At 36.1% G+C, this 62,007-nt stretch overlaps 1 protein-coding gene across 4 annotated transcripts; it reads left to right on the forward strand.

Annotated features, from left to right (window-relative positions):
- Positions 1 to 11,722: 11,722 nt before the first annotated feature.
- On the forward strand, positions 11,723 to 17,715 carry LOC149560035 (FT-interacting protein 7-like). Of its 4 annotated transcripts, none has more exons than XM_089824415.1 (3): positions 11,723 to 12,394; positions 13,471 to 14,584; positions 15,241 to 17,715. In XM_089824415.1, exons 2-3 carry the CDS (start codon positions 13,495 to 13,497, stop codon positions 17,379 to 17,381), a joined length of 3,231 nt encoding a protein of 1,076 aa, XP_089680541.1. In that variant the 5' UTR covers positions 11,723 to 12,394; positions 13,471 to 13,494; the 3' UTR covers positions 17,382 to 17,715. The 4 variants fall into 4 exon arrangements, with proteins under 4 accessions (XP_089680541.1, XP_089680543.1, XP_089680544.1 ...); XM_089824417.1 differs by having other exon boundaries at positions 12,023 to 12,356; XM_089824418.1 differs by having other exon boundaries at positions 12,337 to 12,429.
- The last annotated feature ends 44,292 nt before the right edge of the window (positions 17,716 to 62,007 follow it).

A 62,007-nucleotide genomic window follows, 5' to 3' on the forward strand; every position in this document is an offset into this window, starting at 1 on the left:
GGAAAAGAATGTATCTTAACTGATCCATGTGCACAAGCATCTCACCTAATCAAGACCAATGGTGGGTTTTATGAGAAAAAAATGTGTGGAGGAGAATTAAAGTTATTTTGGAAATATAAGATTCCTCTCACATAGAAAGTTGTGCACTTATGTGTAGACAAAAATGTATTTTCCTCTTATTTTTAAAATAGGAATAATTCTTTATATGTGCACACATAGGATAAGTGGGACATGGGGAATTTATTTAATTAAAAGGGAGCAAGTTCTTTTAATTAAATGAGAGACTTAGGATAAAGTAGCCAAACCATAGGTTATAACTGAATAAATAGAAAAGTGAGGATTAGATCAAAGATGAGTTATGGATTTAAACCAAGAAAAAATGCTAACAAGGGAGCTCATAGTCTAGATGATTGTTTTTGGGTGATTACAATCATCTTGTGGTTATATGTTTCAAAGTTGATAAGTTGATTTAAGTTGTTTAAAGTGCATAACTAATGCATTACACCCCCTCTCAGTTATATTAGTGGATAATAAATACAATCTAACAGGAAGAACTATACAATCGTATGATTGTAGTTCCCAAAACCCTCAAACCTAGAGTTTCATCAATAAATGGACAATTCCTCTTGATTCTACCATGGGAGAATGTCATTCTCGGTAAAATGGAGGATTGCCTTATGTATTTTATGTTTTTGTTGATTTTTTGCATATTACACAAAGATTCCATGGGATTTAGAAGGAATTGATGGCTAGGCATCCTCACGTGACTAGTCGTTGGAAGAGGCAATTGGTGTGAATAAGGATGATCCTAAAATGCTAAGAGAGAGTGTTGGCTTGAACCTAGGTTAAAGTTACTTTACTTTCTAACAAGAAGATCTATACAATATTGTGATTGTAGTTCCCAAAACCCTCAAACCTAGGGTTTCATCAACAAATGGATAATTCATCTTGATTCCACCATGGGAGAATGTCATTCTCTGTAAAATGGAGGATTGCCTTATGTATTTTATGTTTTTGTTGATTGTTTGCATGACACACAAAGATTCCATGGGGTTTAGAAGGAATTGATGGCTAGGCATCCTCATGTGACTAGTCACTGGAATGGGCAATTGGTGTGAAGAAGGATGACCCTAAAATGCTAAGAGAGAGTGTTGGCTTGAACCTAGATTGTGAAGTCTAAAAGAGTGAATTGTAAGAATCGTCTTATGAAGGTTGGATTTTCTTCAAAGGATTCATTTGAAGGGACCCTAGACAAGTTCATTCTTAGATTAGACTTGGTGTATAGGTTTGGTGATAGGAGCCCATGAATGATCTTATAAGGAGGTTGAAATCTAGTTGTGAGTTTGGGTCAAACACCTTTCCCTTTGCATCATGTCCATTTTTTTATAAATCCAAAAAATTGAAACACATATTTGGGAGTTATCCTAGAATTATATTTTTAAAAGATCTTATGTTGAACCATTTTTTGTGATGTTTTCTATTATATCTTAGGATGGGAAGAAACAATATTTGGACTTGGTCTTCTATTTGTTGCACATTTGGAAAGGTAGATGTCAAGCATTATTTTCTAATCATTTTTACATCAATAAGTAGACATTCTAGTATTTCACTCTCACATTTTGTTTGAACTAGTTGTTTTATGTTCACAACTAAAAAAAAATCATAGAAAGGGAGCTAAGTACTATAGATAGTTCCATAAAATGAAGTATCACTTTTTGCAATTTTAAGAAAGTGAAATGTACTCCATACATTATAACGTGTATTTGAATTAGTCAACGCCTAAATTGATTAAGATTGTTTTGTTCATGTATATTATAGTTGATAATGTTGTAACTAACTCCTTTTTAAAAAAAAATTTACAATCTTTTGAATTGTTATTTCTAAGAGAGTTTTTTCACTCTACTAGGGTTTCTTGCTTCATGCGAACTTCTAGTTTTTTGTGTGCATCTTTTCGTCTGAACTTTCCTTCTGTAAGTACCACTTGTCACACCGCATTTACTATGAGATTTTTTTAGGCTAGGATGTAATGGCTCCGGCCATTGGTGAACCAGTTGTTTCTGGTATTCATGCTGCTACTTTGGTCTACCATGGCACCGCCTTAGAACAAATGGTTGCGTAAGTTTGCCCCGAAGGTTTTTCATGAGGTAATTTTGATATTATCTTTCGTTTGCAAGAATTTGATGTTGCATGTGACTGGTTAGAACAACACACCTTGATAGGTTATTTTGTGTGTAGGACTCCTCTTGAAGCTATGCTCAGAGAATGGGTTAACAAGAGTTGGACTCCTCATGGAGTCCGTCTTGATGCTATGCAAAACCTTACCAAATGTTTTTTTTTATTTCACTTTGCTAACCTGTCGCAAGCAGACGTGGTCTTTAACAACAGACCTTGGTCTGTGTGTTCCCCTTTGCTTGTTTTTCAAAAATGGTCACGAGACTTTACAATCTCAAATGATAAAAAGCTTAGGGTTCCTATGTGGGTCGAGTTCCTAGGTCTACCCCTACTATGCTGGCCTTTCATTGAGTCTATTGCCATAGCCCTTGGCAAAGTTTTTACCAAGGAGCCTGAGAAATTTTTGAATGGTCGCCTGCAACAATGCAATTGTGTCAAGATAGACCTTTCCAAGGATCTTAAGGATTCTGTGGAAATTTAGATTGGAACTCAGACCTTCTCCCAGAAGATGCTCTACTTGAATCTCCCCAACACCTATTATAGGTGCCAGTCTGCAGAATATGAGATCAAGGACTACCCTCTGGCTACACCTAGAGTCAAGCCCACGCCTAAAGAAGCACCTACCAAATAGGCCAAAGGGAAAAAAGAAGAATGGGTTACTGTTGGGCGTAAGGGCAAGGTTCCCTTGAATCCCTTGCCCCCCAAGTAGTCTTATGTTGTAGTTGTCATGGTTCCTCCTATCCCCATAGGAGCGTCAATTCCTTCCAGTGTTTCGCAAGTGGTGAACAAAGGAACTACTCTCGAAGTTTCACAAGTTTCACACCCTACTAACACATAGGGGATTAAAGCAACCGCCAGGGCTTCTGCCTTGGCTGGGTTGTGTACTTCTCTTGCTACTTCTTCCATAGCACCGCCAGTGATGCAACATTCTCACAGTCCTCTTGGACGTGCAGAGATACCAGAGGTGAAACATTAGGCTGTAAGTCCAAAGGATTTTCCTTCTGATGTCAACCATAATTCTACCTTCTTGTAGAATAGCTACTCCTCTTTGGAGGACAAAGATGATATGGAAGAGTTCTCATGAACTTCCTATCATGGAATGTTTGAGGTCTCACAGACCTCCCTAGAAAGTACTCTGTTCAGGATGTCCGTCATAGACTTGGTAATTTAGATTTTCTTTATCTGCAAGAAGTTAAAATTTCTGGTTTCATACTTTCTTCGGCATGCAGCATAATTTAGCAGGATGGCATGATGTTTTCTTCCCAGCACAAAGCTGGCTGAGGTGGTGTAGTTACTCTCCTGTCACCTCGCCTTCATTCTGTTATTATTTTACACAGTTCTGACCCCACGCATAGAATTATTTGGCTTTTGCTTTCCATTAACAATCATTCTTTTGGAGTCATTAATGTTTATGCTTCCAATGATGTTGTGGAAAAATCCCAAATGTGGGCCTAACTGGCTGACAACTTGCCTCCAGCTACTTGGGTTATGTGTGGGAACTTTAATATAGTTGAAGTGGCCTCTAACAAAGACGACATTCTACCTTTTTGCTGGACAGCTAGGGAAAGACAAGCCCGATATTACATGCACAATAAATTGGGCCTTTTTTATCCCAATACCAACTATCGCCAGGATAGTGGGGTTTGGCACACTTGGTCCAACTTTTGAGCTAGCTCTGACCGCATATTAAAATGCCTTGATCATGCTATGATCACTACACAATCTTTTTTCTCTTTTTCTGAGGATCGAGATTTCCCTGCCATTTCCCTACCAGATGTGACATTATCTAACCACTATGTCATGCCCAAACTACGAGGGCAAAAACACACATTTTTTTTTTAAAATTATAATTATTAATTAAAAAGCTCTAAGTTGAAATGATTGTGATAACAGTTTAAGTACAGGTTCTCTACATTACGTCCTAAGATTATAAACATGAGGACGATTACATCGTTAAGATTTTGAAACTTTTGTTATAAGATTTATAATGGTAAACTTATGTTCTTACATTTCTTATACAACATTATAGTTAAAATTATTTAAATTAAAAAGTGTAGACGACTACGAGTTAGTTGGGTCGAAATATCTAAGCAATAAGAATCTACTTTAAAACTTGTTTTAATTAGCCAATAACCCTTAAATTAAACTACGTTAACTAATCAAATTTAAAACTTAATCAATTAACACTTAACTATATAACCATTTAATTACTAATACATAAATCAAAATTTCTAACAAAATTTAAACTAATTAAAAGAAAACTTTACATATATAAAAGGGAACACTACCAAACTAACATAATTAATACTAATCCAGATTTAACAACATAATATTTAAACTGACCTCAACTAATAATTATCTAAATAACATCAAACTAACTCTTATTAAACTAAAACTAATTGAAAACTTCTAACATTTGATATAAACTAACTATTAGCCAACATCAAGAAAATAACCATAACATCATACCATTCATTACTAATTCCAAAAAATCAAAATTAACTAATAATTTCAAACCTAATTAAAAAATATATAAATATACTAAAACCATACTAATTTAACTAAACCTAAACTAAAAGTAATACTAACTAACAAAAATAATAAAACATAAACTAAACCTATACCTAACACCTACTAACTACCCTTAACTCTACCTATCCCCAAGTCAAATCGACCCTACTTCAAAACCTCCATCACATCGAACCTGCGCTTCCCAAGCGCTCCACTTGGGACAGCGTGCTACCCAAGTGGGGGATGTGCTGGCAGAGGGGTACGATGAGGACAGAAGGAAACGTAGGGTTTAAAACTTAAGAACTTTCCTTCCTTCAAAAAAAAAAAACAATGCCTCTTAAAGAGATTTATTCCATGCACAAGACAGGGTAGTACAGGTGACGTCAGCTATGATGATGACAAAGACTTTGCAACATACAAACCTTTTTTAAAAAGCATTTCAAATCTGACATCTACCAAGGGTGAGGAAAAAGCATTTATGTTATAAAGTTTTAGAGATAGCAAAGATGGATATTTAGGGTATTTTATTAAGTTTTTAATCTCTTTCTTTATATTGATTTTATTATTGTGCTTCTTTTTATTATTATTGTGCTTCTTTATTCATTTTAAATACAATATTCAATAAGGAAGAAAAAGAATAATTAGAGAATCTTTTTGATTCTCTGTTACTAGAGACATTTAAATGCTACTCCCATACAAAAGGCAGAGAGTTTTACTCTCTTGCAACATTTTTTTTTTTGAAAATTTATCTAAGTATAGAATTACAAGCAATGCATGTATATTTTTTTTTTGGTCTAAATTTTCTAAGTATAAAATTTAAAGTAATATATTACCAAGAGGGGTTTAAATTTTTTTCTTTTCAAAGCAAATCTATAAGGACTTGTTACAATTTAATATACCAAGAATTTGAATTATCCGTTAAATCAATAATGCAAGAATTGTTTGATTCAAATATTCATGCAAACTGAATCTTCATCCATGATCATAATTTTCATTTTCAACATATACGAAAACTTGAAATTTTGCCAAATTGAACATCATCATTATTTCCATCCTATTTTCTGATATGCATCCATCTAATTTAAAATTTCGATTGAATCACATGAAAAACAATTATACTCAACACCAATTTTATTGGCAAACCTGATTCAAAGGCTCAGCCGAGAAAGAATCAGGAATAAAACTCGGCTTCGTTGCCATTACAACAAAGTTTGAAATACACTTTACATATGATTTCAATCCTAAATTACAACAATTTAATTGAATTTTCTTCATGACCCTCATCAAGGGATTCATAACAATTTCTGCATCATATTTTTAGAACCATGGAGGGAACAAAATTTTGATCAGGTGACAACAAGCATGACCAAGAACAATTCAACCATGCATATTCACACAAGGTTATCACTATATGATTCACAATGAATCAACACTAGGGAAAGGTGGATTCTTCCAACCAAGAGAAGTCAAGCACAACACCAAACAGATGCCTAATCGAGGCTATATACCAAGAACTTCCATTCTTCCATTTCAACATACCATAATCATACAAGGTTTGTGCTGACAGGTAGGGGCCCATAACACCCTACCCTTTCTCCCTCGTCTCATTCTGAGAAGAGACTCTACACTGGTTGGAGTCCGACTAAACAGACCTTTCCCAAAATTGGTCACTTCTGCCCTCTCCAAGGGTGAGTAATACCAAAACACCCATGCAAGAAAAATCTCAAAATTGCAAACATAAACATAAAAAGAAATCATCCAAAATAACATGGTTTTCAAATCTTCCCAACATACCCACAAACATACAAACATTCAAACAACAACAAGGTAGCATAAACATGAAACAAGAATGAAATCTGAACAAGGGACATGAGAATTCCAACCTTCACAAAGAGATAATGGTAATGAACAAGTTTGAGTAGAGCTTTCCCCTTCCTTCCTCCAATCTTCCAAGACTCCTCTCTAAATGTAGAGATTGGGGAACAACCTCCACTAGTCCAAGAAAGGCCTCTAAATAAGCCTCAAACTCAACCACCCAAAAGGGTCAATAACTATACCCACCCACCTACAAATCTAGAAGCTCCTAACTCAACCCACACCATGGTTAAACACTAAGTGGAGGTGAGGTGAGGTAACTCAAGATAACCACTTGCAATTTTCGCACAAAGGTAAAATGAGACTTTTTGAGTGATCTCCAAAGTCAACAAAAGGGGCTTAGGGGTTGGAAAAGACCCCCAACCCATACCCATACCCCTTGGGTATAAATATTTCAAGTTTTAAAGCCTTAGGAATGGGTTTAGAGCCAAACAAAAGCTAGGAAATAATTAGGACCAACTAATAACTCTAAAATGCAGATTAAGCACTAATCCGGATTAAGGATGACTAAACTCGATTAAGAACCCAATTAGCAAAAGATACTAACTTAATCCGACTTAGGTCCAAGGGTTACACAGCTAACCCTAACTAGCACGCTAAAGAGCACAAACAATTCACGAGTGTCAAGCGACACTAAAAGAACATAATTACGAGACATTCACATTTACTGAACATGGAAAGATACATTCATACATCTCACAATTAATTTAGTTATGAACAAAAAGGTTTCCACAAATGGCACATAGGGATCAGTTATGTTCCTCCATCGATTTCCTCGGCTAAAAATATCTGCACACTCATTGCACACATCAGTAGTCCCAAAAATCACATGTACATATATACGTATCAGAAATTCACATAAATTGAAACATACATCAATCAGGGTTTCTTGCATCCTACTTATATCCTTCATCATAAAGATTCCAAAATTAATGTGTTAATCCTACATTTTACTTAATTCATCAACATACATATACCTAAAACCTTAAATGACGAACATTAAATATCTGAAAATAACATCACACAACATGAAATAATACGATATGTTCAAGTATCTGATAATGTCTCGACATCTCGAATCGTGAGTAACAAAAAGATAAAGTAACAACTAAGGCTACAAAGGGTCGGGGCAAGGCCTCACACACTACCCCATTTATTTTGTCATTTCTTGGTAAACAGTTGTCCCAAAGGTGGTCAAGTCTTAATTCTTCCTCAACGCGTCTATGGTAATGCATGCTTCCACCATTTTGCACATCTTACGTGTCTGGAACTTGGAGCCACGTTCACATTCTCAAAGGGGATGGATTCATTGGTGGAATGATCCCATTACCAGAATTGCTTGGTTCATGTGCATTTATGGGCAACAATTGGCTATGTTATGTAAACGGTCATATGAAGCTGGTATGATTGCCCTCAAAAAAGCCTCTAAGGCCCTCACCCTCAATCTCTTTGATGTGGACTTACAAATTCAGCTTTCCAAGCTTCGCCATGACAAACAAATTGCTGATAATTATGTTGCTCGGGGAGCCCAAATCAAAGCCCGTCTCTACTGGTTGGAGGTTGGCGACAAAGCCTCGAAGGAGTTTTTTCAGGCTCTTCGTGCCCGTCATACCAATGTTGGGATTAAAAAAATCAAACAAGGAAATGTTGTTTTGTCTAGTATGCTTGCCATCCTGCAAGCATTTGTTCATCACTATGAGAACGTGTTTGCTTCGCAAGGAAATTCAGTTGCTCGGGAGGAAGCTCTCAGAAAGTGTATTTCTGTTACTCCAAATTGTCTAGCAGTTAAGCAACGCGCTTTCTGTGAGCAACTTATTTCCCTCTGAGACCTTAAAGAGGTGGTCTACTCCATGGTGGATGACAAGTCCCCTAGGTGTGATGGGTTTCCTCGTAAATTCTACAAACACCTCTAGGAGCATATAGGTCCTGATCTGCACAAAGTTTATCTTGAAGCCTATCACTCTAAAAGCTTAGGAGCCATTATAAACAAAGGAAATATCAAATTCATACCTAAAGCTAGTGATCTAGAGGACATATGTAATTGGAGACCCATTACCCTTCTGAATGTGGCATATAAGATCATTGCCAAGGCACTCTCTCTCAAAATTAGGCACATGTTGCCCTTAATTGTGTGACCAGAACAAACTGGATTCATCAAGTCCAGATATATTATTGACAACATCATTGTTGTCTAGGAGGGAATGGAATGGGCTTGCAAGTCCAATCAGAAGGCCATCTTTTTAAATATAGATTTTGCTAAAGCTTATGATCGCATCGAATGGCCATTCATCTTAGCTATGCTCTAGGTTCTAGGTTTTGGCCCTAGCTTCTTCCAGTCCATGGAGATGCTCTTTGGGGATGCTAATGCTTGCAATACCATCCACAATTCACAATATGAGGCTTTTGGACTTTTCCATTCCATTAGACAAGGTTGTCCACTAGCTCCTACACTTTATATCCTTGCTGCAGAAGTTTTTGGATATTTACTTGTGCATTTTGTGTCCTCAAGACTAGTTCGTGGCATTTCCTTGCCTGAATCATCCTCCCAATTAGTCAATGGACAGTTTGCTGATGATTATTTTTTCACTCTTTTAGAGGATGAAGAAAACATCAATAATGCTTTAAGTTGCCTAGACACCTTTTGTCAAGCATCTAGTTCTACCATTCAATGGCATAAAACGCTCTACTTCCGCTAGTCATTTTTGCTAACTCCACCTTGGCTCAGCCAGTTTGAGTGGAAATGGGTTGCTCATGGAGAAATCTTTTGCTTTCTTGGCATTCCTTTTGCATTCCAGGCTTTGCCTATGGAACTTTGGAATGCTGTGCTGGCCAAAATTAGCAAAAAGCTTGACTACTGGATCACAAAGTCGCTCTCCCTCACAGGAAAATTCCAGATTTGTTCTAAGATTCTTGCGGCCACTCATGTGTATTACTCCTCCTACTGGGCTCCATCCAAAGCTTCTTACATGAAGCTGGAAAAACTACTGATGGATTTTCTCTAGGCCTTTGGTTCTGATCACCATGGCTTTCACAGAGTGGCCTCGAATTTCTGTTGTCTCCCAAAAGAGTCTAGTGGTCTTGGCTTGCTTTCCACTCGAAAACAAGGCCTTGCTCTTTGTGCAAAATGGATTATTAGGGCTATCTCAGGAGATGAAGCTTGGAAGATTCTGGTTTAGCATTACATTTTTTTCGGCTTTCCCGTCAACAGCCTTGCTTGGAAGGGGATTGGTTTCCAAACCCTTCTCATTATGTGTGAGCCCATGGTCATTCAAGGCTCATTCATCATCAAGAACATCTGGAAAGCCTGGGAGGTTGTTAAGCCCTGGCTTTGATGGGCTAGAGATGAATTCCACAATGGCCTCTCCTTGAATTAGTAGAACATTTGGTGGTCTGCCTTGTTTTCCATTTAGGGTACTCCCCTTGCCAAGACTCAAGGGGCCAGTGTTCTGCATTTTTTCAAACGTGGCATCAGGAATCCTAAAGACCTCTTTTCACGGGTCACCATGAGTTTCAGGACCTGGGAAGATATGCAAGTACAGTACCGTCTTGTCCATTCAGACTGACTGACTTTTGACCTTCTGCTTTCTTCCATTCCTGTTCACTTAGTTCATAAAGTGGGGATTCAGTCTGTTTGCCCTTGGTGGCTTGATTGTAAGTGGTATCCTGCCATTCCTTTTTCTGATTACAAGCCAAGTTTGGGTTACGGATGGCTTTCACCTCGTCTTTCCATGGTGGATACACTAAATCACAGATGGCATTTGCAATCTTCTCTTTCTCAATGGAGAAAACACTTTGATAGCATATGGAATGCTATAATTGAACCCAAGATTGCACATTTTGCTTGGTGTCTGGCCTTATGAGGTCTTCGCCTGGGGCCTCGGCTCAAACACATTGGGGTTCTTGATCTTAGATGCCCCTTTTGTGGACAACCAGAGTCTTTCTTGCATATTTTTTGGTTCTGCAAGCGTGCTCAGAATTATTAGCACTGGATACATGATTTTTTCAAACCATTTAGACCTGAGCCTTTCTCTTGGCACATGATTTTATTGGGTGATTCTACCAGATTTCTTCAGAAGTTCACCCAAATTTGGCATACCTTCAGGCTGGAGATCCTGTTTTCTCTGTGGAAAGATAGGAATGTTGTTCTTTTCACACACAGTTTTTTGGATGTTAACATTGCTATGTATACTAAGGCATGCATTTGTAATAATGTAATTATGCAGATTCAAGTGCAAGCTAACAAGGTTGCGCTCAAAGTTGCTCACCTGCAAGAGTTGCTTAATCACTGGGGCAATGCTCCTTGTACTGTTGCCAGAGTTCCTCCTGATGCCTCAACGAAGACCTCGACGCCACTCCTCTGGCCGCCACTCGCACACCCCACACTCACAAGCTTCTTGCCGCCGCTCTCCTAGCGGTGGTGATGGCGGATGGAGGCATCGCTCAGCTTCCCCACCCCGTGGTGGTACTGGTTGGTCCCCGACTCCTCCTCCTGGTTCTCATCGTGCACACTCAAGGAAGTGGCCTCGCCTGGACCTAGCAATTTCTCCTCCACAGCCAAAGGTTAAAGATGCGAAGGCTGCCACTATTGCTGCTGCTGTCGATGATGGCTGGACTATTCCCAGCCCACCCCCCAATCCCAAAGATGTTGGGGTTTTCAAGACAAAGATGATCCACCACCCTCGGCTGACACTACTTTGGCAGTCTAAGGTTGTCTTATATGTTTTTTTTTAATGAATAATTTCTATTTCCGATTGCGACCGTGTTTTTAGTCTAGCTTCGACCGTGTGAACTTTTTCACAAGATAAACTTGTATCCCCCGACCCATTTTTTGTGAATTATATACTAAGTATATTTTATTAATAAAAAAGAACACTATTCATCAAAAATTGTTATTTCCATTTTATATAATTATTTATCACCTTTACTTTAATTATATATATAGAGAGAGATAGATACAAACCTTCTCAAAAGAAAGCATGATTCAAGATGACTCCTCACAACCACATAATTAAATATCAGCTATAACATTAAAACCGTTAAATAGCAATAACAACATCAATGACAACGATGACAAAGCTGAAGTCCGTCCTAGGCATCAATTTACCCTATGCCACAGCGACACTGAACGGAAAAAATAATTGCAAGTATGCTACGGGAATTTTGTGCGACAAGGTCATTAGTTTCATATTTAGATTCCTTGCTTCCAGTTCTACGCAAGGAACCTCATTAAAATATTCCCTACTTTTACACAAGAATCTTCTTATCACTCTGAATATTAAAATCTGCCAACGGGGTTCATATGGCAACAGTAACGAGAAGTATCCAATGGCTTTCTTTTCATGGGACGCAATATCATATGTCAAAAGTGATGAATTTGCCAACAACTTGAGAGTTAAGGCGACTTTAGCAGCACTTTGTCTTTCTAAATATATTACATTAATGAAGGCATACAACTTTTACAGCTATGATATTGACTGTGCTCTACTATTTACTTTGTACGTAAGCTTCTTCATTTGCTGCTGTGGCGGGGTGGTGGTAGTGGTGGTGGTACAAGGAACTTTATTCCGAGATCATGAAAAAGAAAAGAAAAAGCTGGCAAGGGTACAGCAGGGAGAGCATTATAGGCATGCAATGGCTCATTTACCCATACAACCTTCTTGAGTGCATTAAAACTGCTGTTACTGTTTTTGGAGAAATTGGCCTAGAGTGAAATCAAGGCATCAAACCCAGGGAAAATTCCGATATTGGCGTTGTTGATATTGGTGAAGAGTTGAACTGTGGATGCCAGCTCTGCAGAGGTCTGTAGAAGAAACCCTGGAAGATTTTCCTTTTTAAGGTGTGTGATCCAAGCGGAATTAATGGCTGCTTACAGTGAGTTTGTGGTTTTTAATTCATTTCATGTGAATTGAGTGTGTACCTTTGCTAATGGTTGAGTGGTGGATACACCAGAAACTGTTTTCACTCTTGTTTATATGATGAGCACTGGTTACATGCTGCTTTAACAGAAATTTCCCCAAGACAAACAAAAACGGGAACATGATATACCGAAATGTGAAATGTTGTAGATGTGTTGCAGAGTATCTCAAATGGAGTTTTACCCTTACAAGATTCGTTTTTCCTGATAGGTTTTATAGTGAAAGAATGAAAAGCTTCTGAGCTAGCACAGTAGTCAAAAGGTATATAGGACACATCGATTCTGTGGGTATTGGAGTAATAGGACCTAGTTGGTGAATTCTTATCATGTTTGTGTGTGTATTCGAGAGTAACAGGACTATTAGGTGTTCTGTTTTAGGAGAACAATTATCCTCAATTGGTTAGGGTTTGGATTTGGCCTTATACTAGGAAGGTAAAGCCTATTTAAGCTTGCTACCAGACCTGAGAAGCAATATGGATCCGACCATTTTGTGTAGTTGAATTCTAAAAAATTTTGAGTCTAGGACCTACGATCACCATTGCTGAGAAATCGACCACCGAGAAGGGATCCTTCAGACGATAGTTTTTACTTAAGCTGGGATTGATCCCCGACAATTTTGAGCTTTAGAAACTTAGCAGAATATCGCTTCACATTTATTGAATTTTGGGTTTCTACACAAATTATATCGTAGCTTAAAAGAATCAATTTTGGAGAAAGTTAAGCACGCTGTTAGAAATTTTGTTTATGGTCTTCTATCTAATTATATATTGAAGAGTTAGATGCATTAGTTTTCTTGGGATAAGTAAACATGAAGATGCGTGTGTTTATTTTCCTGGGTCAATTAGAAAAGCCTTGAGAGACAACAACTGGACCAGAATCGATGGATAGTTCTCTAAAATTTTGGCAATGTTGCACTGATATTTCTTGCTTTTGGTTTCGATAACAGAGTAATAATAAAGATAATTTGCTGATATTTCTTTTTCCTATTTTGATCACAGAGTAGTAAAGATAAGTTGCGCTGCATGACGACAAGAAAGGTCATTGTGGAGGTTGTGGAGGCACGCAATTTACCACCAAAGGATGGAGAGGGATCAATCAGTGCATATGTGATGGTTGATTTTGATGGGCAGTGCAAGCGCACAAAAACAATACCCAAAAAATTGAATCCCGCATGGAATGAAAAACTGGAGTTCATTGTAAATGATCCAACAACAATGATTGGGGAGGAATTGGAAGCAGAAGTTTTCAATGATAAGAAGACTACTGTTGGACGCAACCCCTTTTTGGGAAGAGTGAAGTTGCTTGGAAGCCAGTTTGCCAAGAAGGGTGAAGAAACTTTGGTTTTTTATCCTTTGCAGAACAAATCTGTGTTTAGTACAGTCAAAGGAGCTTTAGGGCTCAAAATATGTTACTTTGATGAACCTATTAAACCTCCTGATCCTCCACCAGCAGAGCAACCACCTGCTGAAACCCCACCAGTCGAAGCCTCGCCAGCTGAAGCCCCTCCTCCTGCAGAAACCCCCCCAGCAGAAGCGCCCCCTGCAGATGCTCCAGCACCTCCTGCAGAATCCCCAGCGCCCGCTGCAGAAGCCCCCCCTCCAGCAGATCCTCCTGCAGATGCTCCCCCTGCAGACAACCCCCCTGCAGAGGCTCCTCCAGCGGCGGAACCCCCTGCAGAGGCCCCAGCTGCTCCAGCACCTGCAGAAGCCCCTCCTGCTGAAGCTCCGCCGGCTGACGTTCCTCCAGCTGAGACGACTCCACCTGCAGAAGCAGCTCCTGCCGAAGCTTCTCCGGCAGAAGCTGCCCAACCCTCTTCTGAAGCCCCGCCCCCTGCTGACACTCCTCCAGCAGAAGCACCCCCAACTACAGAAAATAACCCACCAGAAGAAGTCAAGCCTCCTGAGGAAGTGACCCCAACAAAAGAAAAGACAATACATCATTATGAGAGACCACCCATGTCCCCACTGCCATCCATGTCTGCAGATTATTTCACAAAGGATATTCCTTTTGGACGAAATGAAGAGAGATCAACATATGATTTGGTTGAGAAAATGCCTTATCTTTTTGTCAGAATTGTGAAAGCGAGAGCTCTTCCATCCAGAGATTCTACAGGTGAATTTTTTGTTACATGGTAATATAGTCAAAATTAGAGTGTATTGAAAGCATAACTTAGGGTTCAAGGATAGAATGTTAGACAACGCACTGAGATTGTGGCTTGGATAGGAAAATTTTATATTAATTGAGATTTGCATTCTAGGGCATCAATTGCTGGTGATTTTTTGAATATCAGCTGTTCATATATAATTCTAGGCAATTCTTGCAGACTATAACTGAAGTTCCCAAATTCAAGTATTTCAGGGTATGGTGCTATGCACATTTGATATTTACCATAGTCAAACACCAATCTTTGTGACATTTTAATTAATAAGTGGTAAACTGATATATACTAAGCAACAGCCAGGGCCAAGAAAAGAGAGTTTGTGTAAAGACTACAATGAGAGCCGATTTATTCGGGTAAGGGAAGAGTGGGTTGTGACAGTTTGTTCTAGTTGGTTCCTGCTATCGTTTTCTTTTGCTCACAATCTTATCCACAAAACTTCATTAATGAAAAGGAAATAAATTGTTGTTTATTGAAAATATTGCTTGCAGGTTTCAAAAAACTTAATGACCAGGATAGGTAGTTTGATAGTCCTATTTTGTTTCTCAAACCAGGATATGTAGTTTGATAGTCAAAAAAAAATTTCTCAAACAAAAATTGCTGGTTGCAGGCAATGCGGGAGATCCATTTGTGAAAATTAGAGTTGGGGGTGAAATTGTTCGAACTCGAAAGACACCAAATAACACATATCCAGAGTGGAATCAAATATTTGCCTTTGGCAAAAGCACTCTTCAAGCAGCTCCAACTTTGGAGATTTCCGTATGGGATGGAAGCAGTGGTACACAGGATGATTTCCTTGGAGGAGTCTGCTTTGATCTTTCAGAAGTTCCAACAAGGGTCCCTCCAGATAGCCCTTTGGCTCCTCAGTGGTATAGATTGGAAGGGGAAGGTAGAGTCAAGGGAGATATTATGCTTGCAGTTTGGATGGGAACACAGGCAGATGAGACATTCCCAGAGGCTTGGCAGTCTGATACAGGAGGTGTGATTAATACAAGGTCAAAAGTTTATGTTTCTCCAAAACTGTGGTACCTAAGGGTTAATGTGATTGAAGCTCAGGACTTGGAGTTTCCAGAGAAAGTAAGACCTCCCGAGATCAAGGTGAGGGTTCAATTAGGTATGCAGGTTTTGAGAACCAGAGCCTCCAATCATAGAACTTCCAGCCCAATTTGGAATGAGGATTTGATGTTTGTTGCAGCTGAACCCTTTGAAGAACCACTATTCTTGTTGATTGAAGATCGACCTAATACTGGAAATAATAAAGATGCCACGGCTCTAGGTCAAGCCCTAGTTAGTTTAACAACAATTGAAAGAAGAGTGGATGACCGTATGGTAAGTTCTAGGTGGTTGAATTTAAATAAACCAAATGGAGAACAAAATGACAAGTATCATGGAAGACTTCATCTACGCTTGTGTTTTGATGGGGGCTATCATGTGATGGATGAGGCTGCTCATTCCAGTAGTGATCTAAGACCAACTGCTAAACAATTGTGGAAACCAACTTTAGGCTACTTGGAATTGGGAATTTTGGGAGCCAAAAACATGTTACCAATGAAAACGAAAGGGGGAAGGACTACAACGGATGCATATTGTGTGGCAAAGTATGGACAAAAATGGGTTAGAACAAGAACAATTACTGATAGCTTTAACCCAAGGTGGAACGAACAGTACAATTGGGAAGTTTATGATCCCTGCACTGTTCTAAGCTTAGGGGTCTTTGATAACAGGCACATTTACATAAACAGCCATGATCAGAAGTCATCTGACCTCAAGGATGTTCGCATTGGGAAAGTTAGGATTCGCATTTCTACCCTTGAAAGCAATAGAATTTACACTAACTCGTACCCATTGCTGGTTCTTTTGCCCTCTGGTCTTAAAAAAATGGGAGATATTGAAATTGCAGTTAGATTTTCCTGCTCTTCATTGCTTGATGTTGTTCAAATATACAATAAGCCATTACTTCCAAAGATGCATTATCTACATCCCTTGGGCCTAACCCAACAGGACATGTTAAGAAACGTTGCAATGAAGATTGTTGCAATGCGTTTGTCCCGCGCTGAGCCACCTTTGAGGCAGGAGGTGGTGCAATATATGTTGGATACAGACTCTAATATGTGGAGCATGAGGAGAAGTAAGGCTAATTGGTTCAGAATTATGAATGTTCTATCTGGTGTTGTATCTGTTGTCAAATGGATTGACGATATATGCCATTGGAAGAATCCAATCACCACAGTACTGGTGCATTTCCTTTTCCTTATCCTTGTCTGGTATCCAGAATTAATTGTGCCAACAGTTTTCTTCTATGTCTTTGTCATAGGTGCGTGGTACTATAGGTTTCGGCCTAGAATGCCACCACACATGGATAGCCGGATATCACATGCAGACACAGTTGATCTGGATGATCTTGATGAAGAATTTGACCCCATACGGAGTTCTAAGGAGTCTGAAATTGTTAGAAGGAGATATGATAGACTGAGAAGCTTGGCTGCGAGGATACAGACAGTGTTGGGTGATTTTGCTTCACAGGGAGAAAGAATTCAAGCCCTTCTAAGTTGGAGAGATCCTCGTTCTACTGGAATGTTTATTGCTACATGTTTCACCATCTCAATGATCTTGTACATTGTCCATATCAAAATGATTTTAATAAGCCTTGCTTTCTACTTCCTTCGGCACCCAAGATTCAGAGAGCCAATGCCTGCTTCAATCCTCAATTTCTTTAGGCGTTTGCCTGCCTTGTCAGACCGCATTATGTAAGGCATCTAAGCTGGCTAAGCATTGTCTTTCTGTGGATAACCAACTTATGATACATCTATCATAATACATCTTTTAATTTAATGTATGTCTTGATTACCCTAAACCAACAGGTATAGTGGAGTAGTATACCTCCAGGGCATTACTATATTTTTATGTTATCACCCAGTTAAATGCTTTCTCGTTTTGACATGTTGATATGCAGTATTCATCCAATAGATGAATCCAGTCCTTGTAAGACATGACCATGTAAAGCATGCAAGATGGCTAAGCATAATCTTGCCATGGATAAGCATCATTTGTTACGTCTCTTATACATCTTTTCATTTATCTGTCATGCTTTCCCAGATCCAACTGGTGTTTTGTGCTAGTACAGCTTCAGGGCATACTATTTATGAATTGTCTTTCAGTTATATCTTATTTGGACATGTTGATGTGTAGCATTAATCAAAATGATGAATCCATTCATTCTCCTCGGCGCTCAATTCAATTTTTTCCGCCTTCTCAAAGGCACTTGCCCTGTTATCAGATGTGCAGGGACCTAACTAAATCCTATTGGTTTAGCCTGACTATGGTTGTAGTGGAGGCGAGGTGACAGCGGTAGACCTCTTTCTGGAGAGATTCTCACAGATAGAACAATGTTCCAGCTTAGGTGTCATGGAGCTGTAGGAGGTCACATTCATTAATATATAATTAGGATTCACGCACTTTCTCAATTACTATAGAACTCTAAATTGACGTTATCTAGATGCAAAATGCATGGCAGAGCCAACAGCTAGAGAGTAGTTATTATATGGATATGGTTGTATTGCCCAAACCCAGGTTCAAATCTTCTATATTCGTGTGAAATCGTTACCAAAAGAGTTGGGAGGTCTAAAAAATTTCAAAATAAAAAAATTTGAGAGAACATATGGCCCATTTTGTACTATTGTGATATTAGCAAGTTCTTGGGGTCGCATCTAGCTCCCCTTTTCCTTCTTTCATAGTCAATTGTTTTCATTTTCCTTCTATTGGAGAATAGCTTGTTCTTCTTTTTTGTGTTGTCAAATTTACATTGGCCTTATAAGGCCTCCTTGTTGTAGAGACACATCTATCCATGTATGGATGCATTCATCATTAAGAATATAAGGCATTACCTGATTAATTATGTAATTAGGTCATTTATTACTTTATTCATTTATAATAAATTTAGGTTTTTTTTTTAATTTGGATTTTGTGACACTTGATATTAGCTAATTGCAACTTGACAAAGGATTTAAGATTTAGATTTAAGATTGTGTTCATCCTTTCTATAAGAATTTATTGTATTTATTTGTATCATTAAATATTTTATGTTATTGTAATTCTAAGATTTTTGAACAACTCTATTTTATGTCATTTAAATTTCTACTAATTCATTTCCCTCCAAAAACTAAGAACAATTTATTTATTTATTTTTTAAAATGTTATATACATGTCTAAACATTATGTGCACTCTTCTTACAAATTTATAATTCATGAGTCATTTTTTTCTATTTATTAATTTTAGGAACGATTTCATCTCTATTTAATGATTTTAAAAAAAAGATATGGCATATGTAATTTTAGGGTTCTTGTTGGCTATCTTCCAACTTTTGTGCATTTTCTAAGGGATGATCTAGGGGAACTTGTCTATTTAAGATATAATAATAAATTTTAGAAAAATATTTATTACTAAACATCAAAAAGTAGAATAAACAAAAATAAATTAAGTAAAATAACCAATAGATATTTATTAAGATATTATATCAAATCTATCAAGAACATTTCTAGATTCCATGAATTCGTAAAGTGGATTTTTTTTAATGTTTGGGAGCATTCAAGTTCACAAGCAATCATACATCACCAAAAAAATTATTATATTTTTCATGATTAATTTTTTCATTTTTTTTGTATTGGTTGTATAGGTTGGAGCTTTAAAGTATATTTTGTTGTATTGAAAAATAAAATATTTGGTTTATCAAGGTTTGGCTTTCATTTTGAAAACCAAAGGTGATAAGGTGTTTAATATTATTTGAAAAGTATTATGTTGTGCAACTTCAAGGTTCCCAAGGTTAAAGGTTTAGCTATCATGTTCTAAATTGGAAATGAAGTAATTTCCTCAATTTGGATGTTTAAAGAAGTGAGAGCTATTATTTGTATAAAATGTGATCTTTGGTGATTTTTAAGAGTAACAATGAACAATAACAAGTTTAGAGAAAAATAAATTAAATGTTATTCCATATTGCATAATAAAGAGTGTAGACAATTATCTTGCTCGGAGAAGAGAGATAGAAGAATAGAAAGAAAATTTATAATTCAAATGAAAACTAAAGTCAAGAAGGAATGAAGACTCGATAGGTTGTATTGAATTTTGTCTCTTGTTGTAATTTCTCTGAATGGTATTAGAGCCAAAGATCTTTATTATTATTATTTATTTTTATTTGTGTGTGTGTGTGTGTGTGTGAGAGAGAGAGAGAGAGAGAGTAGTTTCAATGAAATGTAAATTAGAGTGTTGGTTGTCCTTGCACAACAATTTAAGGTATATAAAAGGTATAACAATTAATTTATCCATCAATATGAGTGGGTGGAAAAAGTGAGGTGTGTCTTCTAAATTTATTGGTTAGGTGGAGGATAAAATGTGATTTTTATTGCAAGTCAGAAATTGTATTTGAAGGTGAAAAGGAGAAAGAGTTCATGGTTGGTTTTTGGAAATCTCTTAGGAATTTTAGTTCTTGTCAAGAGATAATTTACATAATTTGAATGGATGAAATGAGGGATATCATGGGGGACTTGAAAGAGACTAAAGTACCAATTGAAAATAGGAGAGAAGTGAGGAGAAGAGGAGAGGAGAAGAGAAGAATAAAATGTAGTTATGAGGGAGTGTCATTACTTTTGTAACAAATATGCATTTATTATATCTTATTCAATTTTCACAATTCATAGGAATGTGATGCAAGTTTTTGGATTAGATTGATTGAACAAAAATATTACATAATTATTTTAACCATTTTTCTGTAATATTTATAATTTAACGTAGATTACTTTTAAATGAAAAAAATGCCTAGAAAAGTCATTGCCAACATAGTGTGCCTCCTCTTTATTGACATCTATGGAGGAATGTTGCCATTGATAACAAAATTAGGTCACATTGAGTAAATAGATCTCATCTCTTGAAATGGATTGACATTGTCTATCGTCAATGAAAGTCTAAGATTACGAAGTCCTTTAAATTTTGGTCATACTTCCTCTATGTTCATAATGGGGAACCATCCACAAGCATTTAAATAATGGCATCTTGACTTCTACTGCATGCATGGTAACCCATAAATTGTGCCAAGATTTCACACCTAAGTAGTCGTTGCAAACATGGAATAATGGGAACATAACGAACAACCTTGCGAGACATCTTTTTTGTTAATTTATCTATTCAATATCGTATCATATGCCATTCAAGATATTCTGTTGCAAATTCATATTGTTTATGATATAAAATATGATCATTGGGACATGCATATATTGTTTGATACTCCATTCCAATATATTTAATAATGACATATAATTATTGGTATGACGAAGGTAGAATATTTGATGGTGGTAATAAAAACTCCCCTCTCAATCTACCACAAAAATATAATTTGTTAATATAAAAATATTAATGGTACATATTTCACCCTTTATTAACTATGATTAAATAACAACAAAAATAGACATGACAAAAGGTGACATGCATGAGATTGTTATGTTGGATAAACCATTCATAACCTTCAAGTTTACCAACAACAATATAGTGGAGAGGAGTTGTTTAGGAGCATTCGTTAAGGGGCTTGTATGCCTTCTCAAGTAAAGGTGAAACATGAACTACATAAAAGTCATCATGATTAGCTACACCAATACCAAATGTGTCATGGATCGATGTATTTGTACCATCATCTTTGATTGTGTTTTCTAGCGTGCATAATCCTCTTCTTCCAAAGGATAATTATCTTATTCTTGGATATTCACACCTTCATGTTCCTCCACTTGAAAAACTACATTGTATAGGTTGTGGTAGTCCATATCATATGCCCTAGGGCACTCCACCTATATATAAATGATCAACATAAATAAACCATGATCATGATCTCATCATCAAGCAATTTATTATGTATATAAATTGTTAAAATGATAATGAACAACTTAATTACCAATGGATGGTAACCATACCCCCTTCACTGTGACCATGTTGCCTACAATGTTTCTCAGTTGTTACAATTAAAAGTCTTCTAGACTTTAAGTCCTTACAATTTTTGGAGGGGCAATAACATTTTCCATCACCTTTTCTTTTCAAGCTAGACCACAAGCAATCAATTTTTTCCTTATTTTGTTCATCATTTATATTATATGATATGGTGTATTATTATGAAATGTTGTTTTAGTATAATAGTAGATACCAAATTTGTTAACAACACAATATTCAACATGATTGTAATTATTATCCACTATCTCCTATATATACCAATTACACATTGACTACCACCAAGGCTAAGTTAGATTCTTAACTATATTCCCTTATATATGATTTTAATATTGATCATATATCTTATTTAAAAGTTAAGGTAGCCCATACATTGATTATTTGTAACTTGGCCAATACTCACTAAAGGATCAAGGTTATATGATGTAGAGCATCTAATCTCCTAAACCATTCTTATTCCAGCTTTGTCAATAGTTACCAATAACCTTCCTCTGTGATGCTCTCAAACCCCCTAATGCATTCATCATATAGTTGGCACATTCTTCCCATGACTAATGATCGCAAGACCTTCATTAACAATAATTTATGAAACGTTGACAACTTTTACATTTTAACCCTAAACTTGCTATTACTTTACAATGGACATATTTAATACCTCAAAGTGGACTAAACAAAACAAATTAAGTCATCTTTACCCTTCCATGGGCATATTTTCATACTTTGATCACACTGACCCTTTTAGGACAACTTGAACAATTTGGTACAAATGGCTTGAATTTCCTTACAATAAGAACCATAATGACTTAAAATATATAAATGACCTTATAAAAATTAATTCAATTATTCATTACATGACCATTGATATCATTGTTCATTGCATGACCCTTGACCTCGTAGTATAAATATTAGACAATTGACTCTTGAAAAGGGCAATTGATTCTATTATTAATAATAAAATTATATGCAAAGGTTGGTCCTAATTCTAAACTTATTACTTTTTTGGGATAAAATAGCTTTTGTGAATTATTAATTAGTCTTGACATACATCGCAATCTAGTGCAATCAAGAGCTTATACCACATTTCAAAGTGTAAACTCCTATTCAAATGGTAATGAAAGATTGTATGGATATTATATAATACTTTTCCAACCAAGTTCATTCATTTCAACCCTTCATTATGTCAAGGACAATGAAGTGGATAGTAATAATCACAACTTCTTCCAAGTCAACATATCAGGGCTTAGTATTTCTCCAATATCAAGGAGAAGCATAGCAAGGAAGTGGTGAATTCTAGTAACAAGGATAACACCATAATAAAGAGTAAGGTATTAAAGTACTTATAGATTCTTCACTACTATAAAAATGAAAATAATACTAGTAATGAAAAGCACAAAAAATAAGCGAGAAATCATGATTGGTACAATATTAAAGGCCTTAGTTGTCATTAAGAGTAGTCACTTAGAATAATATAGTTATACTATTGTCCAAGTATAGATTAATGACAAAAAGAATAGAAATTAGTGAGTATGAAGGAAATGTTCATGATTATTTAAGGATGCATTGAAAGGTTAATATATTCTTAGAATATAGATATAATGTTTCAACCTTTAATGACTCACTAATCAAGGCTAGAACATGAGGAATTTTTAGTGCAAATAATATTAAGCTTAATGCATCAAGTGACTATTGTTGGGACTCAAAATTGAAGCCGTGATTTTGAGTACCATCCAAAAATTGAGCCCTATAAGTGTATTTAATGCATGTGTACTTGGATGTCCTTTCAAGGCCTAAGAGGTGTTTTATCTTTGTGGCACTTTTCCTTTAGCATATCCATGTGTCCCATATTGCTAAATTCTCATTCAAAGTCATCCCATGAAGTTCTATTTTGAGCAATGTTCAAATCTGTGTTTTTGCCTAAGTGTCAAGCAGTGATAGGTACCTAGTTTGTAATTGAATATCTTGCACCCACTAATGTTTTATGACTCACTACTTTGGGAGTGTCTAGTACACATATCAAAGAACCTAGTTTCTATTTTCAAGTCATTTCGATATGTTTTGATTAGGTTTTGAATCTCTCAAAGTTGGTTATTTACTATTGTCATGCTGATGTAAATTGTTCAGAATTATGGGAGGCCTTGTTTGACCAATTATAACTTTGACCCAATTGACTGAAATGAGAAAATTTCTTTTGCATTGTATTCTAGAAGTTAGAGATATTGTATATTTTAGATTTGAGCTTATGATAAATTTGTTTGATCAGTTTTCAAATGCGATTCCAAATGCAATCTCTAAAGTTTTACTAGTGTCCTAAAGTGCAAATTGATTAGTACCCCTATTCGGGATGTCATAACTCTGAATTCGTTATTGTTTTAACCAAATGGATTGTACCATTGGGTTCTACTCTAAAAATTCTTTAAATGTGTCAATTTGCAATTCTTGAAAAATCTATCAGCACACTTTCCCAAGTCCATTCTGTTTGTGAAAATCACTTGTCTGCCATTGTTAAGTAACCCACTTTGATCGCTTGCCAAATGTGCCCATTTATTTTTCATGAGCCCAAATCACAGATTTATACTCTCCTTGTGACAATGAACTAATGCCCCAGTTTTCAAGCTTCCAAATATATGTTTGCCTTATTTTGGAAGCCAAAACTCAATACATTTTATGATTTTCTGACATGTTTGCTTGCAGGCAATTCTGAGAAGGCAAATTCGACAGTCAATATCTTTTGACCCTGAAGTCTTCATGAGAAAAAATCTAACAAGGTATAAGAATGCATAGCACAAAATTAGCTTGTTAGATTACATGGCTCAAACAGGTGTTTTTGTCAATTTTTAAGGCCAATCAAGGGACCCCTTGGCACAAAATTGACAAGTTGCAAAAAGTGGTAAAATGAGTTTTAATTGGTATTTTAGTGATCAAATTAGATTTCAATCAGTGTAGCAGGCTAGATGGAGCAATTTGGATGTCAGTTGTTTGAAAACAATTTTTTTTAGTGGGGCCCAACTTGGAGCCTAACTAATTCCATTGGGTAGATTAAGTCTTATAGGAACTTGATATATTTATGTTGAATCTTAAGGCTTCTACACACTCCTTGTAATAACAAAGACTTTTATGGATTTTTTAAAGAAGTGTCTAGTTTGATTGCTCTCATTAACCAGCCAATTGAGCTTACCATTTGATGGTTGTACACTTCTAACCACAAATTTCATGAATGTGCTCAAGAAGCATGTACTTAGCAAATTTTAAGAACAAGATCATTCTCTCTCTTACTGGTGTTCATACGTACATGGATAGGGAAATGGCACTGTAAAAAGATTGGCGACATCCAGCTTTGTAGCTTCACATGTCATCCACATCTTTTAAGTTGTGTCTTGTAAGAAAGCATATACAATTCTGGATGAAGAGGGTAGGAAGAATCTACGCATTTTGCAAGGTATTGTATAAGGCCCGTGGCTAAACAGCCGAGGAAATGCACCAGATGTGACCTTTTGTTTGATTTATTAATTTATTTAAAACTCACAGAACCGTGTTTGTGTGATTTTTAAATTAATTAATAAATCAAACAAAATGTCACATCTGGTGCAAATATTCGGCCAGATAGACATCGCCTTGTATAAGGACAACATGGTGTTGGAGTTGATTTGCTCTAGTTTAAACATGAAATTATGACAGATCACATTAAGTGTTGAATGCTTTGCATACATGTAATAGATCAATGGTAGGGCCCCTATGGGCAGTTGCACACGTCAACAAACTAAAGGATGAGTCAACGAGTTAATGGGTTTAGTAACCTCTGTAGATGCCCAATCGCCTGGGTAGAGGAGATCTCGAATAAATTTCCAAGTGTACATCCATAGCAAAGAGAGCAAAGAACTAGGACCATATGCCCAAGGCGAGATAGGAGGATTTGTGTACAAAAATGCATTCCGGGGCTTTCCATCGTTGAAAATGCGTGAGCTATAGAGAGCCACAAATGGCAGGTGCGCATGATCAGGTAAATTCATGTAGAGTTAGGGAAGCACGAAAGAGTTGTATACACGAGAAAAGAAGTAAACAAAAGGCCCCTTTGCTTAGCCTACTCTCTGCGTGTGCAATGCAGCTACAGAATTTATTGCACTTACCTTTTGCAAAGTGCAATGGAGGAGATGCCTGTAGAGGCGTTTTAATCATGGCGGGGGATGTCTGTGTAGTATATGTTTGGAAGTCTATATGCACCAAATTACATGTAAATCATTGGCAACACCCATCGAGAAAAGTACTGGTTTTTACTATCAATCCTTTGAACCTGATTTGACATCTTTACTGCTCATAACTGAATCTTCACCAATTGGCATTTTCTCAAGCATTTTTTTGTTGTCCTCAATGCTTTTAGATGCTCGATGTTTGTATTTCCTTGTAAAAGGCAACAAAGTTTTTGATTGTAATACACAGGCAATATGTCTATCAATTGCGAAATGGTCCTGCTCATGCCTAAAACCCTCTAAAGAGCCGCCATGTTCATCTGATTAAGTGGCGGTGTTGAGAAAACAAAGATTTCATGTAAGTAGAAATGAAAGTTACGGAATTGTGTTTGATAATCCAAACAAATCCCTCTGTAATCTAGGTGTTATAGAAGCAAAGCATCATTTTTTAATGTAAGAGAGGAGGAGCAAAAGAAAAATAGTGAAATAGTTTTGTTCTACATTCATTGTGTGCAGACATTTTAAGTGCTTTATATGCCCAAGTGCAATGTATTGACTTGTCTTAAAGATGAAAGGCTTTTGGAAGCAAAAGGCTCGCGAGGGGGGCCCACCTAGCTATGGATAGCTGACAGCACCTGAAGGAATAATTTTGACAGGTGACCAAAGGTGATAAGGAGTGATGATGTGGTGGAGGTTAACACGTGGCGCAATGAGATGCATTGTCACATTGTCACAAAATAGGTGGCAGCCACTGACTTAGCATGCAAAAATGTGACAAGATGACATGTGGAAGGGGTAATGATGTGGCACAAAAAATGAGGAGTAGTGATGTGGCAATTTCAAGGTTGATGCTCAGGATGCTAACACGTGGCATAATCCAACAGCAATGTGCAGAAGTTAGAGAATGCAGGAAAGCACATTACCACCATGTGGCAGTGGGTCCAGGTGGCAGATGACATGGTAGAATGTTCTAGCCAATCAAAGGATGCCATGTGGTGATGACATGGTAGGACACCCAGGTGGTAGGTGACGATGCAAAGGTCTGACGAATCACATTATGCCATGTGTCAAGTCAATCAAAGTAGGTTGACCCAAATTGGAAATATGGAGGGAAAAATCAAAATCCAAAAAATATAATTTTCTATTTCTTTTCTGGTTTTGAGCGTGCAGGTTTTTAAATAAACATTGGATTATATTATAAAGTTTGAACCTTAGTGCAATTTTAAATACTTGCAAGAAAATGTAGACTTGTAAGTCAGTCTAGGAACTTTATTTTCAAATAGAGATTATGGGAGTTTCCGATGAGCAAGTATAGGACTATCATATACCATTAGAAATCTCTCAGAACAAACTTTCCAGATTTGGAGTTTGTTTTTGTACAAGAAGCCATATGCTGGAGTTATTCAGGGTTTTGTCCCAGGTAATCATTTTTCAACCACATTTAGATATAACAGTTCAAAGTTGGTTTTTGGCAAGATGGTGAGTTGGATGTGCACCAAAGGTAGCAAGGATGTAGTTACTGATGATATTTTCACCTCCAAATCAGTTTAGTAGATTATTTATTAGCATTTTAGATGCATATCTAATATTTTATCATAGCAAGGGTTTTTCATCATTAGGAAGAGATATTTCATGTTTGTTACACTCAATGATGAGATTCCTTTTAGATGTCGGTTGAAGAGAGAAGATAGATTCTTTATAGTAGTAGGGGATGGAGATTCAAGTGGACATGTGTCACTTCCAGATCAGATCTAGTTTCTCCTTCCTTTCCTATATCTTTCTCTTTCTCTCTCATTGTAAAGGGGTTCTAGTTCTTTAACATTTTTCACTGCTGTGATACCACAAGGATGGATCCAACTAGGTTGAAATCTCTATCATGATTGTGATTCCACCATTTCTTTAGCATTTCTCTCTATTATGAACATTGGTGTTGTAGTTTCTTGTAAACAACTAGTTAGCATAGTTGTTTGTTGTGTATATTCTGAGTTTTGGCATATACCATGATGTATTGATTTCAGTAAAATTAATAAGAAAGCCTCATTGGAAGTTTCAATATGAAATTTGTCTCCATCTTCATGGTTTTGTAATTTTTTGTTGATATATGCATAAGGTGCATATTGTCTAGTTGTAGCTTGGCTTTCAAGTTGCATGTCATTGTGTGTTTTTTTATTAGGTTAAGGACCTCAGTAAATTTCTTGATATACATTGATAGAATTGTATGGATCATGGGAGGATATTATAAGCATGAAATTCATTTTGAAGATTGATGTCTATTTACAAGGTAGATAGATATATCTTATATCTGAATATATGAGTATATTTTGGGTATCCACGTGTATGTTATCACTTAGATAATGCCTAATGGATAAGGGATTGATCTGATTAGGGAATGCATGTTTGTATTGTTCATACCTAGTTTATATTGATATTCAACATCATTTATCAAATCTTTTCCCTTTCATGTTGAAAGAGCTAAAAGAGTTATCCTCACTTGTCTTATCTAGTTCATAGGTTGTGTTATTAGCTATTTCATTCCTATGTTGTTTGTATAAGCATTAGAAGAAATAAGGGTTTTATCTACTTTGTTTAGATTCAGTTGTAAACTTTTAGCACTGGTACCATATGAAGAATCTATAGGTCCACCCACCTAGGTTTTGTAGAGCCTGAAGTAGAAGAAGGGTCTAGCCTTATAGTTGGCCTAGTGTCTGAAAGAGTATGTTGTATATGGGAAGTAGTTGCCCCTAGATCTATTCTGTTCTCATTGGGATATTTGAAATATAACATTTTGAAACACCAACAACTACAAAATAGGAGTGTATTAGTATGTTGAGGTTAAAGGAACTATTCTCATGAGAATATATTCTCATACTCTTGTAAAGGAGAAATCGATTGTTTTGATGTCATACACATCCCTAAAAGTCTTCAAATAGAGTACATATTTCTCATGAAGGATGAATTCCAATCAAGGTGTCCTATAGCTAGTTAACAAGAATACAAATTCACCATGGAAATGAGAGAAATATGACAAGTTGGTAGAAGGACAAAGATTTTTTTTTCTTAGAAAGAGTTGTAAATGATCATATGTTACAACCATTACCCAATTAAATTGAATTTTAAATTCTAAAATTATTTGCAATCAATGAATTCTAATACTATTACTAGAAGAAAAATCCATCAAAAATTGGTATAAGTCACTTATAAGAAGTCATGTAATGTTGTGTATAAATTCTTGCACTCTACACATAAAGTGACTATTTCAGAAATCAAGAAATTGATAAAGAAAAATACTATAGTGTACTGATGTACCAAGGTTCTATCATGAAAACTTGGATAAACTTTTGGAATGATCAATGATAAGTTCATCTTTTAATTATTTCAAAGATAGATTTCCCATCTCTTAAAAAAATGGTAGACTCGTTGCTACATCAATAATGAATCATTCACATACATTTGGGCCTTTGCTTTTAGGGAAAAACATTACATATTTACTAGATATACATGACTTCCTTTTATGATGCAATTTATGCAAAGTTTGAATATGCACAAGTTTTACATAAACAAATCAAGAGGCCCTCTCCCATCAAATACTCCTTCAAAATCAAATACCTAACTTGTGCAAAAAAGATTATCAGTAGCTAATTTGAGTATGTCAGATCTCCTCCATTTCAATTTTCCTATGATGAAAAGAGAAGTCACTTCGGTACAAAAGAAAGATGAAATAAGCTTTGTGTTAGCATGAATGTTGATGGTATTCCTTCAGGGGAGTATCCTAAGCATTGGTGAGCATATGGGAGTATTGACATGTTGCATTCATGACTGTGTTTGTCATTGATGTCAACATAATAGTAAGTCTATGAAAACTGGTGGAGTAGAAGATAGAGATAATAGTTGTACAGACAAGGTTTTGATTGTTTGGTCATGCAGGGTCAAGGACATGTTCTACACTGTGTCTTGATGTTACGGTTCAATGTGCATTAAGTAAGTCAAAGATGTACAAAATATATGCTTGATTTACAAAGAGTTGTATAAAGACAGTGTACCTAAGAAGCAATTTTTGATGTTTGCATTATATCTTCTAACAAAGATATAATCTAATAATGCATGGTCAGTTAGTGATAGATGATAGGTTATTGATGATGTCAGTGAATGCAAAAGCCCTAGTGTCACACGTGTGAGAAGTTGTATAGACTGTGAACCGACAGTGTTATTGTAATTGCAAATTAATTAATTATCTTATTATAATTATTATAGAAAGCCTCAAGGTCAACTCAAGGAATTATTTTGAAGATACGGTATAAAGGAAAGATGTTTTCCTCATTTGTAAGGTATGAAGTGTGTGTCCTATGCAAAATAATTAAGGAAGTGCAAAAAGGAGCAAAGTGCTTAGTGAATATAAATAAGCAATCCAATGGATTATTGGATGCAAGGTTCATGATCTAGTTACAAGATCAAAAAGATCAAAAGTTTGGTTGAAAGGACAGAGAAAGAGGAAGGAGTGGTACAATTCATTTCTATTATTCTACAAGAAATAATACATAGATCATTTGGACAGTGGGTTAATTGGTCTTGCCTCTGAAACTGTTTGGACAGTGGGTCCATCTATCTTCCATAACTCTAACAAGGTTGGAATCTCCTAACAGGAATTCAAAGTCTCCTAATGGGGATTGATATGTATTGAATGTTTTTATAGACTCCTAACATAGTCCATCCTCTAACAAGGAATATTTATATTAGTACACCATCTTGTGGGTACCATCCCCCATCGGGATTATCCCTCTGATCAAGGGTTTCCCTAATTAACATATTTGGTGTGTAGGGCCCATAAAATTCTAGGGTAGGGGGCCAAATGCAAGGGGCCCTTCCCCGTAGGGGCCCCCCTTCACCTATTATTGTAGGAGCCCCCTTCATAGACTCTACTCGACTAACTACGAGCCTACACCCCGCTGAAGCCCTTGCTCGGTGTTGCCAGACAGATGGTCCCCCTACTATTGTAAGGTTATCCCATAATCTTCCCTACAATTATATGGGCCTTCCTGCCTTAACTAGGAGAGGTCAGGCCTCACTTATGTAGAATGAGTTGTGGTTGGTATATGGGGCATAACTGTTGGCAAAGGCTAAGGGTCGTGGTATCCCCTAAGAAAGAGTCACGTGAGGGCCTCGGGTTATTGTGCACGAGTATTTGTATAACTAATTCACCCCCCCCCCCCGCCCAGTTATATTGGTGCACTATATATTCTAACAATTGGTATCAGAGCATCAAGTCCTTGAAGAGAAAGCTTAAAAACTTTGGGAGATCAATGGTGAATCTTTTTAGAAAGGATAGTCCTAGATTTGATGGTATCATCTATGACAATTGGAAAGAGAAAATGAAGGGTCATTTGCTATGTATGGGTTAAGGTTATTCGCTTTTGACAAAAGGCAACAAGGAAATTATAAAAGAAGAGAAAATTGAAGAATGCAGTGAAGCAGAGAGAGAGATCTATTCATGTGTAACATGAGAGCCAGAGAAGCTTTTCTATCAGCTCTTTGAGAGAACAAATACAATTAGGTAAAGTCACTTCAAACATCTCATGAGATTTGGAAAGCATTAGAATCTATTTTTGAAGGATATACACATTCAAAAAGGATAAGGTTACATAATTGGATATGTTCATTTCAAGATGCTAAAATGATGGAAGATGAATCTGTAAGAAGCTATGTTGGTAGAATATTAGAGATTTTTGTAGGAATCAAGTCATATGGTGGAACCAAGGAAGACGACGAGGTTGTGTGGAAGATCTTGAAAATTTTGACACCACCATTAAAGCAAGTAGCACAAATGATTGACTTGTTGATACCCTGTATTGAGAAGTTTACTAGAGAAACTTTGCTTGGAAGATTGGAAGAAACAGAAGCAAGTCTAAGATAGTTTGGAGATTCGACAAGAGTGAAGACATCTTTTAGTGCCTTAAGTGTTTGATCAAGTTTGTCTAGAAGTGCAAGCACACATGGAGATTTTGCTAACAGAAGTAGAACTAGATGGTAAGAATATCTTTAAATGTTGGACTTGTAATAAATTTGGTCATTATTGATCCAAATGTCCTTAAAGAGAGATAAAGTATAAGGGAAAATTTAAGGCTAGGAACCTAAAAATTGTTTGCATGCAAATGAAGAAGAGGAATCTGATGAAATTATTCAGAGTGAAAGTGATGATGAGCTAGGATTTGTATCCATTAAAGAGGATGGACTTGACAAAGAAATTAGAGAAGAAAAAGCTCTATTTTATTAAGTTGAAAAGAAATATGATTGGATAATAGATAATGGATGTTCACATCACATGACTAGTGATATGAATAAGTTTTTTAAATTCAGGAATCATGATGGAGGGATTGTTAGAGTTGGTAACAGTGCAACTTGTCACATTATAGGGATAGGGTCCATTAATCTTGATGGAAAGACTAAGACTAGTGATGTTTATTTTGTTGATGGATTAAAGCATAACTTGTTGAGTGTTGGACAATTGGTGGACAAAGAGTATCAGCTGAAATTCACATAAAAGACTTGCACTATCAAGGATAAAGATGTAAGATGATTGGAATAGAAACAAGGTCCAAAGGTAATGTAGTTCAATTGAATCCTACTGAAATGACATGTTTGGTTGCAAAAGTGGATAGCAGTTGGTTATAGCATAGAAGGTTTTGTCATATAAACTTTGATCACATTGTGAAGGTTAGTGGCATGTTTGCAGTTAGAGATCGGCTTAAGATGACAAAGCCTACTAGTATTGTTTGCAAAGAATGTATTTTGGCTAAGCAAAAGAAGGTATCATTTCCCAACAATTAGTTCACTACTACAAAGAAGCTAGAGATTGTTCACATAGACTTAAGTGGCCCTACTAGGACAAGAGGATTCTACGGTGAAAGGTATTTTATGATATTTATTGATGATTTCACTAGAATGATGTGGGTAGCTTTTCTTATAGAGAAATCCAAAGCTTTTAAGAAGTTTAAGATCTTTAAGAATAGAGTTGAGAATGAATCTGGTGTTAAGATAAAAAGCTTGAGATCAGATAGAGGAGGAGAATTTACCTCTAGAGAATTTAACATGTTTGTGAACAGAATGGAATTAAGAGACGGTTATCTTCACCCAAGACCCCACAGCAGAATGAGATTGCAAAAAGAAGAAACAATTCAATATTAGAGGCAAGAAGAGAAATGATGTATCCCTTTTGGAGATAAACAATCAATACAACAATGTACACTATGAATAGAGTACATATTAGAAAAGGTATGAACAAAACCCCTTATGAATAATGGTTTGGTTATTCACCTTCAGTAAATTATTTCAAAATCTTTGGAAGTAAGTGTTACATTAAGAGAGATGATGATGTTAGTAAGTTTGATCCAAGAAGTGATGAAGGTATGTTTCTTGGTTATTCATTAAAAAGAAAAGCTTACAGATGTTTTAATCATAGAACCAAGATAATAGTTGAATGCACAAATGTAAAAGTTGATGAAAAGTTTGGAGTTAAAGAAAAGATGATGGATTATAATTCTAATGAAGAAGAAGTTAATACTAGAATTGTTAGACAGAATGTAGAAGTTTTTCTTGAGACAAACAATGATCTATATAATGATGTGCAAACTATTGAGCAAAGAGGAGAAATATTTGAACCAAGAGATGAGATGAGAGTTGAGCTAGCAAATCCTACCTCTAACATGAATCTGACAAAGAATCACCCACCAGAATAGATAATTGGAAATAAAAACAAAGGTGTGATGACAAGAAATAGATTAATGAGAAATTTTGTCCCATTTCTCAATTTGGACCTAAGAGTACAGATGAAGCATGTAAAGATGATCATTGGATTCAAGCAATGAAGGAAGAATTATACCAGATTATGAAGAATGAAAAATGGGAATTAGTTCCACGACCTAATGACAAGAACCTTATTGGAACCAAATGTGTTTTTAGGAATAAGATGAATGAACAAGGCGAATTTGTGAGAAACAAGGCCAGACTTGTGTGCAAAGGATATTCACATCAAGAAGGAACAAACTATGATGAGACATATGCCCTTGTAGCCAGAATGGAAGTAATGAGAATGTTCCTAGCTTATGTAGCAAATAAGAAATTTAAAGTATATCAAATGGATGTTAAATCAACCTTCTTGAATGGAGAACTTGAAGAAGAGGTATACATTGAGCAGCCTAATGGTTTCCCTTCGACAGAAGAGAAAGATATGGTATGCAAACTGAAGAAAACTCTATATGGTTTAAAGCAAGCACCTAGAAGCTGGTATGAAAATTTGGACAAGTAATTGGCAAAGCTTGGATTTGTTAAAGGTACATCAAATAGTAACTTGTATTTTAGAGAAATTGAGAATGGGTTGTTAATAATAGTAATTTTTTTGATGACATTATATTTGGAGGTAATGATGAAGCAAGTGATAAGTTTGCTAAAGAAATGAAGAATGAGTTTGAAATAAGTATGATAGGAGAAATGAATTTCTTCCTAAGTTTGCAAATTTTACATAATAGTGATGAAATTTTTATTTCTCAAACAAATTACTTGAAGGACTTGTTATTTAGAGATTTGGCTTGGAAAGTTGTAAGCATGTTGGTACACTCATGAAAACTGGTCACGAGTTATCTAGCAAAGATGAGATTCCTATAGTTGGGTGGAAGAAGTACAAATCCATGATTGGATGCTTGCAATATCTAACTCACACCAAACTAGATATAGCAAATGAAGTTGATATTGTAGCTAGATTTCAAGTTGATCCTAAGGAGTATCATTATGTAGTGGTAAAGAGGATGTTCAGATACTTGAAGGGAAAATCTGATTATGGAATATATTGGTATGTTTTGGTGTTTTAAAATGTTGTGTTTCAAAAACCCAATGATGAGAGCATAATACATCTAGGGGTAGCTAACTCCCATCTACAACATACCCATTCAAACATCGGGGCCAACTATAAGGCTCTACTCCTTTTTCTTCTTCAGGCTTTGCAAGACCTAGGCAGGTGAATATCAGATTCTTCATATGGTACTAGTATCAAAGCATACAACTAAATATTATAAAGTAGATAATACCCTAGAATCTTCTATGCTTACACAAACAACATAGTCATTAAATAGCTAATGAAATGACCCATGAATGTGATAAGTTAAGTGAGGGAAACTCTTTTTAGCTTTTCAACAAAAAAGGGAAAAAGGATTTTGATTATAATATTGATTTCAACATAACCAAGACATGAACAACAAAACACATTGATCATGTAACTAATCAATGCCTTATCTATTGGGAAATTCCACAAATCACTAACATACATCTTTGGAAATCATTGACACATTTTATATATCAGGATTTCCAGATCTATCCATTCACCTTGTGAATTAGACATCTGCATGTTTCTAAATCTCATACTCAACCTATCCCTTCATGAAATCTGCAAGCCCATTATGATAAATCAAGCATTTACATGACTCCTTGAATCATAAGCAAAACATACCACAATGTATAACCTAAAACAAATTGCAATTGGACTTGTGCTCTTTGTTCACAAATCACAAAAGATTACTAACAACATGAATAGGAGGCAAGAAATCAAACTAAAGATAAAACTTGATGCTGCATTTTTATTCATTTCCTTGAAACAAATACATAAAGGATGCATGAAATTGTATCATAAAACTGCTGAATAGACTAGAACTATCTGTATTCTAATTCACTGTTGTTCATTAAATGAGAGAAATACAGAAGAATGGTGGAAACCCAGCTAAGAAATTGCTCAAAAAACTTGGGAACCAACCCTAAAGAAAGAGAAGAGAAGAGAATATAAAGACATTAATAATTCTCAGATCAGATAAGATGCTACCATTTGTCCACATGGAAAACCTCCACTTGTTGATGTAGAAATTCTCTTCACTCTCTCTCTGTAACTAAAAAAAAATATCCTTTTCTTGTTGCTAAAGAATGATTTGAAAATATCTTCAGAATGATGGAAACATGTAAATGATTAAGATGCCAAATCTAATATTAAAGCAAGGGCAAAAACACCTGTCAAAAGACTTTTAGAGGCAAAATGAAGCTCTTAAAAACATTTTCCTCCAAATTTGGAGCCAACAAACTTCAATGTCCACTCTCTAACCAAATTTGATGCTTAAACATGAAAAGTGCTCATTCATCAAATCTTCTTATATCTCATACTGTTGAATATGTGTGCATTTTTTGACTGCATACTTGGAAAGCTCGTCTTCTCTCAATTCCAACGGTATACTGCACTCTCCATTTATGATAAAAAAATGCCCCTCTAGCATACATTTGAAGTTTCTAGGTCCAAATCAATGTTCAGACATTTGAAATTAAAAAATTTAAAAATATATATATTCTAAACTATATAATATCCTTAAAATCATTTAAATTTTTCAGCTTAGAGGTTTGCATGTTCAAATTTTGAAAGAAAAATAATAAAAATGAATATTACAAATCTTCATTTATCTCATACTGTTGAATATGTGTGCATTTTTTGACTACATACTTGGAAAGCTCGTCTTCTCTCAATTCCAACGGTATACTACACTCTCCATTTATGATAAAAAAATGCCCCTCTAGCATGCATTTGAAGTTTCTAGGCCCAAATCAATGTTCAGACATTTGAAATTTAAAAATTTAAAAAAAATATAGTTTGAACTATATAATATCCTTAAAATCATTTAAATTTTTCAGCTTAGAGGTTTGCATGTTCAAATTTTGAAAGAAAAATAATAAAAATGAATATTACAAATCTTCATTTATCTCATATTGTTGAATATGTGTGCATTTTTTGACTGCATGCTTGGAAAGCTCGTCTTCTCTCAATTCCAACGGTATACTACACTCTCCATTTATGATAAAAAAATGCCCCTCTAGCATGCATTTGAAGTTTCTAGGCCCAAATCAATGTTCAGACATTTGAAATTAAAAAATTTAAAAATATATATAGTCTGAACTATATAATATCCTTAAAATCATTTAAATTTTTCAGCTTAGAGGTTTGCATGTTCAAAATTTGAAAGAAAAACAATAAAAATGAATATTACAGATCTTCATTTATCTCATACTGTTGAATATGTGTGCATTTTTTGACTGCATACTTGGAAAGCTCGTCTTCTCTCAATTCCAACGGTATACTACACTCTCCATTTATGATAAAAAATGCCCCTCTAGCATGCATTTGAAGTTTCTAGACCCAAATCAATGTTCAGACATTTGAAATTTAAAAATTTTAAAATATATATAGTCTGAACTATATAATATCCTTAAAATCATTTAAATTTTTCAACTTAGAGGTTTTCATGTTCAAATTTTGAAAGAAAAACAGTAAAAATGAATATTACAAATCTTCATTTATCTCATACTGTTGAAAATGTGTGCATTTTTTGACTGCATACTTGGAAAGCTCATCTTCTCTCAATTCCAACAGTATACTACACTCTCCATTTATGATAAAAAATGCCCCTCTAGCATGCATTTGAAGCTTCTAGGCCCAAATCAATGTTCAGACATTTAAAATTTAAATTTTTTTAAATATATATAGTCTAAACTATATAATATCCTTAAAATCATTTAAATTTTTCAGCTTAAAGGTTTGCATGTTCAAATTTTGAAAGAAAAACAATAAAAATGAATTTTTTATCATTTCATCTTTTTACCTATTTTTTCCATCTAGGTCAAACCCTAGTTGACCACCACGTAGGCATCACATGTTAGCTTATGATTGGTTGGCTCCTCTGCACAGTCATCGCCAGCTCACTACCTTACTGGGGCCCTGCCACATGTCAACTCTTCACGAGTTCACAAGCTTAACCCTTAATCATGGCTTAACCCCAGCAACCTAGTGATAAACTCCATTTCATGGCTTAAAAACCCTCTTGCCTTAAAAGTGGTTGAGCCAGATGATGTTGCGAAATAAGCTTTTTCACATGGTTGGAGCACTTTTTCAACTTAACATTTACTACTTGCGACTATGCGACCAACAGTTAGTTGACATTTTTGTGCCATCATGCGATTATCCTCTGAATGTGTGATTTGTGATGCAAACACGTGATTTGAAACCACCTGGCACTTGATGATGTCATCCTTCTATCTCCTGGTCCCCTACAATTTCAAACAAAATATAGTTGACTTTGTCACCAACTATACGTCTGCAGTGGGGTGCTCACACATGAGCCTACGGCTTCAAAAGCCTTGGTTTCTTTAAGACACTTAAGGAGTAAGCATTGGGGCTTATAGACACTTTAAAATCCTCCAACTGGCTCAATGTGGGATAATGTGATTCCATTGTTTACACGTAGTTTGAAATTCCCCTTCAATATTGCTCACAACATGCTTTGTCCTCTTCCACTGAGCTTTGGTCAATGAAGATCAATAGAGGAAACATAACTACCCTTAGAAGAATCAAGACAAAGCATGCCAAAATTCTTCCAATCAATACTTATTCTATCGTTGGCTTGTGCTTTTTGCGTGAGCAAATAGATTAGGGATGAAAAGAGAATGCAAGCCTCCCAGGGTTATGATGTCATAGGAGACAAGGAAAGCTACAGGGTTGGAGCTACTCTTGTGCTTAAAATTTCACCTAGTTACCATTCACTCAAGGTGTGGAGGGAGAATCTTCTCTCATTAGGCCTCATGGCATGAGGTCGGGCCTCAAAATTAAAATGCTCCCTTACAATAGATTTAGAAATGAAAACTCCTTATCCCCTACATGTGCATCATATTCCCCAAATGCATGTCTGTGTAGTTTCTAAATTCTTAAATAATCCATGATGGTGTTATGATGTCCAAGTCGAGATCACCCATTGACTCTCGTCGTTCCTTAGAAAAGGTGTTGTTGTAGAAATGTCAAGTTGGGTGAATACACAAGACATCTTCAAACAATTTGCACTCGAGAACATTTATCAAGTGGTTTACAGCATGGACCCCACTTGCCTCCACATTTCCCTTCATTGTTGTTGTGGGTTCCTACTCATGCCACTGGCTTAAACTCTCCAACATCTTCTTCAAAATCTGTTAACTCTTCACTTGAGCATCAATTATAGATGTCACCGTACCCCTAAACCACCAACAAAGTCCCTATCTATCATTTTCCCTCCTTTTTGGAGATGTCTCTGGTCATGAGTAACCTAAATCCATTATAGTTACACACATCCCTTTTTCTATTTCTATTTTTTCGTACAACAATGCTTTCCCTCACATATTCGTACCAATTTGAAAACGCTTTCATTAGACTAGCAACACAAATATGTTATCTCAAACATGACCTTTTGGATCTTTCCACTATTACCTACTTGTTCAAGATTCAGAGTTTACTATGGTTGTCCAAGGTTAGCAGGATTACTAATTAATGGATATGGGAAAGTTGTTTTATTCCATCCTCCTTTCCATGGATCAAGGGATATTGTCCTACAATCCTCTAGTTTCAATGGTATATTTTCAGGTAAGGGATCATAAAAGGATAAAATATCCAGCTTCACTTGTTCACTTCTTGTGCCTCCTAAAAGGAAGTGAATGAAAACTACAGGACCTTGGGAAAATCAGGGCTACTCAGCAAACATTCCTTCTTCAATAGTAGCATTTTTCCCTTCAGACCACAAGTCTCTCCAATGGAGGTTAATGGCGTGTGCACTTAAAAGATTATAAATGGAACAAATTGATCTTGGCCAAAAAACATTAAAATTGAAAATAGACTAGAAATCTAAAGAGTCTCCCTTTGACATATTAAATTCATTTGAGGAAACTGTGACATACATTAGATTTAAGTTCCCTTGGTGCTAGAAAAAATTTCATGCATTCCCTATACATTTGAGAGTGAAATAATCATATTTGATTATTTTCTAGTTCATTTAGTCGTGACTTCATAGGCCTCCATCCCTAATTTGGTCTACACCTTACCACCTCTCAATATTTTAGATCTGGCAAGTCAGGCTTTGAATGCATATCTACCATCAAATCAACTTTGACATAAAAGCTAGCCACAAAAAGTTAGGTCCAAAGATGGGGCCAACTAAAAAAAAATTGAACTGAAACACCTAACATCTCAAACTGGCCTACTGAACCTATCATACTGATTAAAATCAAATTCGATCACTGAACCATCATTTGTAACTCAACTTTCAACCTTTTGCATATTGCCAATTTCATGCCAAGGGATCCTCTCACTAGCTTTAAAAATTGACCGAAACACCTATCTGAGCTCTGAAATTAGACATACTGATTCTTTGTTCCACATTCTCTTACCCTATTAGATCTTGTGTCATGAAGACTTTGGGGTCAAAAGATATTGACCATCAAATTTTCCTACTTGAAACTATTTGCAAACAAACATGTCAAAAAAAGTAAAACTTGTTCGGTTTTAGCTTTAAAATTAGGTCAAACTGACACTTGGGGGCACAAAAATTGGGGCGTTAGTTCATTGTCACAAGGAGAGTATAAATTTATGATTTGGGCTCATGATGAATAATTGGGCACACTTGGCAAGCATGCAAAGTGGGGTATTTGGATTTGTAGAATTGGTAACATTGGCAAGACATTGGTTTTTGCAAATGGAATGGACTTGGAAAAATGTGCAAATAAATCGATTGCTCAAGACTTAAAAACTGGCACACTTAAAATATTTTCAGAGTGGAACATAGTGGTACAATCCATTTGGTTCATACAATCACAAATTCAAAGTTATGACATTCTGAACAAAGCTACTGATCAATCTGCACTTTAAGACACCAGTAAAACTTCACAAATTGCATTTGGAATCACATTTGAAAACTAATCAAATAGATTTTTCATAGTCTCAAATTTGAAACATTACATCTATCTGACCCCTCGAATGCGAAGCAAAAGGAATTTTCTCATTTTGATCAACTGGGTCAAAGTTACAACTGTTCAAATAGGGCCTCCCAAAATTTTGAACAATTTACATGAGTATGACAACAGTTAAAAACCCAAATTTGAGGGATCCAAAACATATCAAATGACTTGAAAATAGAAACATAGGTTCTCTAATATGCATACTAAATACTCCCAAAGTGGCAAGTCACGAAACATAACTGGGTGCAAGATATCTAGTTGCAAACTAGGCTTCCTGTCACTATTTAACACTAAGGAAAAATGCATATTTGAATAGCGTTCAAAATGAAACTTGAAGGAATGAATCAAAATGATATTTTATCAATACAAGACACATGCATATACTAAATACAAAGTGTTAGAAACATTAAACAACTCTTAGGCCTCAAAATGACAATTGGGTACACATGCAATTTATGTGTGCTCAAATTGACTCAAAAGTTTAAAATGGTACTCAAATCAAGGATGCAATTTTGAGTCCCATCAGTGGCTTTCTCTGGGGATGCATGTCCCTTGCGGGCATGGCAAGGATTCAAATCTCTAGAGGAAGCAGACCACTCCAACAAATCTCTTGAACAACTTTATTGAAAGCAAGAAAACTACTCCTAAACTGTACAAACGATGGCCCCAAGCCACCAAAACTCAACAAAACTTCTTACCTTTTCCATATACTTGATTTTCATTTACATCTCTTTGAGGCAAGTTGTACATGTCATTCTCAATTTTTTCACCAAACACATTAGAATTCTTCGTTAGTTCACTTGGAAAAACAAAATAACTCTCATCACTCTCATAATGCATATACAAATCATCATTTACTTCTACATCATGCTCAATATGAGAAAATGAATCAACATGCTCACATAAACTATCATCAAAATGAAAACTAACGTCCACATTTGAGTGATGCATGCTATCAACTAGAAATATGAAGGCTGCATATTTTATTTCATTCAAAGGGATGCATGTGTCAAAAGTTTGCAACTCACCTTGTGTAACTGGGTGTGAAGAATATATAAAACTTGATTTCTCTACTCTTGTAGTCCTAATATTCATCCAATCTAATTTATCACACACTAAAACTCCTTCACACTCCAATAATGGATTAGTTACCAAGTTTGAAAAACTTTCATGAAAGTGCTGACATAAAATATGTTGATCATTATCTTCATCAAACAACTCATTTGAGTGAACTTTGAACTCATCATTACAAGATTCATTAGCACATAAGGAAAACTTAGAACTAGATTTACAACTTCCATCACTTTCCTCTTTGTCATATGAACAATAAAAAACAACTTTAGTATTATTAGCATGATAAGAATCTAAAACAGTATGAAACTTCTCCCTAATGGCATTCTTCACATAAGACAAGTCATCATGTGTATTGACACTTGAAACATTATCACATACGCCTCCAAAACTTGACAAAGAGTATTCTAATTTTATATCACTTTCAACATCAAACTTCGGGAAAAGGACTTCATCTTGAGAAGAAACATAACAAGGGGCATCATGAACAATCAAAGAAATGTTTGCATACCTTTCAAGATAATAAGCTAGTGGTTCTGAAATTTCATCAACACTCAACAATTCTTCATCACAGATATGTTCTTCATGGCTCTGATTATAATCTGGCTAATCTAAAAAACTTATAGCAGCAGTACCATTAGTATAACAATATGAAAAATCAGAATCATTACTACAACATACTACCTCTTCTTTGCACAAAACCTCTTCACTAGGTGTTTCATTTTCATTTTCATCAAAATAAAAGTTATCCATATTATTGTTAGAACTTTTCTCATTCTCATACATACTATCACACAATTCATTTTCAATCATGTAACCATCTTCATCCTACTAACTAAAATAACCTAATTCAGTAGATCTAGAATCAATCTCTTCATAATCACAAGACACATTGCCATTATCTATGGATTCACTAGATTCACTATTACTTTCAACACATTCACATTTTTTATTGGAGGATTCAATACAAAATTCATTTCTACTTAAATCACTTTCAAATTTCTTGAAATGATCTTCAACATGCAAAATCTTTTGTACTCGCAAATGTGTTGGCTAGTTAACTGAATCCATCATAAAGGCATCTAGGAAAACAATAGGCCATGAAGATTCCTTATGTCTTAAAGACAAATGCAACTCCATGAGTGCTGATTTGAAATTTATATAAACTTTATTGTCTCCTAGACCTTGAACACTTCCTACCATATTTCTTATGAATCTAACAACTTGATTGTGGAGTTCCTTTCTTATCTCTACAATATCTTCAAGCACTTCTTCATGACTTGGTAAACTAACTTCAAATCTGAGATATGATTCCATCTTGAAATAAAAAAAACTCCTACCTCTTTCTCCTAGTGTTGAAAGTCACTAAATAGAGACATTTATTTCTAACACTTGACTTCCATGAAAAAATAACACATGAAAATCAAAATACCTTAAGTATTGATGCTGAAATTCGATCTGCTGATTTGGCATGGGTGTAAACTTCACTTCTTCACACATTCATAGAACCATCTAGAGCCACCAACTCCTCGAAGAGGACAAAATGAGATCATTGGTGTGATCCACTTTTTAACATTCAAACTTCTTAGCACGATAGATTGCATACAACACTAAAACTATAAATCAAGAACTAGTATCTTCTCTTTTCTTGCCAAGATCTTCTTATAGAACTTTTAGATCTGCACAAATAAGTTGAAAACCCTTGAAAAACATTTACATAGAACCAGTTTGCATTGGTATAGAGATCTTTAGAGAGTTGCCACTCACAATCATGAGAAAGATTTAAAACATGATTTATCACTTGACAAATCTAAACTGAACCTTCAACTTGTAAAACTTGCAAATCATCAAACACTTAGAAAAGAGAGAAAACTTTTGATCAATTTTGACTCTAATTTTACAACAACACTTTGAAAATAATGCCCGATTGAATTGATTGAAGATGAACTCTCTTAGTAACAACTCAATTTACACTCAACCCTCAAAGCTACTACTACAAATGAATAAAGCATTACTGGGGTGCATGATTTTAAGTAAGAGACTAGAAAGAACATAAGAAAACTTACTGTTGCAACTTCATCTGTGCACTTCTTTTTATTGTATTTAATCTCCTTTTCAAATTCTCAATGTTTGTCTATCATACAAATTCAATATAGTCCTCAATAGAGTCACCATTTTGTTGGTGTTTTAAAATGTCATGTTTCAAAAACCCAATGATGAGAACTAAATACATCTAAGGGTAGCTAACTCCCATGTACAACATACCCATTCACACAATGCAACCACCTATAAGGCTATACTCCTTTTTCTTTAGAATTTGCAAGACCTAGGTAGGTGAACCTCAAATTCTTCATATGGTACTAGTATCAAAGAATACATTTGAATCTCATAAAGTAGATAATATCCCTGAGTCTTCTATGTTTATGAAAACAACATAGACATGAAAAAGCTAATGACATGATTGATGAACATGATAATTTAAGTGAGGGCAACTCTTTGTAGTTCTTCAACAAAAAAGGAAAAAGATTTTGATTATAATAGTGATCTCAACATAACCAAGACATGAGCAACAAAACAAATCGATCCTATAGCTAATCAGTGACTTATCTATTGGGCAATTCCACATATCACTGATATACATCCTTGGAAATCATTGACACAGTTCATGTATCAGGACTTCTAGATTTATCCATTCACCTTGTGAATCAGATATCTGCATCTTTCTGAATCTCATACTCGACCTATCCATTCATGAAATTTGCAACCCCATTATGTAAATCAAGCATTTACATGACTCCTTGAATCATAAGCAAAACATACAACAATGTACAACCTAAAATAGATTGCAACTAGACTTGTGCTCTTTGTTCATAAATCACAAAAGATTATTAACATCATGGATAGGAGACAAGAAATCAGATTGAAGATAGAACTTGATGCTACATTTTTATTCATTTCCTTGAAACAATTACATAAAGGATGCATGAAATTGAATTAGAAAACTACTGAATGGACTAAAACTATCTATATTCTCATTAATTATTGTTCATTACATGAGAGAAATGTTGAAGATGGTGGAAACCTAGTTGGGAACATGCTCAAAAAACTTGGGAACCAACCCTAAAGAAAGAGAAGGAAAGAGAATATAAAGACAAGAAGAATTCCTAGATCATATCACATGTTTCCATTTGTCCACTTGGAAAATCTCCACTTGTTGATGTAGAACTTCTCTCTACTCTCTCTCTATAACTGAAAATTAGATCCTTTTCTTGCAACTGAAGAATGCTTTGAAAATATCTTCAGAATGACGAAAACATGTAACTAATTAGATGTTGCATTTGATATTAAAGCAAGGGCAAAAACACCCATCAAAAGACTTTTAGAGGCAAAATGAAGCTCTTAGAAACATTTTCCTCCAAATCTAGAGCCAACAAAATTCAATGTTTGCTCTCTAACCAAATTTGATGCTCAAAAATGAAATTGCTAATTTTGTTAAGAACGCTCCCCATTTTAAAAATCTACTTATATCTCATATTGTTGAATACCTTTGTATTTTTTGACTACATACTTGGAAAGCTCATCTTCTCCTAATTCCAGTGGTATCCTGTACTCTACATTTTTGATAAAAAATGCCCCTCTAGCATGCATTTGAAGTTTTCAGGCCCAACTCAATGTTCAAACATTTAAAATTGAAAAAATTAAAATTGTATATAGTTTGAACTATATAATATCCTTAAAATCATTTAGATTTTTCACCTCAGAGGTTTGCACATTCAAATTTTGAAAGAAAAACAATAAAAATGAACTTTTTATCATTTCATCTTTTTACCCCTTTTTTGAATTTGGGTCAAACCCTAGTGGACCACCATGTAGGCACCACATGTTAACTCTTGATTAGTTGGCTCCTCTGCACATCATTGCCACCTCACTGCCTTACTAGGGCTCTACCATGTGTTAGCTCCTCGTGAGTTCACAGGCTTAACCCTTAACCATAGCTTAACCTTAGTGACATAGTGATTTACTCCATTTCGTGGCTTTAGAATCCTCTTGCCTTAACTATGGTTAAGCTGCACAATGTTACAAAATAAGATTTTTTGCATGGTCAGAGCACTTTTTCAACTTAACATTTGCTACTTGCAATTGTGTGATCGATGACTAGTTGACATTTTTGTGCCATCAAGCAGTTATCCTCTGACTGTGCAGTTTGAGCTCTAAACATGTGATTTGATGCCACATGGTGCTTGATGATGTCATCCTTCTATCTCTTGGTCACCTATGGTTTTAGTCAAAATATGGTTGACTTTGTCGCCAGCTATACATCCGCAGTGGGGCACTCACACATGAGCCTGTGGCTTCAAAAGTCTTGGTGTCTTTAAGACACTTAAGGAGTAATTATTGGGGCTTATAAACACTTTAAAATCCTCCAACCATCTCAATGTGGGATAATGTGATTCCATTTTTTCTCACACAGTTTGAAATTCCTCTTTAATACTACTCACAACATGTTTTGTCATCTTTTTGATGAGCTTTGGTTGACGAAGATCAACAAAGGAAACATAACTACCCTTAGAAGAATCAAGACAAAGCACACAAAAATTCTCCCAATCAATACTTATTCTATCACTACCTTGTGCTTTCTGCCTAAGTAGATAGACTGGGGATGAAAAGATAATACATGCCTCCCAAGGTGTTGATGTCACAAGAGACGGGGAAAGCCATGGGGTTGGAGCTACTCCTTTGCTTAAAAGTTTACCAAGTTTCAGTTCACTCAAGGTGTGGAGGGAGAATCCTCTCTAATCAGGCCTCATGGAATGAGGTCGGGCCTCAAAATTAAAACACTCCCTTACAACAAATTTAGAAATGAAAACTCCTTATCCCCTATACATGCATCATATTCCCCAAACACATTCCTATGTAGTTTCTAAATTCTTAAACAATCCATGGCAGTGTTATAATGTCCAAGTCGAGATCACCCATCGACTGTCATCATTCCTCAAAAAATTTGTTGCTGCAGAAATGTCAAGTTGGGTGGATACACAAGACATCTTCAAATGATTTGTGCTCGACAACATTTGTAAAGTAGCTTTTGGCATGGACCCCACTTGCCTCCACGTTTCTCTCCATTGTGTTCCAGGTTCTCCAACTCACAACATCAACTCAAACTCTCCAATGTCTTCTTCAAAATCTGTTAACTCTTCACTTGAGCATTGATTATAGATGTCACAGTGACCCTGAACCACCAACAAAGTCCCTAGCTGCCATTTTTTCCCTCCTTTTTGGAGATGTCTCTGATCACGAGTAGCCAAAATCCATTATAATTACATGTATCCATTTTTCTATTTCTTTTTTTACATACAACAACACTTTCCCTCACATATTCATACTAATTTGAAAAAACTTTCATTAGACTAGTGCCAACAATCTGTTATCTCAAATGTGGCCTTTTGGATTTGGTCATTATTACCTACTTGTTCAAGATTCAAAGTTTGGAATGGTTGTCCAAGGTTAGCAGGATTGCTAATTAATAGATATGGGAAAGTTGTTTTATTCCATCCTCCTTTCCATGGATCAAGGGATATTGTCCTACAATCCTCTGGTTTCAACGACATATTTTTAGGTAAGGGATCATAAAAGGATAAAATATCCAGCTTCACCTGTTCACTCATTGTGCCTCTTGAAAAGAAGTGAATGACAACTTTAGGACCATGGGAAAATTTGGACTGCTTAGCAAACATTCCTTCTTCAGTAGTAGCATTTTTCCCTTCAAACCACAAGTCTCTCCAATGGAGGTCAACATGGCATGTGCACTTAAAAGATTATAAATGGAACCAATTGATCTTGGCCAGAAAATATTGGAATTGGAAATAGACTAGAAATGTAAAGAGTCTCCCTTTGACATATATAATTCATTTAAGGAAACCGTGACGTACATTGAATTTAAGTTAACTTTCTGCTAGAAAAATTTTCACGCATTCCCCATGTATTTGAGAGTGAAATAATCACATTTGATTATTTTCTAGTTCATTTAGTCATGACTTTGTAGGCCTCCATCCCTAATTTGGTCTACACCTTACCACCTCTCAATAATTTTAGATCTAGCAAGTCAAGCTTCCAATGCATATTTACCATCAAATCAACTTTGACATAAAAATCAACCACAAAAAGTCGGGTCCAAGATGGGCCTGACTAATTTTTTTTTGAACTAAAACACCTAACATCTCAAACTAGCCTACTAAACTCGTCATACTGATTAAAATTAAATTCAATCGCTGAACCATCATTTTTAACTCAACTTTCAACCTTTTGCATACTGCCAATTTCGTGCCAAGGGGGTCCTCTGACTGGCCTTAAAAACTGACTAAGCTCTAAAATTAGACATACTAATTCTTTGTTCCACATTCTCTTACCTTGTTAAATCTCGTGTCATGATGACTTTAGGGTTAAAATATATTGACCATCAAATTTGTCTACTTGAAACTGCCTATAAACAAACATGTCAGAAAATAGTAAAACATGTTCGGTTTTGGCTTTAAAAAATAGGTCAATCTGACACTTGGGGGCACAAAAATTGGGGTGTTAGTTCATTTTCATGAGGACAATATAAATCTATGATTTTAGCTCATGACAAATAATTGGGTACACATGGAAAGCATGCAAAGTGGGGTACTTGGATTAGTACAACTGGGAACACTAGCAAGACACTAATTTTTGCAAATAGAATGGACTTGAGAAAATGTACAAATGGATTGGTCAAGCCTCAAAAATTAGCACACTTAAAGTATTTTCAGAGTGGAACATAGTAGTATAATCCATTTGGTTCAGACATCATGGATTTAGAGTTATGACATCCCGAATGGGGATACCGATCAATTTGTACTTTAAAACACTAGTAAATCTTCACAAATTGCATTTGGAATCGCATTTGAAAACTGATCAAATGAATTCATCATAGGGTCAAACCTAAAACATAACATCTATCTAACCGCTAGAATGTGAAGCAAAATTAATTTTCTCATTTTGGCCAACTGGGTCAAAGTTACAACTGGTCAAACGTGACCTCACATAATTCTGAACAATTTACATCAACATGACAATAGTAAACAACCAACTTTGAGGGATCCAAAACATATCGAAATGACTTGAAAACAAAAAAAAATAAGTTCTTTAATATGCTTACTAAATACTCCCAAAGCAATGAGTGACGAAATATAATCGGGTGCAAGATATTCAATTGCAAACTAGGCTTTTTGTTGTTGTTTGATACTTTAGCAAAAATGTAGATCTGAATAGTGTTCAAAATGAAAGTTCACAAAATGACTTAGAATGACAATTGATCAATACAAGATGCATGTATATACTAAATGCAAAGTGTTAGAAACATTAAACATGTCTTAGGCCTCAAAACAATAGCTAGATACACATGCATTAAATGTGCTTATATGGGCTCAAATTGACTCAAAAGTTTAAAATGGTACTCAAATTAGAGATTAGTATGATAGATCAAGTGATTTCATGCTATTTTCTTATGTTGATGAGGATTGGGTTGGTAATATGGACGACACAAAGAGCACTAGTGGTGGAGCATTCTTTCTTAGAGGAAGATTGGTTTCTTGGTTGAGCAATAAACAAGACTATATCTTACAAAGTACAATTGAGGTATAGTATGTAGCATTAGAAAATAACTATAATCAAGTTATGTGGATGAAGCAGATGCTAAATTATATTGGGATAGAATTTTTAGAACCTGTTATCATATACTGTGACAACAAAAGTATAGTCAATATGTCTAAGAATCATGTATTGTATTCTAAGACTAACCATATATCTATTAATTATCATGTCTTCAGAGAAAAGGCAATAGAAAAGGAGATCAAATTGGAATATATGAGTACTAAAGATCAAATTGTAGATATATTTATGAAGCCCTTACCTAAAGATACGTTTGAGTACTTGAGAGGTATGTTTGGGGTTATGCCCCTGACTACTACTAAGTAGATGCATAGTTTGCATTAATCCAGTGGTACATAGTACTATTGTTTGACTAGACTAAATGTTGATGCTTCCTATATGGGGGAGTATCTGTGATGAGCTGAGTCATTAAGGACTCTTGGTATTTGGTCTTGAATAATGTCTTTGGACACTTGAGCTAGTTGAAGACTTGGAATAGTTAATTGAATTAATGAGGCCTTTTTCATTGATGTCAATTGGGGATAAGAGTGCATGAAAAGCATCTCCTAAATGTTTATGGGGGAGAAGGGTGTCCTAAGTGTGTATGAGGGAGAAGAGTGCATGAAAATCTCTACTTTATTAGAGAGATTAAGAAAGATTCATGTAAGAAGAAAGGAGGAATATCTCTATGGGGGAGATATGCAACATGAAGAATTTTGATGAATGGTGAGTTGTTTAATGTGAACAATTGTTGTCATTCCTAAAGAAGATGCAAAATAGAGCAATGTTCTACAGGATTTCAGATTTGATTGATGAAGAGGATTTGAAAAGATAAGAACAACAACAACAAAGTATTGCTTGGTATTCTTGGAACCTAGATGTTTTTCATCTATGTTGCCATCAATGCCAAAGGGGGAGATTGTTAGCATGAATGTTGATGGTATTCCTTTAGGGGAGTATCCTAAGAATTGGTGAGCATGTAGAAGTATTGACATGTTGCATTCATGACTGTGTTTGTTATTGATGTCAACATAATAGTAGGTTTGTGAATAATGACAGAGTAGCAGATAGAGATCATAGTTGTGCATACAAGGTTTTGATTGTCTAGTGATGTGCGATCAAGGACATGTTCTACACTGTGTCCTGATTCAATGTGTGTTAAGTAAGTCAAAGATGTATGGAAGATTTGCCTGATTTATAGAGAGCAATACATAGACAGTGTACCTAAGAAGCAATTTCTAATGTTTGTATTATATCTTCTAATAGAAATATAATTTGGTGATGCATGGTTGGTCAGTGACAAAAGACAATTTGTTGATGATGCTAGTGAGTGCGCAAGCCCTAGTGTCACTGAGAAGTTGTATAGACAGTGAGAAAACAATGTTATTGTAATTGTGAATTAATTAATTATTTTATTATAATTTTCATTTATGTCAACATAACAATAGGTTTATGAATAATGACAGAGTAGCATATAGAGATCATAGTTGTGCATACACGGTTTTGATTGTCTGGTGATGTGCGATCAAGGACATGTTCTACATTGTGTCCTGATGTTACAGTTCAATGTGCATTAAGTAAGTTGAAGATGTATGGAAGATTTGCCTAATTTATAGAGAGCAGTACATAGACAGTGTACCTAAGAAGCAATTTCTGATTTTGTATTATATCTTCTAATAGAGATATAATTTGGTGATGCACAGTCATTCAGTGACAAAAGCCAGTTTGTTGATGACGTTAGTGAGTACACAAGCCCTAGTGTCACATGTATGAGAAGTTGTATAGACTATGAGCTAACAATGCTATTGCAAGTATGAATTAATTAATTATCTTATTATAATTGATTGAGAAAGCTTCAACACCGACTTAAGGAATTATTTTGAAGACATGGTATAAAAGAAATATGTTTTCCTAGTTTGTAAGGTATGAAGTGTGTGTCCTATGTGAAGTAATTAAGGAAGGTAGAGTGTTTTTTGAATGTGAGTAAGTGATCCAAGGGATTATTGGATGCAAGGTCCATGATATAGTTACAAGATTAGAAGGAGTAGAAGTCCGGTTGACAAGACATAAAAGAGGAAGGAGCATTACTATTCATTTTTGTTGTTCTACAAGGATAATACAATGATCATTTGGACAGTGGGTTCATTAGTCTTGCCCTTGACACTAGTTGGACAGTGGGTCCATTTGCCTTCACAACTCCTAATAAGGTTGGAATCTCCTAACAGGGATTCAAAGTCTCCTAATAGGAAATGATATGTATTGAATGTTGTTATATGGAGATAGAATTTTCAGAACTTGTTATCATATACTATGACAACACAAGTACAATCAATATGTCTAAGAATCATGTATTGCATTCAAAGACTAAGCATATATCTATTTATTATCATGTCTTGAGAGAGAAGGCAACCAAAAAGGAGATCAGATTGGAATATATGAGTACTAAAGATCACATTGTAGATATCTTTATGAAGCCCTTGTACCTAAAGATACATTTGGGTACTTGAGAGGTATGTTTCGGGTTATGTCCTTGACTACTTCTGAGTAGATGCATAGTTTGCATTAGTCCAATAGTACATAGTACTATTGTTTGACTAGACTAAATGTTGATGTTTCCTATATGGGGGAGTATCTATGATGAGCTGATTCATTAAGAACTCTTGGTATTTGGTCTTGAACAATGTCTTTGGACACTTGAGCTAGTTGGAGACTTGGAATAGTTAATTGACATAATGAGGCCTTTTTCATTGATGTCAATTGGGGATAAGAGTACATGAAAAACATCTCCTAAATGCGTATGGGGGAGAAGAGTGTCCTAAGTGTGTATGGGTGAGAAGAGTGCATGAAAATCTCTACTTTATTAGGAAGATTAAGAAATATTCATGTAAGAAGAAAGGAGGAATATCTCTATGGGGGAGATATGTAGCATGAATAATTTTGATGAATGGCGAGTTGTTTAATGTGAACAATTGTTGTCGTTCCTAAAGAAGATGCAGAATAGAGCAATGTTCTAGAGGATTTCAGATTTGATTGATGAAGAGGATTTGAGAAGATAAGAACAACAACAACAACAAAGTATTTTTTGGTATTCTTGGAACCTAGATATTTTTCATCTATGTTGCCATCAATGCCAAAGGGGGAGATTGTTAGCATGAATGTTGATGGTATTCCTTTAGGGGAGTACCCTAAGAATTGGTGAGCATGTATAAGTATTGACATGTTGCATTCATGACTGTGTTTGTTATTGATGTCAACATAACAGTGGGTTTGTGAATAATGACAGAGTAGCAGATAGAGATCATGGTTGTGCATACAAGGTTTTGATTGTTTGGTGATGTGCGATCAAGGACATGTTCTACATTGTGTCCTGATGTTACAGTTCAATGTGAGTTAAGTAAGTCAAAGATGTATGGAATATTTGCCTGATTTATAGAGAGAAATACATAGACAGTGTACCTAAGAAGCAATTTCTGATGTTTGTATTATATCTTCTAATAGAGATATAATTTGGTGATGCACGGTTAATCAGTGACAAAAGATAGTTTGTTGATGATGTTAGTGAGTTTGCAAGCCCTAGTGTCACATGTATGAGAAGTTGTATAGACTGTGAGCTAATAGTGTTGTTGTAATTGTGAATTAATTAATTATCTTATTATAATTGATTGGGACAGCCTCAACACCAACTTAAGGAATTATTTTGAAGACACGTTATAAAAGAAATATGTTTTCTTGGTTTGTAAGGCATAAAGTGTGTGTCCTATGCGAAGTAATTAAGGAAGTGCAAACATGAGCAGAGTGTTTGTTGAATGTGAGTAAGTGATCCAAGGGATTATTAGATGCAAGGTTCGTGATCTAGTTACAAGATTAGGAGCAGAAGCCAAGTTGACTGGACAAAGAAAGACAAAGGAGCATTACTATTCATTTATGTTATTCTACAAGGAATAATATAACGATCATTTGGATAGTGGGTTCATTGGTCTTGCCCTTGAAGCTATTTGGATAGTGGGTCCATTTGCCTTCACAACTCCTAATAGGGATTCAAAGTCTCCTAATAGGGACTGATATGCATTGAATGTTGTTATAGATTCCTAATAGGGTCCATCCTCGAACAAAGAATATTTATATTAGTACATCATCTTGTGGGTACCATCCTCATCGAGATTTTTGCTCAAATCAAGGGTTTCCCTAGTTAACATATTTGGTGTTGTTGTGCATGAGTATCTTGTTGTGGTTTCTGATTACATTGTTCATATGGTAAAAGTTTAATAAGGTTGATAACTGTGATAATATTTGTATAACTGATTCATCCCGCCTCTTAGTTATATTGGTGGATTATATATTCTAACACTTCAACCATAAATGTAATAGTTAAGATTCATGTAAAATCTATGAGATGAAGAACATAAGTGAAATTGATGGCATGAGTGGATAAAATTAGAATACCTGGTGTCAATGCTTGTGCAATCACTAAGGAGTATTACTGTGACTACCCTACTAGCAAAGAAGAGAATGTGTCTATAGGAAACATTATAGTACCTTATTCTAGTTGTCTAAAAAATTAGATCTTGTGATCATACAACTAATTGAAAGAGCTCCGAGCTTAGTTTTCCCTAAATCGATAGATACTCCATACCATTATGAATTTGGAAGGATTCTAATTGTTAAGGTCACTAATGGAAATGGAGGAGGATATAATAGTAAAATGAGGAAGTGATGACAACAATGATGGGGAACTAGATAGAAGAAATAATAATCAAAGAGCTTGGCCTCCTAACTCTCCAAGTGAGTCCAAGAAAGTTAGAAGACGGGAGAAAGATGGAAATTATTTCCATGCAAGATCAACCTCATCATATCATTAATACAATTACTCCAAACTCAAGAAGTAAGACTATTTTTTTCTATTTCTAAGCTTTAAGGGCTTGTTTGGCCATGAGAATATAAAAATGGGAATAGGAATACTTATTCTCGAATAGAAAATGGGTTATGTATTCCTATTCTTGTTTGGTTCACCCAAAATTTGATGTGGAATTCAAAAACTCAAAAATTCATGTTTTCTAAAATTAAAAAAATAGGAATAGGAATACGTATTCCTATTCCACCTATTTAGGTGGATTAGCAAATGTTCATTTTTGGGCCAAAATTGGAATACATATTCCAATTTTATTCCTATTCCAATTCCAATTTGGTGCATCCAAACAGAGAGTTCAAAATTTTAAGAATATACATATGCCTATTCCACGAAATGGGCCTAAGGGTGAACCATGCCATCCATGGATAAGGTCTTCTTGAGAGCAACTTTGACAAGGCAAAACAAGTTCCCTAAATACACTCCAAACCAGAATGATGCAATCTATGTATAAGTTGGGAACCCCAATGACATCATTGATAATCTTAATCTTGCATTTGATGTCCCATGGGTCAAATGGTGATCAAAATTTCTAGCATCTCAAGGAAGTAAAAGTAGAACACATTTTGTCACCACCCTTTCCCTAAAATTGAACAACATAATATTCAAAGAATGTTGAATTTTCCAATACACCTTTCCAAAGATTTTTGGAATAAATTACTCACCTCAAAGATGAAAAAGGGGGCTCCAGTTGAATACAAACATTAAGTAAGCATCCAAAAAACCATCACCAATAAGTAATTGCATGGGAAACATATGTGGCAACCATCAAGAGATAACTTTCTAATAGTTCTGCACACACTCAAAAAACACTCTCATCCTTATTGTGTACAACACACTTGTGTAAGAAGATACAAGAAAGAAAATGCCATATGCTAGATGTATTGACAAGAATACCAAATTCTCCTAATTATTCCTTTGATGACCTCCACATTATTCTAGATTATTTTAACCCTTGACATTCACTATGAGATTCTTGAGAGGCCATCATTACATCTAGAATGATGTTTGTTTTGAAATACCATCATTCTTGAGTATAACTGAGATAACATTTTTACCCTAGTAGATTCATGCAGATAATCTCTTTAGTTGCATATGGACAATCACATTAAGTTTACATGTCTTGATCCTAATTTCATTCTAGACATTGTATGTAGAGGACAAAAATAATCTTACATGTAACATGGCCGATTTATAAGCACAAATCAAAGACTTGTTAGTTAGGCCAACCATTACATCAAGGACATTTACTTGGACCATTACCTAAACCCAATAACTCTCATAAAATTAAATTATTTCATTTCATATTATGTAAGCAATTTTAGTATATATGGGTAGTCAAAATAATTAAATTATTTCATTTCATATTATGTGGCTTAAATTGCCACGAGGCCAAATGTCAAGAATGAATTTGATAGGTATGTTTAGCCATACTTATATCTCATAAGTTTGTAAAGATAGTGATGGACATGAAATGTCTATGAGAACATACTCCAAGCAAAGACTTGATTCAAAATGGTCTTCTCGTTACATGAGACAAACTATTATGATAGTGTATATTGAAGCAACCCATAAAAAACCTTATTTATACTCGAAAGCACCCTTCTTTAGTCTCTTCATTTAATTAAATTTAATTTTATTAAATCTTTGTATATAGCCTCTAAATATTCTACTAAATGTAAACAAAATTAATTATAAATTATTTTATTAATATTTTAGCTAATAAAGTCTATATTTTAAAAAAAATCTAATTTTTGATTTTTCACATTCAAATTGTAACTATAATCTATTAACACTTTATTGACAACCATCTACAAGTTAAATTTTTTTTTTTTGATGAATAGTTCTTTTCTATTAATAAAAATATACTAAGAATAGAATTCACAAAAAAGGGGTCGAGGGATACAAGATCACCCCGTGAAAGAGTTCACATGGCTGAAGCCGGACTTAATAACACGGCCTCAGTTAGAAACAACAACTATTCATAAAAAAAAACGGCCACAGTAGTGCCAACTGAGGGAGGAGGATCATCTTTGTCAGGAAAACCCCACACATTGGTGGGATTTTGGGGTGGGCTAGGAATAGTCCAGCCATCATCAGTAGTAGTAGGATCAGTGGCAGTCTCTACATTTTTAACCTTGGGCCGCGAAGGAGAAATCGTCCAGGCCAGACGAGGATACTTTCTAGACTGCACCTGCCAAGGACTAGGAGGAGGAGCTGGGGGCTAGCCAGAACCACCACGGGGTGGGGAAGTGGAGCGGCGCCTCCATCTGCCATCACCACCACTGGGAGAGTGGTGGTAAAAAGCTTAGGAGCGTGGCGTGTGCGAGTGGCGGCCTGGGGATTGGCACTAAGAATGGCGGCCACAAGGCATCGAGACAGTAGCCGAAGCATCAGGAGGCACTCTAGCAATAGAGCAAGGAGAATTGCTCCAGTGATTTAACAACTCCTGCAGGTGAGCAACTTCTAGGGAAACTTTATTAGCTTGCACTTGGATCGTCATAATAACATTGTTACAAATGCATGCCTTAGTGTACATAGTAATGTTAACATCTAAAAAACTGTGAGTGAATAGAACATCATTCTTATCTTTCCACAAAGAAAACAAAATTTCCATCCTGAAGGTATACCAAATCTGGTTAAACTTTTGAGGAATTCTGGTGGAATCACCCAGCATGATCATGTGCCATGAAAATGGTTCAGGCTTGAAAGGCTTGAAAAATCATGAATCTAGTGCCAGTAGTTTTGAGCATGCTTACAAAACCATAATATATGCAAAAAGGACTCTGGTTGACCATAGAAAGGGCATCTGGGATCAGGAACCCCAATGTGCTTGAGCCGAGGCCCTAGGGGAAGACCTTGGAAGGCAAGGCACCAAGCAAAGTGGGCAATCTTGGGTGCTGTAATAGCACTCCAAATGGTGTCAAAACATTTTCTCCATTGAGAAAGCGAAGATTGCAAATGCTAGCGTTGGTTAAGCATGTCCACCATCGAAAGATTGGGCGAAAGCCATCTGTAACCCATATTGGGCTTGTAATTGGAAAATGGACTGGCAGGATACCACCAAGGATGGACAGTCTGAATCCCCACTTTATGAACTAAGTGTACAGGGATGGAAGACAACATAAGGTCAAAGTCGGCCGATCTGTACTGACAAGGCGATACTGGACTTGCATATCTTTCCATGACCTGAAACTCATCGTGACTCTTGAGAAGAGATCCTTAGGAGTTCGGATGCCTCATTTGAAAAAATGCAGAGCACTAACACCTTGAGTCTTGGTGAGAGGAGTACCCTGAACGACAAATAGGGGAGACCACCAAATGTTTTGTTGATTCAAGGAGAGCCCGTTGCGAAACTCATTTCCAGCCCAACGAAGCCAAGGCTTAATAGCTTCCCAGGGTTTTTAGATGCTCTTAATAAAAAAGGAGCCCTATATGGCCACAGGTTCACGCATGATGAGAAGGGTTTGAAAACCAATCCCCTTCCACACATGCTTGTTAACAGGGAAGTCGAAAGAAATACAATGCTGAACTAGAATCTTCCAGGCTTCATCTCTAGAAATAGCTCAGATAATCCATTTTGCACAGAGAGAAAGGCCCTATTTCCGAGTGGAAAGCAGGCCAAGACCACCAGACTCTCTTGGGAGACAACAAAAATCCCAAGCAACTTTGTGAAAACCATGCTGATAAGAACCAGAAGCCCAAAGAAAATCTCGGAGCAAACATTCTAGCTTAAGATAGGAAGCTTTAGAGGGAGCCCAACAGGAAGAGTAGTACACATGAGTGGCTACTAGAATCTTTGAACAAATCTGAAATTTACTAGCAAGAGAAAGTGGCTTGGTGATCCAATACTCGAGCTTTTTGCTAATCTTGGCAAGCACAACATTCCAAAGCTCCCTAGGAGAAGCCTGTAAGGTAAAGGATATGCCAAGAAAGTGGAAGATTTCCTCATGAGTAACCCATTTCCACTGAAACTGGTTGAGCCAAGGTGGAGCTGGCAAGAATGATTGACGACAGCAGAGCATTTTATGCCATTGAATGGCAAAGCCAGAGGCTTGACAAAAGGTGTCCAAACAATTTAAAGCATTTTGGATGTTTTATTCATCCTCAAGAACAGTAAGAAAGGAATCATCAACAAAATGACCATTGACTAAATGGGAGGAAGATTCAGGAAAGGAGATGCCATGAACCAGCCCTAAAGACATAGAATTAGCTAGCAAATAGCCAAAACCTTCAACAACAAGGACATAAAGCACTAGAGCTAAAGGGCAACCTTGCCTAATTGAATGAAAAATTTCAAAAGCCTTAGATTGCAAATTATTGATGGTAATGCAAGCATTAGCATCACCAAAGAGCATCTCCATGGACTAAAGGAAATTGGGACCAAAACCTAGAGCCTGAAGCATAACCAAGATAAAGGGCCATTCAATGCAATCATAGGCTTTAGCAAAATCTATCTTTAAAAAGATAGCTTGCTGCTTGGACTTGCGAGCCCATTCCATACCTTCCCAGACAACAATGATGTTGTCAAGAATATATCTAGACTTGATGAAGCCAATTTACTCAGGCTGCATAATTAAAGGCAACATGTGCTTGATTTTGAGAGAGAGCACCTTGGCAATGATCTTATAAGACACATTCAGAAGGGTAATGGGCCTCCAATTGCATATGTCCTCAGGATCACCAGCTTTAGGTATGAATTTGATATTCCCTTTATTTATAATTGCTCCTAAGCTTTTGGAATGATATGCTTCAAGATAGACTTTGTGCAGATCAAGACCTATTTGCTCCCAAAGGTGTTTGTAAAATTCACAAGGAAATCCATCACACCTAGGGGACTTGTCATCTGCCATGGAGTAAACTGCCTCTTTGAGGTCGTTGAGGGAAATAAGTTGCTCACAGAAAGCACGTTGCTTAACTGCTAGGCAGTTTGGAGTAATAGAGATATACATTTTGAGAGCTTCCTCCTGAGAAATCGAAGTTCCTTGTGAAGAAAAGACATTCTCATAGTGATGAACGAATGCTTGTAGGATGTCGGGGAAACTGGACAGAACAACCGTTCCCCATTTGATCATTTTAATCCCAACATTGGTATGATGGGCTCAGAGAGCCTGAAAGAACTCCTTCGAGGCCTTATCGCCAACCTCCAACTACTGGAGACGAGCCTTGATTTGGGCTCCTCAGGCAGCATAGTTGTCAGCAATTTGCTTGTCATGGCGAAGCTTGGCAAGTTGAATTTGCAGATCCACATCAAAGGGGTTGAAGGTGAGAGCATCAGAGGCTTTTTTGAGGGCAAGGGTGTTGGCCTCATAAGAGCATTTTCTAAATATAGCCAGCTGACCCCCATAGATGTGCAAGAACTAAGCAGTTTTGGTAATGACATCATTCCACTATTGAATCCATCCCCTCGGGGAATGCAGACATGGCTCCAAATTCCAGACACGTTGGATGTGTGAGATGGTGGAAGCATGCAACAGAACAGACGTGTTGAGGAAGAACTGAGACTGGGCCACCTTGGGGACAATAGTTTGCCAAGAAATGACAAAAAATATGGGGGAGTGGTCAGATAACATCACATTTGGCAAGGGAATGATAGGCAAATCTCAATCCTTAGAAAAAGAGAAAAAAGATTGTGTAGTGATCATAGCATGATCAAGACGTTTTAATATGCGGTCAGAGCCAGCTCGAAAGTTGGACCAAGTGTGCCAAACCCCATTATCATGGCGGTGGTTGGTATTGGGATCAAAAAGGCCCAATTTATTGCGCATGTAATACTAGGCTTGTCTTTCCCCAGTTGTCCAGCGAAAGGGCAGAATGCCGTCTTTGTCAAAGACCACTTCAACCATATTAAAGTCCCCACACATAAGCCAAGTAGCTAGAGGCAAGTTGTTAGCCAGTTAGGCCCACATCTGGGATCTTTCCACAACATCATTGGAAGCATAAACATTAATGACTCCAAAAGAATGATTGTTAATGGAAAGTAAAAGCCAAATAATTCTATGCATGGGGTCAGAACCGTGTGAAATAACAACATAATGAAGGCGAGGTGATAGGAGAGTAACTACGCCACCTTGGCCAGCTTCGTGCTGGAAAGAAAACATCATGCCATCTTGCCAAATGCGGCATATGCCGAAGCAAGCATGAAACCATAAATTTTAACTTCTTGTAGATAGAGAAAATCTAAATTACCAAGTCTATGATGAACATCCCAAACATAGAACTTTCTGGGGAGGTCTGTGAGACCTTAGACATTCCATGAAAGGAAGTTCATGAGAACTCTTCCATATCATCTTCGTCCTCAAGAGAGGAGTAGCTATTCTGCAAGAAGGTAGATTCATGGTTGAAGTTAGACGAAAAACCCTCTAGACTTACAGCTTGATGCTTCACCTTTGGTATCTTCGCACGTCCGAGAGGACTACGAGAACGCCGCGACACTGGTGGTGTTATGGAAGAGGTAGTAAGAGGAGTTCACACCCTAGCCAAGGAAGAAACCTTGGTGGCTGCCTTGATCCCCTACGAGCCAACATGGTTTGAAACCTACAAAATTCCAGAAGTCGTGCCTTTGTCCGTTGCTTGCGTCCCTATGTTGGCTAGAATTGACGCTTCTGTAGGGATAGAAGGAACTGTGGCGACCGCAACATAGGACTGCTTGGGGGGCAAGGGATTCGAGGGAGCCTTGCCCTTATGCCCAATAGTGACCCATTCTTCCTTTTTCCCTTCAGCCTGTTTGATAGGCGCCTCTTTAGGCGTGGGCTTGACCCTAGGCATAGCCAGAGGGCAGTCCTTAATCTTGTGTTCCGTGGACTGGCACCTATAATAGGTGTTGGGGAGGTTCAAGTAAAGAACCTTTTGAGAGAAGGTTGTAGTCCCAATCTGAATTTCTATAAAATCCTTGAGATCCTTGGAAAGATCCACCTCTACGCAAATGCGTCGTTGCAGGCGGGCATTGAAGAATTTCTTAGGCTCCTTGGTGACAACTTTGCCAAGGGCTTTGGCAACGGACTCAATGAAATGCCAACAAGGCAGGGGTAAACCTAGGAACTCGACCCATACAGGAACCCTAAGTTTTTTTATCATCCGAGACTATGAAGTCTCGTGACCATTTTTGAAAAACAAGCAAGGAAGAATGCATAGACCATGGTCCGTTGTTAAAGACCGTGTCTGCTTGCAAGGGGTTAGCAAAGCGAAATAAAAAAAAACCTTTGGTAAGGTTTTGCATAGCGTCAAGGCAGACTCCATCACTTGTTAACCCATTCTTGGAGCAAAGCTTCAGGGGGAGTCCTACCCACAAAATAACATATCAAGGTGTGTTGTTCTAACCACTCACATGCAGGATCAAATTCTTGCAAAGGAAGGATAATGTCAGGATTACCTTGTGAAAAGCCTTCGGGGCAAACTTGCGCGAACGTTTGCTCGGAGGAGGTGCCATCGCAGATCGAAGCAACAACGTGAACACCAAAAATAACTAGTTCACCGCTGGCTGGAGCCATTATAACCTAGCATAAAAAAACTCCCACAGTAAATGCGGTGTGACAAGTGGAGCTAACAGAGGGAAAGTTTAGACGAAAAGCCGTACATGAAAAACTGAAAGATCGCATGAAGCAAGAAACCTTAGCAGAGCGAAAAACTCTGCAACTAAAAAAAACATCACAAGTTAAATTTTAAATTTAATTATAGACATAATATTTTAAAAATTACTTTAATAAACACAAGATAAAATATTTGCTAAAATTATAACGT

The sequence above is a fragment of the Cupressus sempervirens genome, chromosome 4 (assembly GCF_028749045.1).
Source record: "Cupressus sempervirens isolate cs-2001-9-10 chromosome 4, ASM2874904v1, whole genome shotgun sequence".
NCBI classification, from domain to species: domain Eukaryota; kingdom Viridiplantae; phylum Streptophyta; class Pinopsida; order Cupressales; family Cupressaceae; genus Cupressus; species Cupressus sempervirens.

What these genes read in the sequence shown, in the direction of transcription:
- LOC149560035 (XM_089824415.1), top strand. Translation starts at nt 13,495, where the DNA reads ATGACGACAAGAAAGGTCATTGTGGAGGTTGTGGAGGCACGCAATTTA. An exon ending in TCCATCCAGAGATTCTACAG is followed by an intron (nt 14,585 to 15,240) that starts GTGAATTTTTTG and finishes TGCTGGTTGCAG; the next exon opens with GCAATGCGGGAGATCCATTT.